This window comes from Corvus kubaryi, unplaced genomic scaffold, assembly GCF_017639235.1.
Source record: "Corvus kubaryi isolate FWS band 111438036 unplaced genomic scaffold, C.kubaryi_AGA036_p1.0 37397, whole genome shotgun sequence".
Taxonomy (NCBI): domain Eukaryota; kingdom Metazoa; phylum Chordata; class Aves; order Passeriformes; family Corvidae; genus Corvus; species Corvus kubaryi.
In genome coordinates, this window is record NW_024581136.1 from 10,243,932 (window position 1) to 10,316,020 (window position 72,089).

General features: G+C 43.2%; 1 protein-coding gene across 3 annotated transcripts; it reads right to left on the bottom strand.

The window, feature by feature from the left end:
• Positions 1–2,925: 2,925 nt before the first annotated feature.
• OSTN (osteocrin) lies at positions 2,926–30,066 on the bottom strand. 3 transcript variants are annotated; one of them, XM_042042447.1, is made up of 5 exons: positions 29,790–30,066; positions 10,189–10,287; positions 7,184–7,401; positions 3,554–3,650; positions 2,926–3,275 (listed from the first exon to the last, which is right to left on the bottom strand). In XM_042042447.1, the coding sequence occupies exons 2-4, from the start codon at positions 10,285–10,287 to the stop codon at positions 3,566–3,568; spliced, it is 402 nt and encodes a 133-aa protein (XP_041898381.1). In that variant the 5' UTR covers positions 29,790–30,066; the 3' UTR covers positions 2,926–3,275; positions 3,554–3,565. The 3 variants fall into 3 exon arrangements, with proteins under 3 accessions (XP_041898381.1, XP_041898380.1, XP_041898382.1); XM_042042446.1 differs by lacking the exon at positions 29,790–30,066 and adding an exon at positions 17,568–17,633; XM_042042448.1 differs by lacking the exon at positions 29,790–30,066 and adding an exon at positions 10,385–10,476.
• Positions 30,067–72,089: the final 42,023 nt, after the last annotated feature.

Here is a 72,089-nt window from a genome sequence, read left to right on the forward strand (position 1 = left end):
TTGCAGGAAATCCCAGTGCAAGGAAAGGCCAGAGCAGCAGGCTCCATCTGTCACCTGTTTGCTGTAGCCATGCCTTCCTGACCTGGTGTGACAACTCGTCAGCAAGTCAGGAAAAGGAATACAGTGTCTGCAGATATTTAACAGCTTGCTCTGACCTTAGACAGGAATTCCCTGGAGTGCCATGCATCATGTTGCTTAGCAGTGATTTTGTGCTACATCCTATCAGTGCAGTTATTTAAGTGCTTGTGGTACCCAAACTACCCCCTATTTCCTGACAGGCACTCTGTGCTGTTGTATTAGCTGCTTCTGCTGCAGAGATCAGCATGTATTAAATGCAATTTATTAACTAATTAGAAGTAGAGGTGGTGTTGTTCCCCCCAGGGTTGCCCTCTACATGTCACTGTGGGGGTCCTGTCCTCTCTCCTAAACACACAGAACAGAAATTCTTCTCCTCCACAGAGCGGCTGCTGACACCTTACCCATGCTTGGACTGTCACTCTTGCCACAGCTAATGACCCACAGGCAATAATTAAAGGGATTTCCCTGAGACACTCTAGTAGACCATGTGGATTTATTAGAAGAAAATCCTCACAGGCATCTGAATTGATTTGCAAATCCAGGCAGCACAGGGCAAGTCTAGTGAGCAACAAATGCAGCAGTACATCCTCATTTCACGTTTGCTGATCTCCATGCTGTGCACAATGGCTGGAGCCATCCAATATTGTCTACAAAAACAAATTGTGGTGTTCAGCCTTTCAGACACCATCATACTTGAAACAGCACTTGCCAATGCATAGCTTTTAAAGAGTGTTTCTTGAGCCTCAGGAAATCTCAGTGATGGATGAGGCAGAGGAATGGAAAGACTGTTGCTTTCTCCCAGGTAATCCACACAGGGAGGTTGGAGCAGGACTGAAGCGTCCAGCTCCCAGTTCTACCAACACCACTACAGACCCCTCTGTCCTGCTTTGCTTTCACATTTCCCTTCAGATGAAGGGCATTTCTGCACACAACTTTCAGCCTTTAAAACCCCTCTTTTTTTCGAAGCCCAGGCTAATACCTGCCAAATGTTAAATATTTCTATGATCCAGCTGTGCCTTTGCAAACCTGCCATATTAGCACCAGATTCCTCTGGTCTCAATCTACCAAAATATGTAATGCACTGACTCTGTCCATGGTTCTTTTGCCTGGCAGCTGTTTGAGTGGTCAGGTCCTTGCATAATCTGCCCATGCCCCGTACATATGGCTGCCCTGCAAGCAGATTATCTGCAGCCTGTCTGGATGAGCTCAGTGCAAGAAGATAAATGTGCCCTAAACCACAGGGCAGGCTCAGGATGGATGGTGGCAGTGCACTGCAGAGGACTGCCTGGGACAGTGTTTGCAGGCTTGCTTCTAGCATGGACTGAAAATCTTGTCTTGAGTCAGTCAGTCTACCATGCACCCACTCAATCCAGTTCTCAGACCCTTCAACTGGAAGCTTAAAGGCAGAAAATTAGCCGTGGGACCAGGAGAAAAGCAGGAAGCAAAATCACAAGATCATCACATATGGACTTACAGGCCTTCCTTTTTTCTCTGACTTTCAAGATCTTGGTCTGGAAAGCATCTGCAGTGCTTCACCTCACACACAAGCGCTGACAGCTCACCCACCAAAGGGGGAATGATCTCCTAACTCAGCTGAAGTGCTACAGCAGATGGCAAAGATAAGGACACCTCTTGATGTGAGTCACTGGTTTGTGCAGCTGTTCTCAGCAGCATCAGCCTATATTAGAGATGTCAAGAAAAGTGAAGTTTCTTGCGAATTTTCAGTGCCTGGGTCAGTCTTGGTCTCTGGGCAGGGCTGTAGGCAAGGAGGAAAATGGGAAAGGCCCCTGTTATGTCTGAGCACATGAATTAAATGTTACCTGCCCTTCTGAGCAGGAGCCTCACCTCCCACCTTGGCTGAACCAGGGCAATTGTCCCAAAGCCCCAACACTCACAAATGCTCTTAAGTCTCATTGCTTTCCCAACTACTTTTTTTTTTCATTTTGTTTTGGAGCTGGCTCTATTTTCCCCCATTTTGCTAGCTGATGGCCAGGTGTTTTGTGGCTCATACAAGATCAGGAAATTAACATTAATTCCCATCTCCAGCATTACTCCCTGCCTAACACAGGGTGTTTGGCAAGAATAAGTTTGTTTTTTTTCCTTAATCCTGCATAATCCCTTTCTCAATAGATCTTCTTTTGCAATGCTAAGGATGATTTATACCCAAGAATAGCAATCAAAGGAATTTAGCTGACATGGACCAAAGTCCAAGAAAGAGAGAGTATGTGAGGTTTAGAAAACATCAGCTAAGAATCTGAGCATTGAGATGTCAGCAGACAGCTCTTCTCAGCTATATTTTATAATCTGGAAAGAAGTGAAAAGGATGAAAGAGGATTTAAGATAACCTGTTTTACTCTGAAATGAAGTGGAGAGGACATGTTCACCTTTTGCCAGAGTGAGAAATACTTGAACTTTTAGAGTTGGATTCTGACCATGCCCTGTGCACACATCAAGAGGCTAAAATAAGGCAAATGATGCAGATGGCCTTGGAAGCAGATGACTTCATATTTGGATGCTATCCTATGTTATGCATAGGGAGGAGTGAAATGTATTCATCAACTAAAAGTCTCACCACATTTCAGGATCTGCCATATGATGAAAACATGTCTAAATATGGTGCAGAGACAAGAGAGAGGCTACTCAAAACATCAGGACAAATACTAAGGGGTCTTGTCACTGTTCTTATTCAGACTAACTCCCAGGGAAGGCAGTAAACATTTCCTTCCAAACACATCAAATGCATTCTAGCTTTGTCCCATAACTGTTATATCCTCCCTTCATCTACCAAACAGCTCCCCTCCAGAAAGAAACGTGCAAAGCAAACGGTCTGCTATTCATGGACTGCTGTTGGCATCTCTGGAAGTTTTATTTTCTATCCAAAAAATCTCAGTCCTGGCTAGGTTAATAAACTTCTATAAGTTTAACAGATAAATGCCATGCAATAAAAATATATACATATTCTCTGTTCCCTCCTATCAGTAACACTGTGCACAGCTGTGAGAGCATTCTGACCTGATGAACTGAATATGTTATTATTTGTAAATGCAACGTTTGTAAAATGCAACTTGAAACAGATTTTGGAGGAGGTCAATTCCTTGAGTGCTGTATCATTAGGCAAAGACAAGACATGCTGTGAGGCATCTTCCATATCTCTGTCATGTTTCCAGTACAGCATCACTCATTCAGAATAGAAGCACCTGTAGGCAAAAAAAGCAGTAAATATTACATTTTCCAATGTCAGGAATGCAAGGCTTGGACAAACATACTGTAAAGTTGACTAGAGGAGATTAAATTATTAGGAATACTTGTTTGATTGTAGAGAGGTACTCAGTGGTAAATTAGGGCATTTCATGTTATAAGAAGCCACCATTCCCTAGTCACTCTTCCCAAGCCTGCTGGCATGACTAAGGACCTCCAGCAACAGAAAACGGGTGGGTTCTCCAAGCCTGTCCACACCTGCAATACTCTGGCTTACCTGCAGGAACTGCTAAGCCCTGGTGTTGCCGAGGTGGCTCACTCCAATCCGGTCCAGAGGAACTCCAAACCTTCTCTTAGGCAGCTCAAGCACTTTCCTGCACCAGGAAAAAGAGTAAAGAGGGTGGAAAAACATTGGGAGAAGACATCTATGAATAATGAAAATGTTACTACATGTTTGATTCCTCCATTCATCCCACTAAGACCTTATTGTTCAGATAGAATAGTGGTGCAGGAACAGCCAAAGATGTGAGTGTTTAAAAATAAGATGCTGCACTTGTCTTACAAAAGGCTGCAGTTGCAGCTGTTTTACTGACTGGCTGAGCTTGATCCACTACCCCTGTTTTTATTTGGCAGCAAACTAACTCCACAGGTTAACTGCTATTCATAAAAGAAAGGTGCTACACTGCTTTTATAAAGGGGAATTGTTTCCTGCACAGGATCACATACTGCAGGTGACCCATTGTCTGGGTCTTTGAAAGCTCCAGGGCCAGATGAGGCTAAGATAAGCAAGGAAATAGAAAGTATTGCACAGTAATAGAGGGGACAAGTCAGAGAAACCTTAGCTGGATTTTCCTATAGGTTCTCTGGCAATGTACTGTTCATCAAAATTGTATAGTAGCAGTCCTTTGATGAGATTGAAAAGGGGAAGGTTTTGGGGTTGGGTTTTTTCTTCCTCTATATGGTAAATCTCTTGACAATTTGGTGAATAAGGGCATGAGGAACATGTGAAAGCATTTCTATGCAGAAGTGTTTTTTGCAATCCTTTTTATATAAAATAATACATTTTCCCACCTTAATTAAGCATTTTTTAAGCTTTTTTTCCATCAGCAGAAGCTTTTTTTTTTAATTAATTGTGGAAATGGCAAGGTTTCCTGCAGCTGAGAATAACCTCAACTTCTGCCCTCAGAAATACTTACCAGTGAAATGCAAGTCCAAGAGAAGCCCTGGAAGATTAATTCTTTATCAGTCCTTGTCGAGGAACATAAATAAAAATAAATTTTGTTCTGTAAGTTGTCAGCTGCGAAATAACAAGCGGGAGAGAACGCTGTGGTGCACTCAAGTCTAACTTTGTGCCAGCACTGTTAAGCTCCCTCACCCTGGGGCTGTGCATGCCCCACCCGGAGCTGCACAGTCCTCGGTCTCATCTGAGCATCTCCTTCCCTCACACCTCTCGGGCATGGGCTGCAGTCCAGATGCATCAACCCAGCATCCACAGCCCCAGTGACCCTTTTCTAGCTGCCTTTCAGATGAGGTCAGGGAATGGGAATTCCCTGTGTCCCGTGTGAGGGGAGCACCGCATCAGCCACTCTGGAGCGGTTACAGAACACCACAAAGGAAGGGGAGCCATTTGTTTGGCCTGTCCCTTCCCCAGGCACCAACTCAGCCAGCACTGCTGCACCAAGCCCTAGGGAAGGCAAAGGCGAAGAAAGCCAGGATGCCCAGCCTGTTGCCTCAAGAGCAGCACTGTTTCCCCCCAGGTGGAGGCACAAAAGGGGGCAGGCGGGACACTTGGGCTGTCAGAGCGATCCTGAGCCTGCCTGGAGAAAAGAGGAATCGGCTCCCCGGGCTGGAGGTGGATGGCGAGGCGGGGCGGTGTTTCTGCAGCCCGGCTCCCCTCTCGCGGCCGCCCCGCGCCGCGGCAGCCCCGCCGCCTCCGCCCCGCGCTGTCCCCGAGCCGTCCCTTACGAGGGACAAAGTGACTTTTTCTACTTAAAACAGCCTTGTCTAAGATTCCCGGAGTTTCCTTCTCTCTGTCTGCTTGTGGATCTTTCTACCTCTCCTGCCTTCCCGCACGCTTTTCCCGTGCTTTTCAAAGTGTTACAAACCGATGTTGATGCCAGACCAGGCTCTGGGCTCTCCTGTAATCGGTGGGTGTCAGAACAAGCTGTTAAGTGGGCTCACCTTTGATTTGCTCTTTTCCAAAAGCTTCTGCTTTGTGCCAGGCACTGCACTCACCGCATTGATTCGGGGGGCTCGATCTATGTATCAGCTTTCACAAATTAATTTCCTGGTCTCTAAAGGCGGCTGGCTCAGCTCGTACAGGAATGAGCTGTTATCTCCTGGCTGAACGACTGTGGCAGGGTGCTCAGTCCTCTGTTTTACTCGTCTAAGTGCAGCAGCCTCTGCCTGTTTCTATCTAAAGGTACTTCTCTATCAAAAGCCTTATTATTCTTTCATAACATCCGTCTGATCTGCACTCCATGCTGGTGGTGGTACTAGACTATCACCACAGTAATCAAGGCAGCTCAGGTGGTTCCAAGAAATGGCTCAACCCCAAGCTTAAAAGCTAAACAGCTCCCCCAAAGTGATAATCCCAATGCAAAACTGCAAACTGTGCTGATGCTGCTGGGAAAGGGGGAATTTTGTGCAGTGTCACTCATTTTCATGAGATCATTATTCAGAGACAAGCTGTTTTTCACCACAATTTCCCTTTTTTTTGTTAGTCTGCTTTTTGTTGTTTTGGGGATTTTGTTTGTTTCTTTGTTTAGTTTTTCCCTTGTACTGCACATAGAATGAAAGATTTCCATCAAAAAAAAACCCAAGAGAAAAGTTGGGAATACCATGTACCTTCGCAAAAAAGCATAGCTTCAAAAATGACCTCTCATTTCTTTGCCTGGAAAGCGAAAGCATGCTAAAATGCAAATGAAGAGTGAGCTGATTTTGATATCTTGAAGAGGCGGACAGAACAGAATAATTCTTCTTAAAGTTTTAAGAATTTTGTATTTTATCACTTCTGGCTGCAGCCAAACAGTCCTAGAGGCAGACTGGGTGGATAAATGGAAAAACAACAAGAAAATATTGCAAAACTTGGTTTGAAAAAAGTACTTGTATTATTGAGTGGCTCTTGTGAATACTTTCCATTTCCAGATTAAGCTTTAAGCATGTTATTAAATACTTTGTGGCATTAGGGATTCCATCCAAGAGAAGACAGTTACCAGAAAAGCAGAACAAGACAGGGAAGCGCTCTCAGATACAGGGAACAGCCCTTACAGCTTTGCTCCAAACTCACTGTCTCTCCCCAGCCGCATCGAGCATCATTCACTGCTTAGCCCTGTTACAAACAAGTTTATCTTCAGACATGTTCTGTGAAGGTATTGCTGTATTGATTAAACCCTGATGAATCCAAAGTTGATGGAGGTCTTGAAGCTCATTCTACTGTCTGCCTGCCCATTTTCATGATGTGTCCTTCATCTTTCTGTTCAAAATGTGCACACCACCACACCTTCTTTCCATCTCAGTCTCAGGAGCACCCAGCCCTGCCCCTTTGTTTTGAACCCCAGGCACATTTTTTGATTTAAATAAGCTCATGATCAGAAATGTAGTTTTAAACTGAATGTTAGTTCACACCAGCGGAAAGAAGTGTCCTGGAAAATCACATAAAATGACACATATAATTCACTTGAATATTTCCTGGTAGCTGGGAAGCACTGCAGGGATAAATGAACTAGTGAATGTATTATACCTCACAGCTGAAGGGTGACACACTCTTTGAATGGTTCCTGATCAGAGGCACCTCGCAACTGACCATCAAACCTGTTGTGGGCTAAAGCTAACCAATCAGTGTCCAGAATACCTTCCAACAGCCTTTCTCCAACTTTCTCACTGGCAGGAGCATTTAAGAGTTTACCTCTGTTTGCCTTTAGCATCCACAGAGCTTGAAGAAATTCTGTCAATTGGGGAGCCAAATCCTGGGAAACTTCTTTTCTTCTTGGTCTCAGTCACCTCATTCTCCAGAGACACCAAGCCATCAAGAAGGAACAGTCTGGCTGCCAGGTTGGTGGCTGGCTTCTCCTCACTGGCAATGGGATGTGCTCCCATGCCCAGAGCAGCAGAAGGCTCCAGAGGCTGCAAAAGAAAGCAGTAAAATTTCAGTTTGCTGGCTGCTTGAGTCCCAGAAAAAAAACAACATTTCAAGCAGTGTCATAGCAGCAGTCCTGTAAATAGAAAACTACCAGGACACTGAAATTGGGACAATGTTTTAAAACAAAGTTCCATCTCTGAAATGTTCCTTCTCTGAAAAGTTCCTTCTCTCTCTTTTTACACCCACAGGATTTTGCTGTCAAAGTCTGGGATTTTTTTTTTTTTTTTTAATAGAACTGAACTTGCTTTCATTATTATTGCAAGAAATATTGAAATTTGTTACTTCACAAAGCCTATTTCTGCAGGCCATCCCAGTATCTCTATCTCAGCACTGTGATTAGTGTGACTTACAGCATGAGCTGAGTAATTTAATCCTTCTGAAAAATGCAATCACCAATGCCCAACTCCAGTATCCATCCTGATAGTTTTCAAGAAAACTGATTTTTGTTTTTTAAATGAATGCTAATAAATAGTAGTGAAAACTTCTACAGAAGTTTCCATCCATATCTGACAAATTAATTAATTTTTAAGTAAAACATGTTCCAAAATAAACTTGCTTAGTACTGACATTCAAAGAAATTATGCAGTAACACTACATGGGGAGGAGGAAAGGAAAGAACACTCTGTTGAATTGACACAACAGTTTGAACCTTGATTACAACACTAGGCTTAACACCATTTCAAAACCAAACTTTGCTGTGAAAATAGCTAAGAATATTGGGGTCTATTGAGAAAGAAATGAAACAAATCAAAGTGAAATAGTCATTTTGCATATAACAGAAAAATAGAGGGCAGCTAGTCTACAAAAGCAAGCCCAAATCATTGTCTCTTTGAATGAAATGTGCCTTCTTGCTCCACTTGATTTTCACAGAGTTAGACAGAAACTTTACGTCTTACACCATCAAATAGGTTTTATTCTACCTTTAGAAGCACACCACTGTCTTTGTTATTCATACATGGTGGGTTTAGTACACGTGTGAAGGAAGGCATCACATGGATGATGCAATATCCTTGTCTACTCCAGTTGTGGTGGGGATGTTTCCCACTACTGATGGGTGGGATAAACAGTGATGGAGTGTATAAAACTGTGACCTTTATATGAGGAGGAGCAGAGGACCACAATGACCACACCAGTGGTGTAGCACTGTTGATACTTTTGTAAAGGATCTCACGTTATTCTCTGACTCTGTTTTTTGTGAGCCTCAAGTACACAGAACAGTCCTTTCTGTTCTCCTTCAGGGTTATAAAACTTTCATGGAGATTTGCAACCAAAGGATGCCTTTAAAAAAGACTGAACTCTTCCTTCTGGTTAGTGAGGATAAATATCTACAGGAACACTTGAAACTAGAAGGACAAAAATAGCCTCTGCTTTTGAATACCTTGCAACCCCACTACATTGTCTTCAAAAGATATAATGGAATTATAAGAAGTAAAGTGACAGCTAAAATGATAATCAGAAGTAGAAAACAGTTTTCCTCTGGTGAACCACTGAACAAAGCACAACTTCACAGATACGCAGAGATGAGAGTGGGTGTAGGTGGCATAGTGGAGGGTTTGCAAACTTAGAAACAGCAATGAAATGAATAAAAACTAGAAATTTTTTCCTCAAGAGAATGAGCTTCCCAGTCCACCCAGTGAAGTCACCAGATGGTGGATTTAAAATAAATATAAGGAGTTACTTTTTAAATACAGCACACAGATGAAGGGGAATGCGTTGCCAAAGGATGTCATGGATACTGAGTTTTTAAACTGATTCAAAGAAAAATTATGGCACATCAGCAGCTAAAACACGCCCTGGTCCAGTGCAAGTCTCTAGATCTAGAAGTCTGCAAAGATGTTCTGTTCTTACATTCTTTTCACAAAAATCTATCCCTGATAGAGGCAGGATACCCGGTCTCTGTGGCACCAGAACAGCAGCTACTGCAGCACTTTTGTATAATCAGGTCATGCTTATGTGAAGACAGAGAGCAAGGTAGAAGAATCCATCAGTATTCTTCAGTAGCCATCTAAAGTTTAAGTTGATCTTGAAACCTATGTAAAAACCCTAGGGCCAAACAGTGCTACTTTGAGTAAACTTTTAGATACCTGATTTTTTTTTTTTAAATGGCATGAAACCATTACATAAATACCTTTCCTGCCAAATCTGCCTTATGTCAAGATGACATAAAAATAGGGAATGCAGTAGAAGTATTTTCAGGTGCAACCCCTACATATCATTCTGGGTGAAACATGAGACAACTCTCCCATTTCATCTGCTGCTTTCCTTTGCAAGCTTAGGCAAGTGACTTTGCTCCTTTCCCCTTCTGGTCTAGTCTGTCTCCTTTAATTTGTAACTTCCGTGCAGGTGATCTTCTCTCAGGGATCTCCTTATGGCTTCTGAAAGCTGCAGCTTTCTCATGCTATTATTTGTCTTTAAGAAGAATTAAACCTTCCCTTCAGTGTTAGAGGAGTTTGCTTTCCCCCCTGCTATCAACTCCTTCCCCTCTTCAGGAAGTTCTCTATGCACTGGACAATGTTTTAAAACACAGGAAATCCCCTGGTGTTTCAGGAGAGGCTGTGAGAATTTGGGTGAGACCTCATTCTGTCTGTCCCCCCCAGAGCCTTGCAATTTGCATCTCTCTCTTATTGAGGCTCCTCCTTGGCCCTTAGAGAGTCAATACTGATCCTTCACCTTCCAGCACTGTTTGGATACTCCAGTGTCTTCCTCACTCTGTGGCTAAAAACACCCAAGGAAGAGCAGTTATGTGACAACCACCAGAAACCTTCACCTACCTCCGGAGCTGCCTCTGCAAGGAGCACAGAGCTGGAGTTCCACCACAGCAGGGCAATCACAAGGGCCAAATGCACCACCACGAGCTGGAACTGCAGCATCTGCAAAGGAGAACAATCTATTAATGACTCCACAGCTGCATCCCTGAGGAATCTTGCTCTATAGGTCTTAAAGTAATAAAAACCAAGGGAGACTCACCTCATGGCTGGTTACTAAGTTTTATCTGTCAGAGTCACTGCATAAAACCCAGCAACCAGATAATACCAGCTGAATGCTTTTCACCTTCGCATGCAGCATCAGCTCCCTCCTCTGCTCCTTTACAGCCCTGCCAGTATTTTGATTCCTTTCTGCACAGTGGTGCAATCCTTGCAGCAGCAGCAGTGAGGAATGCAAACTTGCCTTAAAACCAGATGAACTGGATGCTTACTTGTAAGCCGGGAGACTTTGGCTTGTAGGCACCCAGGCTGACCCTGGCTTCCTCACATGCTGGAGGTGCTTAAGGCTGTGACAGAAGTCATATGCCTCTTCAGTAGCATTTTGAAGGCAAGGCTGCATTTTGCTAGTTCTCAACATGACCCACATGTGATGCCATGAAGATTTTTTGCCTTTTCTTTTATACCCCTGTTATACCTTTTTACAGCTTCTGTATTCCTAGTGCTTTTTGCCTACATTCTTGGACTTGTTTGTCAAGCTGAGAGACTAAACATTTTAGAAGCTTCGTAGCTAGGGATCAGTGTGCCCCAGACCCCAAGGTCCTCTCCAGAACACATTCTGTAAACCAAGATAGAACCATCCAGGGGAAGGTTCCTTGGGGAGGGGGGCTCACTTGAGCCTCTCATTGGGGAATCTTTGAAAGATATGCTAATTAGTAAAATCTATAATGTTATACCCGATGTTGGGGGGGGACACACACATACTCGGCGGGGTGCATCTCAATGCATATGACCTGGACGTGCACACCTAAGGATCCTTAAAATAAATACCAAGGTAAATCCCTTTTCCCCTTCTAACCGTGTACGACTCTTGATTTTAAGACCAGGAAAAGGCATCACATGAGCCACAACTTCCAATGGGATCCTGCATTGAAATTATTCCCACACGTGGGAAAAGCTTGCATGGGGATGTGTTGCTCAGACTGGTGGTGGTCTGACCATGTGTCACAGCTGCAGAACTGCAGAAGCCTACCAAGCCTTTAAATAATGCAGGGAGTTTTGGGAGGCTCGGGATGGGGGAGGTGCTTGCTGCAGGGGTTCTCTCTGGCCATGGGTTTAGCCTACATTGTTTAAGCCCTTGTTTGGATCTAGATCTTAAAACCTGATGTGCCTCCATACCCCCAGGTGGGAATTTTTCAGATGATGTTAATAGGAGTTAGGCTGGGGCTTTCTGCCAAAGGCATCTGCTAATTTGCTGATTTCTCTGTCTCCAGGTCCTGCCCCAGAGTATAATTCAAGTCTGATTCTGCCATTCTTTGCTGACTCTCCACTTGGCAAAAGCAAAACCACAAAGAGTGTATGAATATATATATATATATATATACATACATTATTACTATTACTATTGTCTGTAAGGGATGGGCAGTTAGGAAGAAAGTTGCTGGTTACTCTGTAGGGATGAGGCAGACTCACTGGAATCAGAGGACAAAGTCAATGCACTAAGCCAGGTGGTACCACTGTCTCTCGGTCTGACAGCAACAGCCATTGCTTGACATAAACACAGGGGTCTGTCTGGGTGTTTTCAAAGCTGTAACCCTCTGCAATGTATATTTTTGTATGTGGGTGTGCATTGAAATTTGAAGTAGCAGTCTACTACCTTCACAGGTAACCACATCCTGATTATTTGGATACAGAGATGTAAAAATAAATGGCAAGGTTAAAAACATATGTTTATTATGGTTAAAGATCTGTGCTGGTATTCATTCAACCCAAAGACTAAAGAGCTAAAAATAGCAACTGGTACACTAGTGAAAATAAACAGTAGGGCACCTGCAACACTAAAGACATTTGATTAACTGGTCAGAACTCGATGCCAGTGAAATTAGAAGCGGAGGAAATTGTAAGGCTTGGCTCTACTTCCCAAAGAAATAAGCAGCTAGAGATTGTGTCACTGACTGAAAAGGGAGCAAAACTTAAGTCCAGCAAGACCCTGTTGTACTGATTTTCATGCAGCAGTGGGACCAAGGCTGGAGAAAGAGGCAGGGTTATTGCAGTGGAACAGTTCAGCTTTAGAAGAGCATTTGCTAAACTAATGATGCAGTGAGCACTATGTAAGTACAATTAAAATCACACTTTCTTATGCTGGTCTGGGACTTAGTTTTACTACCTTCAGCCATGTTGTAGGACCTTAGCTGTTAAAAGCAGTTATTGGTATTTCTCCTTGAGCTCATTTGCTGCAACAGGCCAAGCAGAGTCCTCTGGCCGAAAAGGGGCTTTCCCAGCCATGCACTGGCTATTGCTTCACCCCATCCATATCTTACCTTGACACATTCCAAGAGAGACTATAAGAGAGGCTGGACAGTATTTGTTACTGAAGGAGAATAAGCAAAGCTCTGACAAGCTTTTCAAGATACACTCTTATTAGATGTATTGCAATTCCATCCTGCCAGAAAATTCTTCACCACCAACTTCACGGAGCTAGGCCAAGGGATTGGTGTATAATTCCATGTCTTTAGTATCTCAGGGTCTAGTGTTATCTGACATAAAATACAGTTTACCCTTCTCTAAATTTAATTGCAAGTCTGAAATTCAGACATATTTATGTGTCTTAGTGATACTTCAGCTTGAAATGTGTCAAAACTAAAATTCCTCCTATAATTAGGTATCTTTGTTACAGGTCCAATTAAAATAAAATTAAAGATAAAAGAAAGAACAGTATTCTACCTTATCAAAGCAGGATAAACATACAAAACTTTTACTTAGGAATCTGTGCAGAGCCATTTTCCAAGAAAAGATCACAAGAAGGCAAAACACTTTACCAAACAGAAACTGTTAAGTCTCCAACATCAAACCAAAGGACTTAAAAGATGTTTTTCTTTTAAAGAAAAAAACAAAACCCAAAATGACATCCTGAAGATAAGTGGGCTGAACAAACACCAGACAGAATGCAATTCATCACCGAGCTCCAAACCCATTGCCTGTCAAAAATGGTAACAGCCATCATTGTTCTTACCCATTTGAACTACGATATTTCACATTACTGTGGAGATTACTCTGCAAGCATAAATCACAGGGGCCTTATTTTTCTTACTGGCCTGTTAGCAGGAGAACCGAGGCAAGACATCACGCCTTGCACTGCAATCCTTCACTCCAGCTGCCAGTCTGTATTGATGGCTGTGCTCTGCTTGTTGCTGTGACACGAGCACGGGACATGCCCAAGTCACCTGCAAATGAGGACCTTGTCCTTGCAGTGAGCACCTTGTGGCTGAGCCCAGAAGCCCTTGAGGTTTTGTCCTGGATGCTCCCAAAATGACCTGATGCAGAGCCAAGGCTTGGCTGTCCCATAGGCACTGGGAAGCTCCTGGCAGTGCCCCTTTGGCCTCCAGTGCTCCTCTTTTAATGCTGGGATAGCACTGGGAAGCCTTCATCACCTGTTGGCCAGGAAGGCCTCTGGGACTGTGCAGATTCCTTACTGAGCTGTTTTATTGCTGCTCCAGCACCACAAAATAAAATATTAACTGCTGCTACCTATCTTAATTGAATTGATTAATCAAATTGAGCACTTGCATTGGCCTCGCTGTGCTTGCACTGCACACCTGACAGGAATATACCTTGGCCAAAAAAAATGATGATGGATGATTATCTTACCAAAAAAAAACCCCAACTCATAAATTGCTTGTGTGAAGTTCTAAGAAAAAGTCTGCTCCTGTTGAAACACATTTGCCTTACTTCCAAAAGTTGTAAAGGGTATCTTCTGATCATATGTATCACCACAAAGCCAAAAATACTGCCCCTATCACCAGTCCTAGAGATTTTAGAACTGCTGAAGGACCCTGTGTATCTCAGGTGCAATTTTGTAGTTACGTAAATGCAGAGGAAAATGGAGGAAAATCAAAACAAATCCCACCCTCAGAAAAAAAACCAGAGCTCAAAAATAGGTTAGAGTTGTGTTTTTGTTCTCACCCCTCAGATGAGATATGGAACATTTCTCACATATTGCTTTCTAAAAGATGCTGAAGCCAGACATTGAAGCATGGGACTTTTTTGACAAAATGAAATGTAAGCTGCCAGTGTCAGGCCCTTTATGTTATTAATAATGTGTTTTCTGGAGTAGGTGCAGATTTTTAAACAATGCCATATATTTTTTTATACGTGATACAGACACTGACAGCTTCTACAATATAAACTTCCCTCTATTTTCAGTTTCCTATGTAGATAGAGGCAGGTAGGTTTCATCTGGTGGAACCAGAGACAACTTAAAATTCATAAACTTATGCAAGAGGTGTATGATTGGTTATTTTGAGATAACTAGGTGTTTTTGTGTCCCAAATGAAACTTTTTTCAGACAGTATTTCAAGGCCAAGCATGTTCCTGTTCCTGAAAATTAAATTCCTTCAAGGATTCTCAAGGCAGTCAAGATTCATCATTGATTTCCAAAGTCTTCCTTTCAATAATTGCATTCCCTGTAACATGATTTCCAATGTTTGGTCCTGACATGTTCTCATATCACCACGTCAGTCACATTTGCCTGTTTGACAGCTGTGCTCTGGCTCAGAAGATGCTTGAGCGCACAGCAGTTCCTACCACTTGTACTCAGAGAAAACAGATTCAGTCATGGTTTAGTCCCTGCAGGGCTTGGCTGGACCCTGCCCACACGGGACACAACGTCTGTGGGAGCAGCACTCGCTTCATGTGAAGAAAGGGTGGAAAGGTGACCCTCTGGTTCCCATGAGGAGTTCAAGAAGTGCATAAATGAACACAGCCCTGACAGGACACCTTTGCTGAACAGACACAAGCATGATTCAGCAACAAATTAACTGACAAAGGTGGGCAAACACTTGTGAAAAACCAGTCAGTCGTGGTTCTTATGCCTTTGGAAACAGGGCATGAAACCAAATGGTCATACAGGACAAATGAGGACACTTCTCTTTAGAATGGGCAGGAAGGACACAGGCTGGACATCTTGCAAAGCTGGCTACACTTTTACACTATTACACTGTGTAATAAATCCATTTTTAGCAACAGATTTCAGAAATTAAGACCCCCAAACTCACATATATACCATAAAAGTAGGAGACCATGAAGCAGGAGACAAACAGAAGTGATGAAGCCCATCTAGAAGCTGAGGGAATATTAAAAAGAAGGATGCTATGAAGTGTAAGAAAATATCTCTTAGTGGGAAAAACCTATTTGCACCTTTCCTCAGAAGATAATTGAGTGAGCTGCAGTATTCCTGGTATATACAATGGAAAACAAAACATTATTAGACTATTCTTCTTTGTCAACAAACCCTTAATCCTACACTATTTATATATGTACTGACTAAACATGCCCACTTTTCTTAACATTTTTAACAACTTGACATTCAGCCTTCCTTCATCTTTAGCACAAGAGCCAAAAACTTTTCATTGTTAGAGTGCCATCTTCAGCATTTGAAGCAAAAATAAGAAACCTTTCCATCAAGAAAAATCAAGAAATTGATTGTAGTTTTCTATATTAGAAAAATATTTTTCTTTCCTAACAGCATTGGAGTGATAAGTAGAAGATCTTCACACTAGGTATAAAGAGTATATTAGCAAAACAGGTTATCAATATAAAACCAGACCATTTAAAGTATAATAAAAATATCCCTCAGGATAAGCTTTTAAGAGACAGGAATGTCATTGGAATTTCTTAACAAGATTCAAACACTGAAACTGATTTACTGGATAAACACTTAAACATTCTGACCAAGGACATTACTTGAAGAAGAAAAGTCTTGGGGAAGATGCATTGCAAATGTAAATTAGAGAGTAACCTGTCTCTCTGAGTTAAGTGAGAAGAAAAGGAAAGCTGCGAGCACTTGCAGTCTTGGTCAGGGTCTAACAAGGGAGCTCTTACAATTGTTATATGTTTTAATTTGCTTTTTAAGAAGCCCAGAAAGGCACTTGTCATTCATTCAAAGAGCGAAAGCAAAGTCCTAATCTGCTGAAATCAGATTAGCAGGTATTTATAAAAACATGAAGAATGCCTGGTCCAGTCAGATATATTTTACAGTTTTCCCGTCATTTACACCATAGATTTATTTGGTTTGAGCTGGGGATTTTTGCTTGTTATTCCTCATAATGTTCAAAGTATTTCACAGGAAAAGTAGGTTGAGCTGCATTTTGAATACAGGTGAGCAGAGACAGATAAATGCAATAATAAGTTTCCTAAGTTAAGCTGTGGGCAGAGGCACAAAATGTCCTCTTAGCTCCTCAGCTTTCAGCTCTGCACTCTCCATGAGAGAACAATCATTTCAAATTTAAAAACCAAGTAAGGAAAGCTCAGGGCACTGCATGCTAGTGCTTCAAAAATTAGTGGATTCTGAACCTTACTGTAGCCTCTGGACATCTAAACCAAACGTTAGTTGCATGTATTTACTCGTACAACTCCAGTGTGGGAGGGGAAAAAAAACCCCAGTGAAATAGTTTTGAACTTGGAATGGAGAAATCACAATGACTATCACAGAATCAGAGTCTGCCTTCACTTACAGCAGTGCAAAGCTGAAGCAGTCAGATCACTGGATAATGATAATTACTCAGTGTAGGAATGTTTTTCCAGTTATACTATTATTGCAGGAATGCAGCAGAATCTGGATCAACATTTGTCTGACAAGGGATATAATAAAACCCTTTTGCAGATCCATAAATTAAAGACTTTTCCTAAATCATTTATCTCCTGTTTTTCAATATGTTAGATGCAGCAAACTTGTCTACCACATAAGATATTTAGTTATGCAAAAGAATTATTCTGTCATAGCTTTTCAGCTTATTTTAAGAAGTAATATGCATTTGACAATAACTCACACAAAAGAAAAATCCATAACAATATAAACAGACAGCAGTTTACTGCAAAGCACTGCAAGAGCATAGAAGTAATTTGTCAGTGTTGTAAATTGCACTGACACATTCTGTTTAAATATTGGCTGATTAACTGAAGGAAATAAATTTCCACTGAATATTTGTAGTTCAGGTTTACTACCAAAAATCCTAAGTGATAGGCACCTTATTATCTTAATTCTAAACTGGAAAAAGTAGTTGTGCTTTTCCCATCAGATCTGGGCATCTTTATACCTTGTGAATGTCTGTTAATACAAAATAATTGAAGAAAACATTAAAAAGAGGAAAACACAGAAGGGAAGTAAGCTTCTGTAAAGAGAGCAGAAGACACAAAACATCCCCAACACATTCTGTCCTCACTCCTCTTACCTTGCATTGGATGCAAGCAATTCCAACCTTAATGGTCCTGCTATGTTCTTCCTCCTAACTTACCCTTAATGTTCAGCTTTCTTTCAGAGTTTTTATAGTCTCTGGTGTAGGCTACAAACTCCAATCCCTGCCTTTGCTTTCTCTTACATCATTTCTAAAGATTTTCCACTGATCCTTGCCCTAAACCTTTCTCTGTCCTGCACTCTCACGCACATACTTGCCTCTCATTTGTTATATTTATTGCTGTGATCAAAATGATTAGGTTATAATTAAAGGTCTAGGGGTTTGTTCTGTTTTTATTTTTCCTTTTTTTCATTTAATTTCAAGATTCAGACAGTCATGGGAGTAGAAGGGTTTTCAGAAGCATCCCTCTAAACTCTCACTTCTGTAAACTGCAGTGTAGAAATCTGATGTCCGGAGTTATTACTGGGGGTTTTTTTAACTTCATTTCTTGAGGATATCAGAAGAACTGCATAAGCTTCAGAAAGAAATTAATGTGTTTTTAGTAGACCAACACCACTGTAAGCTAAGCATTAGAAAAGGAGTGTGCTTTGTAAAGCAAGTGACAAGAACTTAAGTCTTTCACACACTTTGTTTCTGTTACTGAAATGTTAAGTTACTGAACTGTAAAGCATAAGCTGTGGAGATGCTTATCTTTCCTAGGCAGTACCAGAGGATTTATTTCTTTCCCTGTTTGCCTCCCTAGAATAAGTCTACCTTTTTTTTTGCCCCTTTTTATAGATCTCAGGTTTAATCGATTTGCAGAGCATTTGTAGAACTGTTTTGAGGTTTAAAATCCTGGTCGGTGCAGTGCCCTTAAGAGTTAATTCATAGTAATTTTATTTCCTAAATAGATAGGCACAGTACTTTCAAAGTAGTTTGACTTGCCAAAAGCTTTTCCTACAAGCCATGGACAGTAAAAAGAAATTTGCAGTATGTGGGAAAAAAAATTGCTAACTGGGGAGCAAATGCTTTGATTTCATCATTTGTCTTGATCAGAGTGATTGGAGAAAAATAAGAGTTTATTCATATTGAAGCAAAACAAGGATTTCTGCCCCATCCCTGGAGATGTTCCAGGCCAGGCTGGATGGGGCTCTGAGCAACCTGGTCTAGGGGAAGGTGTCCCTACCCACAGCAGGGGGGTTGGCACTAGATGGTATTTAAGGTCCTTTCCAACCCAAGGCATTCTGTGTTTCCACAGCATCTCTCAGTACAAGCAGATATGGGAATGTGGCCTAGAGCAGAGCTGCAGAAATACACAAATGTGTTGGCCACGTGAGCAGCCACACGTGTCAGGCAGGTTGAGACTCTTCTCCACTGCAGAGTGTAACAGAGCTGCAGAAGCCCAAATGGGCTCTGTGGGTACTAGAGGAGCAACAGAAACAAAAGAGCAGAGCCAAACACCAGACTGCTGAAACACAGCTGAAAATGCTGCTGCAGGAAGAGAACTGGACTGTGGTCCGTTTTACTGCATTTAGGTGGTGTTTTGCTGCTGGAAGTCCAAGGACACAGAAGTACTTGACTGATGTGTCTAGAGCAAGCAGGATCTCAGGGAAAAAAAAGAGAACCACAATCTAACAACAAGGTATTACTGGTTTATGGAGTACCTTAGTTGCATAAGACCACGAGGTGCTGCTGACCAACTACTGCAGTTCCAGGCATCCAGTTTCTTCTTCTTTCTTCTGTTTGAAAGACACAAGGTGGCACTCACAGGCATTTACTCCTCTTGGGAATGTTTACAGGTCCTATCTTAAGCTCTTCAAGCAGAATCTCTGCAGGACTCCATTCTGCCACCACACTTGGTGCTGATGTGGCTGGTAGGAGGCCTGGGCTGTGACAGTGTGAGTAAGCTGATGACAGAGAGCTGAGTGCTGGCACCAAAGGTGTTTCAGTGTTTAACAACACAGGGGAAAGTCTGGGGAGCAGCCGAGACTCACCTAGAACTCAGCACCTCACAAGAGTGAGGGAGAGGAGAAAGGACTGCAGAAAAAGTAGAAGTGCTGCCCTGCAGTCACCTCCTTTGGCTCCAAGAGGATGTCTAAGACCTGGCATCAAAATTTTCTTTTATGCTCTCCACTGATCAGTGATGCTATAGCAGAGCTCCAGCTACTTCTGTTCCACCTTTTGGACCTACTGAGAGGTTGAGGCTCTTCCTTTAAGAAAAGTTATTTTGTATTTCAAAATTTATCACTGTATCATTCCTACGAAACCTAAAAGATGCCAGAAATTGTTGCTGATACGCACAATTATCATCACCTCTGATTGGGAGGTGTGCAGGTTCTGACCTGGGTAATTTGTGACCTTCATGGGCTTCTTCTGACCATCACATGTGTGGGTTTTCTCTCTGGGGGAAAAAACCCCAACCAACAAACAAAGCAAGCAAATAAGTAAACAAACAACAAAATGAGAAATACTACTAATAAAAATTAGTAGTGTGTTAGAGCGTTAACATTTAATTTCCTGCTCTAAACTGACTTCACTTTAGTAAAACCTTTTTGACACCTTCTCATGAAGACTGCCAAGTAAGCTTGCCAGACAATGAAAAAGGTGTATGGTGGTTACTCTGCTGGCAGAGCATCTAAGGAACAGATATCCTTAACAACACTGTGGTTTAATTATACTTACAATATAATTAAGTTAGGGCAACCAAGAGTTTGGAAGGAGTCTTTATTGTCTTAACCATGAATGAATAAACAAATATAATGTGATTTTTTTCAAATATGAAGACAAGAAAAAAAAAATTGGAGGAGGTAATGACACAAGACATGAAGCTCCTTCTGTTACCAGCCGAGAGAAAAACAAACTTGCCTCCCTACTGCCCTCATGATCCCACAAGAATTTCTGCAAATCTTTCAACACTGGTTTGTAAATCAGTTGAGCTGGCTGAGTGTTTTCCTTAAGAAGAAAAGTTCTGATTCAGAGAGCAGGAGTTAGCAGGATTTCACTTGTGTAAGTGTTGAGCAGTCTTGCTCTTCAGCACCCTTGCCTGTGGAAACTGTATTTGGGGTTGTCAGACCTTGTCTTTAAAGTCTTAGTAATGGCACATGAATACACCATGCTTGATAGTTTCCCACTTTCAATCCTTCCCTTCTCCCACAAAAACATGCAGCAGTGCTGTTACATCCCTGTGGTCTAAGCCACAGGAGCCTGCTCCTTCTGTCACTAAGTTGTCCCATGGGAACTTCACCTTCCAGCCCCTTCAAAGCCCTTCCCAGCAACCACTGATTCCTCACATGACATCACACATCTGTCACTCATAAACCAACGTGAACAGTGCAGGATCCAGCAGGTGTTATGGCCAAAGCAGTACACCTGTGCTCAGGAATTTGTGATGGATCTGGCATGGAGTAAAGGCTTGTGACTTGAGACATTCTGATTTCTGGGATTATTCATATTTTCACTAAACAATGAGTGTGTCATCAGAAACAGTCACATTGAAGTTAGCAAAAGTGGACATTTTTCCAGGTTTGCAAGGTTTGCCCCAAAATTCTAAGAAATAATCCAAGTGCTTTTTTTTCTTTTCAAATTGGAAACTGCATTTTTTAAAATAATGAGCTGCTTTCTACAAGCCAGGTGCTCAGCTGATACTGATTCATATGTCTCTGAAATAAAAAACTGAGATATTCCAAATTACAGTGACTTCAATTTATTTTTACTTCTTGAGACAATAAACTCTTCAGATAAAACTGGCCCAATTCTGACGACACTCTGAGAGAGGCATAGCATTCCACCAGATCAATCAAAACACAGCAGTTTACAGCTACATTATTGGTACAGGGAGAACGTCCAACATTACTTTTGTTGCATTTACATTCATATCTTGTCTGGAGAATGGGAAACATTTTAAAACAATCACCCCAGATTTTCAGTCAACACAAAAGAGAATTTCAGAAACCAAGCTAATTCCTACTGATTTGCATGGAGATACACAGAGTCAGAGAGCAGATGACTCACTCTAAGACAGACTATGGAAAAGAGACCCTATATTAACAATGTGAGTGAATGTTTTCTAATAGAAGGTACATTCTACCTTGGAAGGAAAAACTATGTTAAAACAGCTATTTTTAAATCTGCAGGGTATCAAAGTAGGTTTTGTTGTGTCACTTCCACTTTAGATGAATCCTTGCAGCTAAATAGAGTTGGAGGAAAAAAACCCACAAAGTGAAGGTAGAAAATAACACTGAAGACAGTAACATTCTTCAGGAATGTTAGGCTTTCTACTAGTAGTTTCTATACATGTACTTTTAAAAAGTCCTTTGTGATGGAATTATGTGCTTGTGATAGGTGCTGGGTCATGACATGTATGATCCATAAAAAGCTCTCACAAAACAAAGCAGAAGTCCCAAAAAGGACATTTTCTTGAAAGGCAAGGTTTTTCTTAGCAGGCAGGCTCTGACGAGGAAGGTTGGAAATAAAGGATGTTTTATCTCTGGTGCCCATGCCACTGGCTCCCAGCCCAAGATGGACATGAGGAGTGAAGATGGCCAAGAAGAGCAACAGGACCTTTTGTTCCAGCTATGGACACCGTGGTCCATGAGCTAATGGACAAGGGTCAACAAAAACACACAAGATGTCTCAAGCAAATGGTAATAGTTCTGGGCCAGTGTCAGCCTGGTCCTGACTCAACTGGCACCACAGAAATGAAAACGAGATTGTGTTTCCATCCCCTCTAACTATGCTCCTTGGAGTCAATGCTAAATACAAAGATAACAAACTGGGAACCAGACCCATCTTTCTGTGCTAGGAGGGAAGAGTGTTGATGTTTTCACACTGTGTGCCTTGTCAAAGATGTGTGTGCTGACGTCCCCTATTGTCACTGAAACAAACTCTTTGTGACCCATGAAGCCTGGTGCCACAGTACACAAAGCACAGAGCAGCAAAGCGTGCACCTTGGCTGCAGAGCACATACTGCAGCAGCTCCAGAGCCAGGTACAAACACGGCCAGGAAGCGCAGCACTGAATGTGCAGCAGCAGCTCAAGTTCAGATACCCTCCAAGAAGAAAAAAGTGTGTCTGCCCTGAAAGTCTGTCCTCACCTCACACTTTATTTCAACCAACTTTTCATCATTTCCTTGCAGAACTGAGAAGTATGGTGGAGTTCCATTTAATGGCATCAGGAGAAGAGAAACGGAAGAAGTAAAGAAAGGAACTAATCAGCAAAATGAAAAAGAGGAAGGATAGTGATATTCTTCGGCCAGATGCAGAGGGGTGGAAGCTGGGCAGGGCCACATGTGGACCACTCCCAGCATCACAGGATGCTGCAGGAAACCTCTCTGCCAGTTTCTTGCCTGACATGCAGGTAAAGGAAGATGAAGTCATGTGAAAGGTGGGGCTGGGAAGCTGTTTCTCCATGGAAACAATTCCTGCACTGAATGATGTTAATAAGGAAGGTTCTGTCCCCTCATTCCTGGCAAGGCCATCCCTGGGATGGTGGCTTGCACAGCAGGACTGTGCTGTGCTGGAAACCAAACAGAGCACGCTAGTAGCCTGAACCCAGGAGTTCAGAGCAATTTGTGCTGGCTGATTTGACTTTTTTCCTGCTTTGCTCTGGTTTAAATGTGCTTATGGATTGGTTCCCTCAAGGGACAGCACAAACCAAAGCTGTTAGAGAAATGAAGCTTTCTGCTATTTCTAAGAATTATTGATCTTTTAACAGTTTGTAAATTCATCCTAATTCTTGAGCTAAATTCTGATACTTTACTTGTCCACTTCAATTCCTCTATCACTTCAGCTGGACAGAGACCTATCTCTGCTAGACTGTGCACCTTTCTGCAGCGAAGCTGCAATTCCTTAAACAGCGGCAGTATCGCAGCTGGATTAGTCCGGGATATTTCAGGAATCATCCCATTACGTTCATCAGTCAATCACCGCCCTCTAGAGGTGGCCACACTGTGCGTGGGGCTGAGCTGGGTTTGCTGCGAATGAACCATCCCAAAGCCAAAGCGATCCTGCAGGAAGCGGGAGGAAGATGTTGGCTGGTTTGAATAGATCCAGGTACGCTTGTGGGTACAAAGGACTGAGCGCTGATTCCCAGCTCCTCCGTTATTCCTCCCCTCTCCACCTGTGAGGTCACCCAACTGGCAGCATTTTGCCTTCATGCATTTTGCGGTAGTGCTACTGCAGAGACTAGAGAAACATGTAGAATGACAGAGAACTGTATGACACAACAACAATAAAAAGCAGTAAAAGTAACTGCCAGACTAAACTCTGGTTACAGCTTATTTTTTTCTGAAGCAATGTGCATAAGCTAAACCGGTGGCACAGCTGCAGGAATTGATTGTGCCCACATGAGCTGGATGTGCTGGGATGAGAAAAGCAGCAAGCCTTTCTGTACAACTACACTCTCACATTACTTTCCCTTGTCTGAAACAGCTAGGAAGGTTTAAAGAGAAGAATACAAAGAGTGATGAATAGTAAGTAACCCACCACATTATCAAGTGATGAATGTACTGCTCCTGCAAACACCCTGTTTGAATAGGTGAGTATTTAAGGAGAAACTGCTCCGTACAGAGGCAGCACAAGATCCCAGAAGCAGGAACAGCACATGGCCAGGTTTCTCCAGACACATCCTTCCTCTTTTTTTTCAGCTGGAAATTCTGTCTAGGTGGAATTTAGCCATCTTCTACATTTTCTTCTGACAGACTGGCTGGGTGTGCTGGTTTGCCTGCATATGGAGGGATTCTGCAGGTAACCACACATATTCGCAGGCCACCTGTGCATGTGCAGTCCCGTACCTGAACATCTACTTCTGTTGGCAGCATTTAATCAAAATAGAGCAGATGCCCAGGATCCCAGCAACCATTTCACTTCAAATATTACCCTGGGATTCAGGAGAGCTATGTTCTGTTACAGAATCACAGCATGGTAGAGCTTGGAAGGGGCCTCTGGAGATTGATTAGTCCAACACCCCTCCTCAAAGCAGGGTCAACAGAAGCAACTTTTTGCAAGCGCTCTCCACAACCTCTCTAGGCAGTCTGTTTGTTCTTCAGTCACTGCCACAGTGAAAAAACCCATGAAAAATCTGATATTTAAATGCAATTTCTTGTATTCAGTTTGTGCCCCTTGCATCTTCTACTGCACACCGCTGAAAAGACTCTCATCTGTCTTTTACTTCCCCATCAGGTGTTTATATGCATTGATAAGATCAACTCTGCTATACAACCCCAGATCTCTCACCCTCTGCTCACCTGTGACAGATGCTCCAAGATGTGGCCCTCCCAGTATGCCCACACCTCTCTTGTATGGGAAGCTCAGCACCCCATGTGTGCACACACTCACTCAGCCAAGGCTGTTGGCCTTCTTTGCTGCAAGGTCACTACTGGTTCATGGTCAATGCACCCACCAGGACCCACAGGTCTTTTCTAAAAGCTGTTTTCCAGACATTCAGCCCTCAGCTTGTGTAGGTGCATGGGCTTAGTCTCAGCTCCACTTCTGCCTTGACTAGCTGGCCTTGGATTCAGCTCTCTGGACCTTGCTGTCCACGGTGTTGATGCCACTGATCTCTTTTGTAAAGCAATTTCAAACTTTGGTTATGTGATATAGGTGTCACTTCATTTGTTCTTCACAGGTAAATATCTTATTCTCTGTTAATGTGTGGCTCCTCATATTGACAACATTCACTTCCATGTGGGCTTTTACAGCAGTCACTGTCCTGCTGCTCAGGTGCCTCAAATTGTATTTAATTTATGATTTCTTTTGGAACTTATGCACACATTATTATACTGCACTATGAGTCCAGAAACTGAGACAGAAAACTGAGCACTGTATGATATCCTATGGCCAAGGCCTATAAGTCCTGTTCAGAATATTATGGCATGAAAAATGTCCTCTCATCTTACCAGCTTTTTTCCCCTCTGTGGCCGCTGTATTCTAGACAAAAAGTGAGGGAGAAGCCCCAGTTTTAATCCCATATAGAGTGCAGGGCAGTGAACATTATCCAGTTCCTTCTGCATGGAACTGAACAATTTGTGCTTAATTAAAACTGAGACTGACAACTTCAGAAAACTCAAGGTCCTAACACTGCCAGCTTATTCCTGCTGTGTGTTTCCTTGTCCACCTCTGCACTGTGCCAGCCACACAGTCAGACCTTTTCTCTCTGCAGGCCAAGGTTTGTCTTTCACGAGGGTCTCTGGGTTCCTTCATGGGTTTTTCTATCCTGTTCAAAGTTAGAGCGTCCATGCCCTTTGGAAATAAACAATGATTCATATATTTTCACAACACCTTTAGGGGCAAAGAAGCACAATGATCCCCTACCAAATTTCAAAGCCCAGCTCTAGAAGAGCAGGTTTGTCCCAGCTCCTCAGCATAGCTCTTCCCCTGGTCACACACAGTGGGAAGCAGGCTCGTGCCATGCAGCAGTAAGTCCCTGTGACTACAGGCAATGCTGCTGGCATGCTAACCAGCTGCATAAATCACCAGAGATCCACGTGAGCCATGTAATCCTCTGGGCTGCAGTTACTCACACCAAGCTGGACGATGTCCAAAAGCCACACACTGCCCTCCCTGCAACGTGGCTGCTCCCCAGAGCCTGTTTGGTGCCTCTCCCTACCTGTATCTGTGTCTTCACCTCCACAGGGGGCCTCCACATCTTATACAAGGACATTAGCAGAGGAGACAAACCCACCTTCCTTGCACTTGCCTGGCTCATTAATCCCAGGTGTGAATCCATGGAATTGTGTGTGGAAGGAGGTTGGCCCTCCACCTCCACAAGGGCAGACACACTGCATTTGTGCTTACTTTACAATTACACTTGGAACCATGGAGGAAGAATATAACATAGTTTCTTATGTAACCATATATTTACTTTGGTTATGTGCGGCTTCAAGACAAATCTAAAATGGTGCTGGACCGTGCTGCTGCCCTCAAAAGAAGTTTGTCAGCCGAGTAACAATAATGTTCTGCTCCTGAAAATGATGTGCTGGGCTTTATGATCAGCTTTTAGGTTTGAATGCTTTTGTTCCACTTTGATATTTGAGCCTTCCCCTCAAAGCAAATCCTTCGAGTGTGGTCATGGCTCTCCAAGCAATGGTCATGGGAGGACAGAGACAAAGCACAAAAAAAAAGATGCTGACGGCATCTGAAAATGATTTGCAATCTCAGCCGCAGGAGCTCAGTCGTACTAACACAGTAATTTATATGCTGGGGACAGCTTTTCTCATGTTCTTCTATAAATTTCTTGTTGGAATTATTAGGCATCCAAAATACATTTGGAACTAACCAACCAAAGGAGTGAGACAGAGCAGGTAATACTGACTAAGCACACCAAGCCCTGTCTCACAGCCCCAAATCAAGCACATTGCCACCAAGCACACAACTACAGTGACCAGTCAGAGAGCATCTGGAGCTGGGCTACTGAGCTAAACCATGCAACACAATCTGGGGTGTTGCAGCATAAGAGGATCCTTCTGGGATCTGAAGCATCCACACTCACCACTCCCCACAGCCCAGCCTTGCCACAGCAAAGCCTGGTTGTCTTTGAGAAAAAAATGGCATTGGGAGAGTGTGGAAGCTTTGCACATCAGATGTGCTTAAGGTAAACATAGAAGAAGTGGGTGAACTTTTTTGCAAATACTGCAATAAAATTACAACTAATGAAAGTACAAGATAAATAATACAAGGAGCATTTTAAACACAAAAAAAGTGAGGCAGGCTACTAAGGCTGCTGCTGAAAGAGTAACAGACCCAGCACACTGCCACAGATAACTCATCTCTGCTCAGCCCATGGGGCAGAAGCCCTGCCCTGGGTGGTGCCATGTCTGGCTGCACATAGACATTCCTGGGCATACAGCAATGCCACTGGTGTAAGTCCTGCTCCTACAGAATGCTCAGAGAGCTACAATGCTTTCAGGAGCAGGGAGTACCTGTTTCATGGAGAGATTAATTTAGTTCTCAGTAGACCAAATAAATAACCAACAGCCAGAAAAAACAGCCAGCTACTAGCTGTCCCTAGTTCTTCCCATCCCAGACAAGGGACTGGCTTCTATTCAGGCAGGTTATAAGTGGAATAACTGCTCACCACTCAGTACCTTGATAGCAGAGAGTGCTGTCATTGCACTGAGGTCAGCAGAGTGACACCAGTACAAACAAGACCAAAGCCTGACTGCAGAGACGGAATGGAGAAAAGGCAATGGAGAAAGTGCCTCTTCAAGGCACTTATCACACAACTGAAACACCTCAATCCTGCCCTTCTTCCACCTCTTTTTTCCACCTAGTCCCGTAAGTTCCTTGGACCAAAGGGGATTCCCCCCCCTCCCCTCCATCTCAAGCAGGTCCCCCACTCTCCTGCCACACGAAGAACTCAATATAACCAGCGCCACCCTGAGGAGCAGCCAGGGTTAATGGACTGGAGCCCTCCCTTCTCCTGCTGCTTGCCCAGGCTCTGAAGCCTCTGGGCAGCCAGGCAGACAATCCAGAGACTCTCTAGGTTGTTTTCTGGGGGCCATGGGAAGCACAGTGTCAGAAAGAGCTGTCTGAGCCATGCAGCCCCACGGTTAGAGAGGAGAAACCTCAGCCCAGGGCTGACAGTGACTGATGACTGTAGGTGCTGCGAGAATTCTGTTCCTCACGTTACCCAAATGTCAGGGGGTTACAGTGATGTTATTAAAGCACCACAGAAGTGCAAAGATCTGTGTAAACTGAGAGGATAATCACTATGCAGGCAGAGCAGAAGCTGTTTGACAGTGTTGAAATTATGTTCTTTGGTAGCCCTCTGACTTGACACGTGACTTGATACACTAAAAACACCCATGTTGTGTTTTGATGTTCTGTGTCCATGACAATTGCTTTTCCTGCAGCAGACAATGATTTGTAAAATAACTTTTCTTATTCCCAAATCACTCAAAACTTTGCAAATTGTTTTCCACGAACTAGAAGTGGTTTAGAAATAACCTTGGCTCAGGGAATGGCTCTGTTATGGGGCTTTTGCTGCCATGACATCCAGCTGGGGGAAGACAGTTATTTCTGAATTACTCTATTTTTACATTAATATCTCTTTTAGAGCAAAACAGCAGCAGAAGCAGTATTATTTCCATTGTGTGCTCTGAAATAGGACAGATTCCTAGGAGCCACAACTTATTACCCTCCCATCATAGTCATCCCTGGTCATTTCATGAGGAATTATATCCACTGTCTCCCCAATCCCAAGCCCTGAGATCACTGTGGGGGTGCAGGAGCAAACCCCTTTCTCCTCTGTACTGGGAACTGCCATCAGAAACACAGATCCCACTTCACAACAGACAGCCTTGCATGGCCAAAACCCTGCAGCCCAATATCATAGAACAGTTTTGGTTTAACTGGGCCTTAAAGGTTATCTAATTCCAAGCTCCCTGACATGGGTAGAGGAAAAGGGAAACCCATCTATGCATGGGCTTGAATCTCAGCTTTCCAGTTATGAGCTAAATGTGCTGATGGACTGCACTACAGAGGCTCCATAGTTAAATTATCTTCATAATAAAAAATAATTCTCCTACCTAAAATAAAACTACTTTCTGAAAAGCATTGATTCTAAGTAGTAGAAATATCACATAGACCAAGGGGCCTTTATCATGACATTATAAATGTTCAAAACTACAAAGAATCCTCCTTTCCCAGAGACCCATCAGCAACTTCCCCATCTGCAAACTGACCAGCTCAGATTGAGACCTATGACACCTCTGAATCAAGGATTAGATCCCACATTTTCAAAGCTCTTGTTCCAGTAGCAAAGACACAATTTTGGTGTCTTTTGAGTGTACTGAGGACCCAAGCACTAATATGCCTCAATCATTTCACTGGGCTCTTCACATTTCAGGAGATCAAATGTGCAATCCTAAGATTCCCAGAGAAATTAAAGAAGCGGTTTAATGGATCACTTAAAATTTTAAAATATTTATAATTAAAAGAGAAATCCAACATCTTATTGAGGGGGGAGCAGAAAGAGGGGAAGGGAAAAAGTAAACAAATGAGAAGAGGCACCAAACTCTACTCCAAGTACACACAGTGGAAAATGCAGGTCAGTGCCAGCAGCCTAATAATCCAAATTCTCTTTCTATGCACTGACCTCTTCTGAGTAAAGGAAAGAATTTAAAGGAACATAAATGATAACTGTACATATTCTGGAAGCCAACCTAAAAGTGCTGCCAGGAAAAATCATCCTTCTCCTTACAGAGCCATTAACACATTCCCTTCCACCGGGGCAGCAGAGGACCCACCTGCAGAGGGAGGGGAGAGAGGGAATGCTCCTTACCTGCCACACACAGTCAGTCCTCAGCACAGCAGAAGGATGAGCATCAAATCTGAGTGGCTGAGATGGGTTTCAGGGCTGGCAGGATCAATGTGCATGTCTCAAAAAACCCCTGTAACACACTGAGCATTGGCAGGGCCAGGCACTGCAGCTTTCTGGAGAGCATGGGAGTGCAACCAGCACTACACCTCCAGGAGTCCCCAGCAGACACGGTGCAAGACACTTGCTCCTTCCCCTCCCAGAGTGAACAGCAAGAACTGCTTTGGGTGCTGCCCTCCAAAGAGTTGGGAACTAAGGAAATTATCCTAAATGCTTTTTTAAAAAAATGACGAGTTTCATCCCTTTTACATGCTCCAGATGGCTGTAATAGCAACAACAATTCACCAAAATACCAGCAGTTAGATCCACCAATAGCATAATTCTGTACAGGGTTTATTTTCCTTTGTTCTTCATGCAGCTAAGTGCCCACACACATCAGTGCATTATACTTCTCCTTTCATGCTGTTCAATACCTCTCCTTGGTCCCAGTGAAATGGAAGTCCTGCTCATTTTGCACACCCACTTCATACCAGCTTCGTTTAGGTACTTTTTCTGGCCAGCTTACATATTGATTGGGTCCGACTTGCACAAAGAGGATTGCAAAATCTGCCCCCAAAATTTCCAGTGGAGGATGTTCTTGCCTACCCCAAATTTGCATTTGGCCCACCTGCCACAGTTGTTGCAGGGTTGAGGTAGTGTCAGTACTATGAGCAGTGAACTAAATGTTCTTCAGAGGGGATGAAAATCCTGAGAAATTCACGAAAATCCGTGGAGATATTCCAGATGAGGGAGGTATATGGCTCAACAAAAATAATGAAACAGAAAACACCCACAGATGCAGGAGAAGTTGTCCAGACAGTTAAGCTACCCTGGCTTAGCCTGCCAGGAGCACAGCCCTTAACACCCATGCAAAAACCTTCTGCACTGCAGCTTTAGCCATGACACTTCTCTCCCTGTCACTGGCCCCAAACCGCTCACTTTGCTGGCTCCTGCTGGCTTGCTCTGGGGGAAACTTAACCCCTGAAATTACCTAAAAAATGCATTTGGGGGATGCTCAGGAGGGATACCCTGAGGGCTGCTGTGAGTGACTCCAGAGCAAGCCCCTGTCTGGCTCAGAGGGATCACTGCCAGGGGAGGCTTGGGGCAGGAACACTGAGGTGATCCTGCTGGACACATAAGCACAGGGTGAAGAATAAACTAGAAAAATAAGTAAAAGGTTTCTTGTATCTCAAAGTATTATTTTGGTGTTATAGCTTCTCTGTCCTTGGTAGCATTTACTTTGGTGTAACTGAAATGAAAACGTGGCTCAGGAAGATTGGAGGACTCTGAAACCAGCTGAAAACAGAGAAAACACTACTTTACTCCGCCAGCTTAAGCTGCTTTCCATGGAGCACGTATCCTGAAAGTGGGAACAAATCACTGTACAGAGCTGCAGAGATTTTCATGATGATTTTAAATCAACTAAATTTCCAACAGCTGAGATTTTGGGCAATAAACTTGGCTGGAGCTGAGCCAACCTAAGTTAGGCTGGGATCCTGCCCTACAAGTTCCTGAAAGTGTCTGTGCTGACAGGGAAGATGCTGAGGGGACAGAGGCTGAAATCAGGCCAATAGATCCAAACACAAAACAGATTTGGCTGCAGCTGCAAAAGAAAGGATGCATGAAGTAGGGCATTTAACCATCAGCCCTCTCTGGACAAGAGCACCTGGGCTAGAGAGGTGAGCTGGGCTCTCACATCTCCTCTGGGAATAAACATCTCCATTTAATGTACACACTTTGCTCACATTTGAGAACATTAATTCAGCACAAAAAAGAAAAATCACCAGCTGTGTGCTGCTGAAACCAGGCCCTTTGGCTACCTCAGGGAGTTTACTAGGTCTGTATAAATAAACATGGAAGACTTCACTGTGGCAGTTTAACAAAGTGCTAGAATCCCTTCTGAAATCTTTATGAGGTGAAAATTAGTAAGCAACCTCTGAAAAACCAACTGACATTTTTCAATTTATGAGGCTTCCCATCTCACAATGTCTATTATTTTACACAAAGATTTTAGTTTAAAAACTGCCTCTCTGAGCTATGCTGAGATGGGAAGGATGCTGAGATCCTGGGCTGACATCCCAGGAACCGCAGGAGGTTGCCTGGTATTCACAGTCGAATTTTCTAATAAGGTGGTGCACATTTCCAAAATGTCACTGCACAAGCGGCCATTGGTGGGGTTATTTTAAGGCAGCAGTTCAGGAAGGCACTTCTTGTGCCTGTTTCTGAATTGACAGACATGCATGCCTTGAACTTTCTTAAGGCCCTGCTGTGAAGAGAGACTTTAATGGCAAAGACAGCTCCAGGATCACTTACTGGAAGAGATTTTTATCACTTGATTTTCATCTCTTTGTACTGGTGTCAATTAGAAAAACAAAAATTTCTGAAATTCAAGGAGTTAGTCCTGGACAAAAGCGGACTGAAGCCTGAACTGAGCCATATAAAGCAGCTTCTGCCTTACAGCAGTGGCATTTTCCATGGATAATCTGCACTAGAATAGCTGGAAACAACCATTTTCTATCTCCCTTTCCAACATCACGTCCCTCAAAGGGACAGCTTTGAGGCAGTTCCATTAAAAGTGCAGCCAGCCAAGTTGTGGGGTATCATGATCAGTGTTTATAGTGCCAGGCAGTGATCTGAAAGGCATGTCCAAAGAATCTCCTCTGATCCTTACTTCAAGGCTCTGAAAGGCACATACTTTCATCCCACCATCCCTTACATCCTCTCTCTGGGAATCTGACTCACTTCCTTGGGTTTTGTCTTTCTCTCTCTTCCCTGAAGATTTTTTAAGTTAGACTAAATGCTCATGAAGTTGCTGCTGTGGGGGATTGATTTCCTTTTCCCAACTAGAACTGTGCAAGATCCTTCATCCACTGCTGGTAAGTCTTTGACAGAGATGCCCATGGAGATCAAAACATTTATGTTCCCTAAGTACAAGGTAGAAAATCCAGGGAACCTTGAGGTATCTGCTGTTGTTCCTTAAGACACATTGGAAATAACATTATTTCTTTTTTTCTCCATCACTCACTATTTCATCATCCCTTCCTCACTGCTCATCTTCTGTAGGAACATTTTGTGACGGACTTTGTCACAGACTAAGGGTGCTGCAAACAAATCAGACCAGCTCAGCCTCCTTTAATTATTATTTTCCAGCACAGAAAAGGCCAATCATTTTCATTTATGAAAGAAAGTGCTTTAAAATTCCCTCTGGTGCTTTTGTCATCTGTATAAGTGTGGACTTTAACTGCCCTCTACTATGGAAAACAAACTAACAAACAAATCAGAAACAGTGAAATTGTAGCTTGTTACATATTCTCCTACTCATGGAAATGACTACAGGAGATGGACTTTGGAGAACGAGGAACAGAGTCCCACCTACACTCAAATACTGCAAGTGCAGAGTCACAGTTGGTGTGGAAAGGATGTGGCAGCAGAGGAGCAGAACTCCTTCAGATATCCCTCACACTCCCTGCCCTTGCCTTGCCACCAGGCACATTTCTTCTTGGTTGATTTAAATTCTACCTTTTTTATTCCCCTTAAAATGAGCTTCCTGTCTCCCCCTATCTCTGTGTCTACTGCATTTCAGTGAAATTTTACTTTGTTATATTCCCACAAGAAATTTAACAAAGGAGTCTGGAGAGTGGACAGCAAAAATAATACACTGGAAAGCAAAACAAAAGCAGCAGGGACCATGCAAAGGGAGACACTAGAACTATTTTAATTCCCTTTCTACTAACAGAAATCTCCTGCTTCTGTTGTTATTTCTTTTCTTTTGTGCTGGAGAAAAACTAACATGTGAAGAAAGAGCAATGCCTCCTGGCACACTTCAAAATTCCCTCTTACTGGCAAGCGAGGATTGAAAAATCCCTGTGAAAGCTGCTAAGAACTGACAGCTGCCCTGCTCAGAACTTCTGAGCACCCCATCTCTAATGAAGATATTCACTTTCTTTAGAGCTGGAGAGGTTAAACTGCCTCAGTAAAGGAGCCCTTCTTCTGGAACAGATTTCACAAAGGATTGGAGAACAGGAGGCTTGGGAGTCCCCAGTTTCATTGCAGGGGCAGAGGGTGCTTCACCTCATGCAAGGTGGTGGGTTTGTTACCTTACAGTCCCTTCTCCTCCATTCAGGTATTCCTACATCTGCCTGACAATCCTACAGAGGCAGGCCAAGTGCCACAGAAGCCACTAGGACACTTTCATGAAGAACTGTCTGAAAAAGGGAATTTCTGATCTGTGGGAAGTTCCAGCATTCTGAAATTTCCTTTTCTTCCACATACAAATGAGAGGCCAAAATTCCATGGTCTGTGTGGAATGGATCTCCTGGAGAGGAAGAGGGGGAAGGAATGGAGAAGATTAAGAAACTTTATTTGTAGGGAAAAAAATAAAACCCTGTTGATACTGTATCAGTGAACTTTTCAACTTCCATGGGGACCAAACCAGACCCCAGAGAAGACTCTCAAAGTCTGCAGCTCAGAATGTGGGAGAGATGCATGAAAAACAAGCAAACAACTAATGATCAGTCAGAAACCCCCTGATAAAGAACTTATTTTCAAACTGGTTATACATTTCAAACAATTCACATAAATTCAATATTTGCAGACAGCTATACAACTGCTCAGAGAGTCCAGCAAAGGATTTAGGTATGGTTTTCAATTTCAGAATATGTGTCCCCACTGAAAATATTTACTCAAGCATGTACAGTTGGAGGTTCATTTAATTACTTTCCTGGACTAGTTCCTATTCATTCTTAACCCAGGAACGTTATTTTTACATTTGATACAACACCCTACTGATTTCTAAGCAAGTTTCACTCTCAATTTCAGTCAGCTCTGGGTCTGCTATTTAATTTTTTAACCAAAATCTGTTGGCCTGTGGTATCTCAAGTCAGCCCTTTAAAGTTACATCAATAAAGGTACTTATCTTTCATTGAAACAGAACATCTGGAGTTTTCCTTAATCATTGCTGTCAAGAATATGCAGCATTCCCTTTTACACGACCCATGAAATTTTGGGATGCTCATGGGCATAGCAATATGCATGTTCCTGACAATCCTGACTCCCACCTTCCTCTTTTTTATCATATCAAATGGCTAAAGCTGCTCAAAGAAAATTTTGGCATTTTTAACTTGAGAAAAAAAAGCTTTGTGCAATGATCTAGAAAGGACAGACAACAAGTAGAAGACAGTTTGCTGCCAATAATTAGGTATTCCAAGGTATTTAGGAATGATTATGGAAAATTTCAGATGAAGGTGACAAGATGGCATGTCTGGCCAGCTGACACTGAGGTGAAGTGATGCACACAGGAAGAAACAATCTTAAATACTTCTACTTTGTCTGCATAGCAAAGGGCTTTGAGCTGACTGTTCCTGATCCAAAATGAGGACCAAGAGGGGGTTTGGCAGAGGCTGGTGCGCAAAATGATTGGTTCCAATATAACAGCTTGGGATCTTGAATTGAAAATGACAGGAAATATGCTTAAAACACAGAAAGGACCTCTTTTCAACCAGAGTGTATTTTAACAGTGGAACTCCTCACCAAATTACACTCAAGATGCCAAAAGCTTACACAGATTCAAAAACACAGTCACCAAAAGGAAAATCCCTCAAGGACTATTAAGCACAAAATATTGTGTCTGGTTCTAAAATCCCTCAGCCACAAATTGTTGGAGGCTGGGAGAATATTTGAAGGCAGTGTCAAATATGCTTGCAGGATTGGCCACTGTCAGAGTGAGTATCCTGAGTGAGACAGGCACCTGGTCTGACCTGGTGTGACTGCTCCTGCACTTCTATATCACATTTTCCTGTTGCCTTGTTCTCAGAAAAATCTAAGAAATAAATCACTGAAACAATCATTTACATTCAACACACACCCCATATTTTGTTCAATAGACAGAGTTGGCATGGGAAAATTCAACACAAAGACTTAAAGTTTAGTAAATTCATAAACAACCAAAGAAAGGGAAATGCTAAATGTTTACAAGTTAAATAAAAAATTATTTGGAGTTCAAGTGGATAGCACATATCAACAATTTAGGGTAATACACAATACAGCAATTACATAACTGAAGAAACTGAAGAAATTCAGAGATAATCTTAAAATTTAAAGAAACTCAAATACACTGACACATGAAAATACATACATATTATGCATCCATACATAGGGTGGTGACATTTGCAATGTTTCCCACAGCCTAAAGGGCTCTAGTGCTTTTAGAGATATCCTTTGCAGTTAAAATACAGAACCCTAGTAAACCTACTAATATTCCTCCACTTGGTTGGAATTTCTTGTGTGCACATATACATGCAATGTCTTTCTTTGAGAGGCCGACATCAATTAAATTTAACTGCTTCCCCTGTGGACTTAAATCAAGATGCTAAGTTAATATATTGCTATATATAGCCTGTTTATAAGTCATTCTTCTTCAGCAGTGGCACCTTTTCCATGCAGTTTAGAATAGAAGCTGCCCTTGTTCTCTAGCACAACCTCTACCATGAAATCATCAGAAGAAAGTCATTACATTTAGCAGGCACCTCCCTTGTTTAATGGTGTATAAATGTCTTGGTGCCAGTCCTGTGCTTGGCATATAAGGAAAGGTTAAATACATTAAACATCTGCAGCCCAACTAAACGCCAGTGAAATGCTACAGGACATATGATAACCACAGACAAGCACAGGAGAAATGGAAACACTAATGATGGAAGGGCACTGCTTAGGATAATTTCTAGTCATAGAAAGATGCTTTAAAAGTAACTGCAGGGAAAATTATGTTGGAAATATTTCCTAATGGGGAGACCTAGCAGGCTGTGGAATAATCACCCAAGGGAGAGGAAAGAAGTCCTTTTGACTGAGTCATTTCTTTCTGGACTGGGAACACAGTATTAAGCACACTGCAGGGAAAAAATGTCGTGGCAGACAGAAAGATTAGCAGCTCTACTGCTCAGAAGCCTAAGACATTTCTGTTCTCAACAGTAGCAGTTTTATTCAGAACAAAACCAAGCTCATAAAAACTTCTTTAATTGTGCATGAAGAGATAAGTGACTTCTGTAGTCTCTCCCTTCTCTTTCTCAAATTTAATTTATTTACATGCATTTATGGCTCTTTCTTAAACTGTATTTCCAGAAGAGAGGTTTCCAGAGCTGCAGTCATGTAGTGCCTTTGTTCATCTGATGCTGTGTGGCAAGAACAGATGCAGCTTTATCAGGAACAGGTCCTGATCAGGCTCTGGCCAAGCATGACTAGTTTAATGTGACAGATTATAGAATGAAAGGAGAGTGAGAAGGGAGGAATAACAAGTGCCAGGGAAAGATTAGATTCTCCACACATTTCTGCATTTATTGACCTTTTCTTCTTTGCTATACCATTAGTTACCCAGATTTACAGCTCGAGATGGCAGGAGAGCTGTCAGGTGCACTGCTTAGGTCACTGGTGATGTTATGAACTCTACTGGAAACTGATTTCATTAAACAAAACTATGTGGCTTGGCATTTGATATAGCAAATATCTAACTGACATTTTTAGTTGCTCTTCATACAATTTCTTTGTAATTAGTGAGATCTTTTTAATAGCTTGTTAGGGACTTCAAAATTTAAAAAATTGCATGTGGGGTACCAACAGCTGGTATACAGCATCCCTCCCTGATGAAAAGTCAGTGTATGTGAGAGCAGTCTGGCATCACTGTACATAAATCTGTAGACCAATCTGCAGAGAAGCAATATTTTATACAGAAGTTTCTTGAAAGCTCACTTGGATGGTTTTCTTTCAGCACCCTCTACATCAAATATTCTGTCATAAATTGGACTTGAGTTGGAATTTACTCATGAATAAAATACCACCTCTGGGACTTAATCCAGAGAGAAAGTAAAGAGCCTAACCCAGATCACTGCTGGCCAGCAGAAAGAGTTCAACATGAAGGACACCAGTCTGAAATTATGCAATAGTCTACAAGAGGGCAAGCAGGATTTCATAACCTTTAGACCCACATTTCTGAAGGCAAAAATCTATACTATGTTTAAAGCACATGCAGGTCTGCATCTTTCATGCTGAGGTCTGAAGCCAGGCTGTTACTGTGTGTTTGCTTCACTCATTACTGTCATGGTTTCAACCAGCCAAGAACAAAGCACCACACAGTCACTCTCTTACTCCCTGATCCCACTGAGGGGAAAAGAGAATTGAAAGGATTAAAGTAAAAAAAATGGTGAGCTCAGATCAATTTAACAATTGAATAATAACAATAAATCTTAATGAAAAGGAAATTAACAAAATGAGAGAAACAACCCCCAGGAAAACAAGTGATACAAATGAAAACAACTGCTTACCATTGACAGACCAATTCCCAGCCAGTCCCTGAGCAGCCTCGCCTGACCCCGACCTTCTCTCTAGTTTCTTGCTGAGCATGATGTCAGATGGTCTGGAATACCCCTTGGGTCAGCTGGGGTCACCTGGCCCAGCTCTGTCCCCTCCCAGCTTTCTGTGCACCCCCAGTCCCCTCACTGCTGGGGTGAGATGAAGAAAAGGCCTTGGCTCTGTGTAAGTGCTGCTCAGCAATAACTAAAACATCCCTGGAATTCTCAACACTTTCCAGCACAGATCCAAAACACAGCCCCACACCAGCTACTGTGAAGAAAATTAACAAATACCTTAGCCAAAACCAGCTCAACTACGTCAGTTGAAGCAAAGCAATTCCAGTGATACACAAGATCCCCACCATTAGATCTGGGTAAGAGTTTGATCACTGTTCAACTGTAGCATGAGGGAGCCATCCACACATTCATCCATCTTGTTAGAACACTTTCAGGCTAAAGCACATGTCTTCTAAGAAACCCTTCTTGCCCCTCCTCAAACCAGGTAATGCTTTACAAAGGCAAGCAGTTGGAGGAAAACAATTGCTGTTCATGTTCATGACATAAATCCAGCATTCAGCATCCTGACCTCAGTGCAAAGAGGGATCAACGCCATGGGAATCAATACAGCAACTTTGACTGAGGCAAATCTGATCTGAGCGAGATCAGGCTGGCCTGGTTTATCTCCCTTCTATCAGCTGGAGGCAAAGACTTTGGTAGGCATAAAACCCAGCCTGGTCCCTGATTCCACAGGAGCAGGGACTAATCCCAAGAGAAAGTGGGTATTGGAATGCTGCCCCTCTTTGCACTGACTTAGTGGCTCAGTGCAGCTGCAGCAGAACCTCATCCATCAGGGCTGCTAAGGGATCCTCTGCACCAGCCCACTTGTCCCTGGAAGGGATCCCTGGTTGGTGTCTTCTAGACTTTAGTTAGAAGGGTGAAGTATCATTTGTCATCTTCAAACAGTTAAATGTAAGACCAGCCACTAGTTCTGCACTCAGGTCTGTTTAACTTTAATCTCTGCATCTGTGTAATGTGGCTGTCACGTTTTAGCACCATGAGAAGAGCTAAGTCTAAGCTCTGGGACTCTTGCTGCTGATGACAGTTCCATGCAGCTCATTTTCCTCATGCCACATGACCTGGCTGGCTTTGGCACATCCTGTCTAACTGCTGCTGAGTGAAGAGGAAATATTTCCCTTGAGCCTGAGCACTAAACACCTCCTCTGTGGTTAGGAGAGATGCAGCTTTCTCCACGGTGGGGTGGTGATCAGACTGAGCCGTTACCTCCATTTTCCACCTTTGCAGCAGTAATTGCTTTCCCTTGTGCCCCTCACTGGACAAACAAGCTAAGGAACTATTCTGGGAACAGCGAGGACTTTTGAACACTGTGTAACGTGAGCACACTGGCTTTTGGAAAAGGAGCTGGCTCAGCAGATGTGCAGGTGGGGGTAGTTTGCTATCCCACCCTTAGGTGAGAAATTAATTGCTCTGTGTACCCTCTTTGCCATGTTTTCAGCTGGCAGGCCCTAAACCACGGCATTCGTGTGGGGTCATCCAGTTCTGGGCTTGTTTGTGCCCTAATATTTCACACCTATGCTTCTATACTTCACAGGAATATTCCTCGCAGGGCAGAACATGCTCCTGTGCCTCTACTAAAGGACAATGACTTGAATGGACAGCATAAATTTTATTTCTTGGGCAGAAAACTGAAGGTGACAAGCCAATTTTGCTTGCATGAGAGATGCAGAAGAGCAAGATGCCAATGAGAAGCTAAGCCACCCACCATGGTCCCAAAACAGGCCACAGCCTTACCATGTCAAGAAACTGCATAAACAGAACAGAAAAACCCTGCCATTTAATACCTCAATTAATTAAATGAAATTCTCATTATTCTCATAAATCCTCAGTCAAAGGATCTGGGCACAGTCAAGTTAACGTAACTGTACATTAAGCTGATTGTAGCATTTCCTGTTGTGCACTCTTATTATATGTCTTAGCTGGCACAAATCCTTCAAGTCACTGGCACTCCCCCCGTGATGCACTACAAGATGTTTAACTGATGCTAAAGAAAGAAATGCTGAAATTTTGGTATACAGAGGGGATTGATACAAAAGTAAAGCCTGAGAGAATGAGTTCAAGAATGAAGGAATGCTTAAAGCAATTCAAGGGAAAACACTAATTGGAGCTTAAAGTTGCAATCTGCTGTGGCAGGCAAATATCCCTGTCATTATAAAGGCTAACAGGATTTTTTGTAGTATAATAACTTTGATAACTTTCTCAAAAGTGTTCTGCAATGATTTAAAATATTCCTCCCCTTCCTCAGTGAAAACAAACTTATTTTCACACTTACCAGCTTTAAGATTTGAAAAATTTAACCCAGCTCTTACTGTATTTAATTTTCACATGCCATGAAAAGAAAGAACCAAACAAACTCAACAAGTTGTGCCTATGGAAACCTTGCCATAGCATCTGCTTGGAAGTCAATAAGAATTGCTTGTACATCACAGAAGGTTGAAAGAAACTTCTGAAGACTTTATAGACTCCTAGAGCATCAGACCATCAGACCCCCAGCTGATCTCCACAGATGTTTACATTTTGCTAAGCCATCATCAGTTAACTTGTGTTAGGCTAAAGCAGAGACATCCACTTCTAATATGTACACATACTGGAGATAATCCAGCAGTTTTCTTGATAGAAATCCAAGGAAACCGTAAGAAATCTACTTTGTGCAGCTGCAATACCAATCTTACATCAGAGCCAATAAGTGGGTGACTTACACTACTTGCACATTTGCCTTTTTACAATCAGATGGCAAGAAAGAGCTCATTTTCCAGCCACCTGCAACAGAAGAACAAAGTTTTAGTTTCTAGTTTTCAGTGTTCCTTCCTTATCCATGAAGAGTCTGATCCAAGAGAAGGTTTGTCATGGAATCATGGAATCTTTGACTTCAGATGGCCCATGGATGGAAGGAAAAACCTTCAGGGATGGGGGAATAGATGGGGAATGGGAGAGAGGCAGGTAACAAATCCACACTGTGAAAAATTCTTACCCTTTTTGGAAGCAGATGGAAGAAAAAAGTGCAGGAGACAGTACATAACACAGAAGAGTTAGTACAATCAAAAACGATTGTAAACTGCTCTAGACTTGACCAGCAACATCAGAGGGCTGTTGGTTTTTTTGGAGAAAGAGAGCTTCTACCAGCTGAGAGAGAAGATATAGATGGTAGAAATTGCAGAGATATTAGGAAGCAGAAAAAGAAGGGACTTTGAGCCTCAAGGCTGGGCAGAGGTACTGGTTAATATTGATCTTTGAAGTAGGAATATCTCCTTAGTCAAACAGCCACAGTGTGCTTTTTGAATGGAATGGAACAGAGGAATGTAACACCTCCTATCATTCACACACACATGCAAAACATACTTTCAGTCATTAAAACATTCTGTTAGAATTAGAGGTAGGAAGCTCCAAACACAGGTAATATCAGGATTCCTTTCTAGGCAGAGTTCAGGTTTGCTTAAGATTGAGGTTTTTTGTCTGGATATCACTGAAATTTTCAAGAACTCTGCCAGACCTGTACAGCAAAAATATAACTTACAGTACCAGAGAAGTGTCAGCATTCTCTGTGTTGTACTCCAGAAGCTGAAGGGCTGTGATTTTATAAGAACCCTGCTGTTGAAAGACCACAGAGTAATCCACTGACATTTTGAGCTGCACTTAAACCTAATATATACTTTTAATACTACATTTATGTTCCATCATAAACTGACACTGAACAGAATAAGTCACTATTGCCACTGTGTCTGCACTTGAACTTCAAATGGAAAAGGCTCTACAATGTGGAGCCTTGCAATAGGCCCTTTTTCTATGCCAGGGTCTATCCAGGGTTTTGCAGCAGTGCCAGTCTCTAGTTTCTCACCACTTCCCTCTTCATTAGACTACAAAGCAAGTTGCCAGTAGGGCTTCTGGAAGCTTCAGCCTCTTTCCTTTCCCCAGTTACAGAGAGAGGATACACAACACCAGGGACTGCAGTGTCAAGAGAAACCCAGCCCTTGTTCAGACACCTTGTCAAAAAAGAAAGCTCCTGCTGCATTTCATGAGGATGATCAGACTCTCTCTTGGCTTTGTACAGCAGTTCTGCTGCCCTGGGAGTACTTGAATCCTGTTTTTGCTCTGTCTCATCTGCCCCATCGGCAGCTGCCAGGGCAGTTTGCTAGTCTGGTACCCAATGGGAACTCACATGATCAGAATTGAAAGAAACAACAGGAAAAGGTTGTGCAGAGCTGAGGAGACTTTGTATTTCTAGGACTGAACAGCCACAGAGACATCTTTCTTTCTTTGCTGCTTTTTTCAGGGTGCCCTTAACATGCTTCCTCACATGTGGATTTCATGGGCACCTTCTTAGATGTCACTTCTTTACAAATCTGTATATTTTTTAAAGACCTGAGGACTAAGTCAGGAACCACTCTCACTCTCCTAATTTCTCCCCAGATACACACCAAAAAATAGGCTGATGCACAAAGCAGCCTGCACTTTTCCATACACTCACGCTGGGGAACTGCATGAATTAGGCTGGTGTGAGTCCTCCCTCCCTTTGTGTAGAGTCAGGCCTCATTTCCTGGACCAGAAGCTGTCTTCTGCTTGTGCAACCGTACCATGAGATCTTGTCTGACAAGCAGGGTTCTGGGACAATACAACAAATGAAGTACAACAATAAATATATGCTAGGTGCTCTAGCCACAGTAACAATTATGTATAAAATTAATAAAAAAAAGAGAGAGAGAGAGCGCTAATCATCTTGTAAGGCTTCCTATACCTTATTGCTTAGTCATTCATCCTGAAGTGATAAAACAGATATTCCTAATTGAGACATAAAGATGATATTAATGCAGTACTATGGCCACTTCCATCATATGCAGAAAGGAACAAAACTACAAACATAGAAGAGGGCTGAAAAGCAGATTCAAGTGCTATTTCTAAAGAAATCAGAGCTATTTTCAGGATTGCTGTCATTCCTGTTAGTGTTTTCTGATGTTCATATTTCCATACTCCCAGCAGTTTTAGCCAGGGAACAGGGTTGCACTGAACAATGTCTACACACAGCTCTCAAAGAAAGATGGTCCCTGGACATGAACCTTATTCTCTTGACAAAGAGAAGCTGAGTGCTTCCTCACTTTACCTGCCAAAAGAGACAAATTATCACACCAACCATCACAAAGTCATGAAGGCAACAAGAAAAAAAGGTTAAAATATAAATAATAGCATAGGCCTGGAAAAGGAAGAAATTTCACAAGGGACAAGAGAATCATAGAGCAGATACAGGACTTAACAGAAGAACAGATTTGTCACATTAACCAAATGTGTTCCAAAAGACCCCCAATTTAATACTTTAAAAAATAGCAATATCCTCTTCATGGCTCACTGGTACTCCCTGAGGAATTTTGGAAAACATTCTAGTAAGACTTGCTTTGGCTGAGAATATCATTGGTTTGCTGGGATTTGATTTGATGTTTTCATCTTTTTTTTCTTTTTGGTTTCTTGCTGTTTTGACTTGTGAGAATGAACACTTGTCTCAAAACCAGGATCTTGGTTACTGAGGAATCTGTTTATTTCAGGCCCTTTTTCCTAACTTGGTATCAGTTGGAACCACTCGCTGCTCTTGGTATTTTAGGGGTCTAATTTTAGGCCCTGGTTTTTCAGATATTGGCCAGAGGCCCCACTTGGTCTCTACACAGAAAAATTGTATTGGAAGATTTTCTTTTACGGCTGGTGCAGATCCAAATCTTCTGAAGACATATGGATTTCTTTCCATTGAGTTCCATAGCTCCAGGTCTGGCCTCCTGCTTGTGACACCAGTTAGTCTGAGCATCTGTGAAGGGCCTGAAATGGATGTGAGGATCCGCCTCACTTCAGGCACTTGGTGAGTGAAGAGCTGCCTCTGCTCAGCTGCAATAAATCTAGTGTCCATGGCTGCACAAGCAGGTGGAATTTCTTCATGGACGGGGCTGTTAAACATTGGAATGGACTGCCCAGAGAGGTGGTGGAGTCACCACTCCTGGAAGTGTTCAAGAAATGACTGGACATGGCACTAAGTGCTGTGGTTTAGTTGACAAGGTGGTGTTTGATCAAAGATTGGACCCTGTTATCTCTGAGGACTTTTCCAGCCTAAATGACTCTGTAAAGGCAATTCCACTGTCATCAGGAGCCAGCATCCCAGCACATTCAGAGTGCAAAGAGCCAACACAACACAAAGAAAAGGGAAAAGCCTGATTCTAATCTTCTCCTGACAGACTTGTTGTGAAATCCATGCCAGCTCTCTGCACCCTGATTTAACTCATATCATCACTGGTACAAGTGTAGCAAGAAATCTCCAAGGGATGAGCTTTGCAGGAAAGGCTCTGCTCTTTGACAAGAACAAAACATTCCCATAATAAGCAGACATCATCTTTGCTATCAATGCCAAGTCTTAATCTCAGGAAAAAGATAACAGGGCTGACTTCTCATCCAAAAAACCTCCCATGTCTCCCCAAGGCACTGATATGCTGCTGGAACTTCTCCACTGCTTCTCCCTCCACACAGTGTCTCAAGCTGCACAGCAGCACAGGTCAGCCCCTGGACATGCCAGTGCTTTCTGCTCTCACCACATCCACCCAACACAAGACTGAAGACAGATCTCTGGGGGCAGGTCAGGAGTCTCTCAGGGCTTTCTCCATGCATGAGCAGCACTCAGTGCACAGGGGTGGGCTTGGTTCGTGTTTGCCACACAAAATCTGAGAGCTGTTGGAAAGCAGAATTGTCTCCTCACTCAGGGGCTCGCACATGATGAATGTGGAATTGCACTGAGGCAGAAAGAAAAGGCACCTTTGGAGTGTTTTATCTACTTTAACTGCTGCTATTTTCTGGTTTTATCACAACCATCGTATTTCCTCTGTCAGGTTGATCGTCTGCTACATTTACTTTTTTTCCCTGCAAACAAGAGGCATGAGGACCACTGATAGCTAACAAGTGTTGGAAAGCAAAACACTGAAGGACCCTCTTATAACCAGAGGAAAAGAGATGGTAGAGAGGATTATTTGCACAGAACTCAGCTTGGGTTTTCAAACCAGCATTTACAGGTTTGGAAAGAGCCAAGAACAGAAACTTTAAAATAGTTATTAGGGGTTTTATGGAAACTGGATGAATGGATAGTTTAAATGGGAAGCCAAACAAATATAAAAAAAAAGATAATCTAAGCCTGGCAGGAGATCTGAGGATCTTGAATAATAAAGCTAAAAAAAGTAGGAAAATAAAGCTTTTGAAGTGTGACACAAAGCCTCTGGGGTCCAGGAAAAAATGTTTCTCAGTAGTAGAGATGCTGTGCTTGAGTCAAGGGACAACAATTACTAAGGTACTGCCCTATTAACACAAACTCTGCTGTCCTGTGCACTGCACTCTAACCACAGCAATACACTCAGATAAACCATCCACTAAGTACAAAGATGGCATCTGAGAGAGAAGCTGAAATCAGCCAACAACAACACCAAGTTATATCCACCGAGTGGCTTCTGCCACTTTGCTTTCTCTAGGAAGCCATGCATATGGATTTCAGTCCTCAGATGGCCACAGTGGTGCCTGTGCTAACCACAGCAACAGCCCTGCAGAGGTGACCTCGTCTCACTTGGAGCTGCGGCTGCAGAGCAGCTGTAGCTGGACACCTCTCAAAACCAACCTACAATCTGTGGGGGAAATGGAAAGCTCCTTGCTCTCATCCGTTTTCTAGAAAATCAGACACTCCAAGTGATGCCTTAGGTTTTACATTTTTCAAATCCTGTACTGCTTAGTGTGTAACTCTGAAGTTTCATGTGGCCTGTTAACTACTGCTCTCTCATGCTGGTTAGACATAGCAAGCCTCTCTAGGTTTGCTCTTCAAGGACACCTTGATTGTCCCAGGCCGCAAAATGTGTAAACTAAAAGCCTTTGAAGAGGGGGGGAAAACGTGGGGTAATTACACTGTTAACTGAAGTTATAATTGGAGAATTAACCCTGATGTGCAAACAGACCAAACTTAAAAAGTGTGAAGAACCCATGACCCAGGGTCCATTTTGGGTGGAGCCCCTTATAGGCTTTACACTCCCAAAGTGGACCTTTGAAGGCCCTTCAAATGAATACCTACTTTTGTTCTCTTATTCTTGTCTAGCCTCTGTTTTTAGGTGGCCACATCAAGGCATCACAAGTAGCAACTGCGGCTTCTTTGTACCTAAACATCTGCAGCATAAATGATGCCATGGTCTTTTTGTAGACACAACTGTAGGAAATAAGCAGAGAGAACCAGATTCATGACAGAGATGATAATCCTTATGATGCAAACAGGTTTTATGCCAACCAAATTCCACCTCCTGTAGCGTTTCAAAAGCTTTTTACAAACCAGTAGTAGATGCAAAGTGAGTTTTGTTATTCTAATTAAATTAGTAATTAGGCAAGATAGCCTATTATGCTCTGAAATAGGGGAAACTGAGGCTGAAAGCAGTGAAGGAATCAGCCAAACAGTGGGAATATCACAAATCAACCCAAAACTTCTGACTCATGTGCTTGTGCTCATTTGGCTAACTCTCCTTTCATGTAAGCCAATTCCTGGTTCTGACCTGATTGAAGCCAATGGTAAAACTTACATATATGTGAACAGAGCAAAGATCTGAAATTTGTCTGTCATCTGCACTTTATAGGTTTGTGCCTTTATAGATGGGGCAGATATTTCATTCTGCTCTGTGGTTCAGCCAGCTGGATGGTGCTATGTGTATTTAGGGCACAATGAGAAAAATAAATAGCAATTAAAAACCAAAAAAAATGTCAACCCTTTCTTCCATACGGAATATTTTAGTATTTTTAATGGTAAAATTATTCTTCCACATTTATGGCACTTCCACAGAGAGAACAGTTGCTTGAAACCATTAGCAGCAGCAGCAGAGGCTGATCTGGTTCTTCCAGAGGTCTGCTCCAGCAGCCTGGCAGCTCCCCACAGCCACAGGAGGCAGTGGCTCATGCCCATCTGTACCATGGGAGAGACAGTGCTGCACCCAGTTATCCCCTCTCTCATCTTCTGGCTTTACTTTGGCTTTTGACAGCAATTACATGCTTTAAGACTGTTTTAAACTATCAGCGGGTAACTACTCTTACTGATATCCTTGGGGGAAAAAAAAAGCAGCAAGAAAGTCTTAAAGTTCATACAAGCACAGGATGAAAGAAGTGGAGATCTGGTCCCATCTACACATCACCTGCAACAGAGGAAAGAAAGAGGGACCCCATATTTCATACAACTCACCTCTTCCCCAGGGCCCTCACTCTGTCAGTGCAGAAACACTGATGGGTCAGTCAGGGATTAGCTGCAAAAGGCTCTACACCTTCCCAATGAAAACTCAGCTATTTCATTCCAGCATATACACTGGTAAACACCACCACCACTTTGGCTATGGAACCCCAAAATGAGGGCAAATCCAGTGTCACTGCTTGCCCCAGCCATTCCAGAATAAAAAAAAGATGTCAAGGACAAAACTGCTTCACCTGTAAGGGATGCCAGCAGGACAGAAAGGGGAATGGATCCCTACTGCAGCCGAGAGTGTCTTGGCTAGACCCGATGAACGATCCTGGTGAACATGCCGTCTCCTGCTTTCACAGGTGAGGTGCCAGTCAGCACATTGCCTGGGTCTGCTCCAGATGTTATGTACAAACAGAACTCTCCCCACTACCTTTCTGCTCCTGTATACATTTGAGAGAACCACAAGCAACTTCACCTGGATCCAACTGACTGTGTCACCATGCCATGAGTAGAGCACATGCTTTATTCACCTCTGCAAAGGAACCAAGGCCCTGTGGGTCAGCAGGGTGGGGCTGGCAAAAATCAAGCTGAGGGAATTGTCACCTTAAAAGTTCTTCCACAAAAAGTGCCTTATCATCCCCCCCATTTCTAGATTCTCAGAGTGAGAACAGATGGGAACATCCTCCCTCTCCCCCAGGAGATTTTCAGTCATTGAACAGCTCAGGCTTCAACAAAGCAGGGTGCACATGTGCAAACATGCCCACACAACACTCATGTCCAAATACTCCCAAACCCAAATGACATCAAGATTTTCTTTAATTACTGTAGTTTTAAACCCCTGATTTTCTTGTGATGGAGGCCTGAGAACCATTGGAGACCTTGGGGGGTGGAGGGGTGCCAAAGACAATTGTGGCCTGGGAATATTTGCCAGCTGGACTATGTGATTTTGTTCTCAATTTTTTTCCCCCGTTTTCCTTTCAGATCCTGCTTTCTGGCTCGCTGGGGTCTGCAAATGCCCAGATCTAGAAGTGGCAGACCCAGACTGCACTGCTACATCAGTCCCTGCAACTGAGAGCCAATGCAACAGTGAGCAGCAATTTGAGACACCAGGAATCCTGCCTTTAACAGACTACACTCCATAGCCACAATTCCCATTGAATGTTGAAGGCCCAGGTTTGCTCCTGTTTGCACCCTTTTGGCTTTAACAGCTACTCCTGATTTGTTTGAGGAATACAGTTTGGAATCTGGGATTCATTTCCTATTCTAAAGAAAGAAAAAGAAAAGAACAAACACAGTTTGGATCCAACTATCTTGCAGGCTGAAATTCTGTTCTGCATTTTTTCCTTCCCATGCTGCAGCCTCCCCTGCTCCTTCTGCCTATTTTCAGCTGAACTGCTGAGATGCTGAAATTCAAACGACATGAATGTGCATCATATCTATCACTCACAATTGTGTTGGTGCAATATCTTCCTACTTACCCGTCCTACATCAAAGTAAAATCCTCTGGTTCCCTGACACAGTGAAGACTATCTTGCAAGTATGACAGGAATTCTGCTCAGAGGAGGGTAAGTGCCGCAGCAGCTGGTTCTTGAGGCTGCTGCCCACCATGGAGAGGTGCAATGCTATCCTGAACTCAATCCCCAGCTGATGTGCCAGCACAAAGCATCAAGACCCATCCTTTGGAAAAGCTATGGGGTGTGATGTGAAAGATGTTGATCTGCTCCTGCTGGCAAAGAGGCAGCACTCTCTACCAGCTGCCCACAGAAAGGGGAGCTGGAAGAGTATTTTGGATCCCACAGGCCCCCACCATGGAGAAGGGTTGAGAACAAAGCCATTTTATGTAATAATCTTGAGGCATTGTCAGCAGCAAAGATCTGAGGGGAGTGGCTAAAGCAGGAGGAGGACATTACAGATCCCAATAAGTAGAAATCACGCAATTATTTGGGACAAACTGTGGCTGCAGATGAGCTCCTCCATAGAATCTCATTAACATGAGCTACCTTGCCAGGGACTGAAGGGACACATGCAGCCTTCATGCTCTCAGAACAAGACATCACACAGCATAGCTGGGGAGTTGGAAAATTCCCATTTCCTGCAACTCTTGCAAAAGACTCTCTTCGGCCACTTTGTAATCAGTTCTGCACCATCTCCTTTCTGAACTCTTTAGTCTTTTCCTCATGAGTCAGCTCCTGCAGTACCCAAAGCAAAATAGATCCACCTTTTGGATAAGAGAAAACTTGTCCTATACACTGGTTTTATCTTTAGTAACCTGAGCCAGCAAGATGCCTAAAAACCAGGTGGATTTTCACAATCTTGCTAAGAGAGCAGGGAGGGAAAGCCTTACTGGAAGGCAAAGCCTAGATATGCATTGCATAGCACAGTATGGACATCCTTCCTCCACCCCTGCTGTCCCCAGTAACTTGTCGGGACTTGATCCTTTAACAGGACACAGTATGAAAAACACTTGGAAACCATGGTCTTATTTGGAGACTTTGTCTTATTCTTCACCCAAATTAAATTGTTCTTCTGTGAGCCTTACCAGCAGTGCCCCAGTTCCACAGTGCTTCAGTCACTCCTTTCAGAAAGGAGGAAAATACTCCATCATCTGCATATGCCACAAACATCAAACGAGGATCAGCTCACATGAACAAAAGCAGAAGCACGCTACATCTGTGCTTGTCCAAATTATTTGGCAAATAACAAGTATATTGGGAAAGAACAGATAGATGAGGACAAAACAGAGGAGTTATTTCCTCACAAACCATATTCTTAATAAATAACTTGACTCACTTTGCTAAGAATAATTTGACTGGAACACTGGACTTAAACTGTTTAAAACTTTTATTTTCCACTTGCTCTTCATGCACAGATTCTGCGGCAATTTAACTCGTTTTACTGGATTGGGGGACCAGAATTACACCTCAGCATTGCACTATTAAGCAGCAAAATTACCACTGTTCCTCTTTGTGTGCCTCCCCTCTGTTTTAGACTTCTTCACCGGTATGCAACATATTTCTATTCATACAGAAATTCTAAAATGCAATTGTAGGGTAAGATATAAAATGCCCTACATGGCTGATCAGGACATAAACAACCACAGCACAAGTTGCTTGCTAACCTTCTACCACTCAGCACCAGAATTAATTCAAGAAAGCACTTTCTTCCCCTCACTCCATCCCCTCATTTTTCCTTTTCCTCCAACCTATGCAGCTTCAATGTACACAATTTAATTTGCAGAAGTTTTTAGCTCATCCATCTGGGTCACATATCTATGGGTGATACCAGTACAAGTTAAATATCCCAGAAAGAATTTTGGGGGTTTGCACTCCATTCATCTCCAGAGCAAAGCTCCTGATGGCAAGCCGAGGTTCAACCACCTGAGGAGGATTTGGACATGCAGGCTCCATCAGCAGCCATACATCCCAAGTACTGCCCAGGCATAGAAAGCAGATTTCCTTGCCATCTTCTGGGGCTTTTTCTTTTCCTCACGAGATCTGTTGTCAGAGAAAGGGAGTTGAGAGCTTCTTTCCTTCCACCAGTGGGTTGGTTTCACTCTGCTACATTAATGGGAATTGCAGGTGCACTTCAACCCAAATGTTCATTTCTTCAAACAGCAAAAAAGGCTACATGCACTTGGGGAGAAAGAAAATCCATCCGTTCGTGCAATCTTAGCTTTCAAGGGGAAATGTGCAGTGGAAAAAGAAGGAATGATAGGGGAAATTAAATTAAAATGCAGGAAAAAGAATATTAGTAACAGAAGGGAACTTTTACCTGTGGTGCTTGCCAAAATGCTTTCATGATGCTCAGTGAGAATACACAGGTGTGCAGGAAGCCCAGCAGACTATCCAAGTACGATGCTGAGTTGCCAGGTTCCAGGGTAATTGTCCTGTAACTGTAGCCTTGGAGAACTCAGCAGCTCAGGCCAGCTCTGATCTCGGTGGCTCTGTTGTCCCTTATATCCCTAGGCTGGCAGGACAGCCCCTGGGGCATTCCTGCAGTATCTCCTGGTTCTCCTGCCAAATGGTCTGTAGCACCTTCAAAGGCACCGCGAGGGAAGAGGGGATGCAGGGCAGCACTCACGGACATGGCAGAGGGTGTTCTGGTAAGAGTTTCCCAGGCACTTTGTGACAAAGAACATGGGAGGCTGTTTGCTCTTGCAGTCCAAGTTGCTTGCTCAGACCTACAGAACTGCCCAAACACTGCCAGCCTGCACTCAAATAATTTCCAGAGCCTTACTACTGTGCACTGCAGCTCCATTTCCAGATATTTCACCAGTTCCTTGTACAGCACCATGAAAACATCCCTATCTCCACAGGTCACCTGCCTAATATACCTGGATTGTACTTATATTGGCAGAGAGCAGCCACCAATGTTTGAACACCCAAGGCTGTATTGCTGCTGTTTCACTTCATTTAAAAAAAGAGAGAATTTACTAAAACCCCAACCACACATAAATATAGTATAAAAATTCCTTTCCCATCCTTTTCCACTCCTTCCCACAAGTTCACTGGAATGGCAAGGTTTCTGATATGGATACCAGCCCTTTGAATAAAACTTGGCAGGTTCCACATCACTCATTTCACACAGCACAGTGCTGCACGACATTAACAGCTTCCAGCCATACCATTGACAAGAGGAAAATAATTCCTTCTGTTAGCAGTGACCTTCCAAGGTAGTGTGCTAACAGCCTTTCTTTATTTCATTGATTTTCCCAAATCATTGTCAGAATTTCTGGTAATAGGTTCATTAGTCTCACAATGAAGAGACGATTAATATATCCACCAAGAAAAGAGCAGGAGGAGCTACAAAGAACATGAGAAAATGACGATGGTGTGATGTGAATGGTAGATCAGCTTGGGTCACAGGTGGTGCTGCCCAGTGTTGTTCTCCTCTCTGTGCTGTTAGAAATTAGGGTGCAACCAGGCTCACACCCATCTGACCTAACTGGCCATTCCCCAGTCTGATCACGGACCCTGCTCAGCTCTGGGCTCTGTGCAGAGTTCATTCTTGAAGACCTCACAGTTTTATCGCTTAGCTCCACACAGTTCAGCTCACTACGTGCTGCTGGCTTTCACCCAAACAAGCTCAGTTGATCTGTTTTGTCCCAAATTTCCTATGTGGCTGAGGTGTCTCTCTTTTTCTTTCTATTTCTGGGTAATCACCTTGAAATGGACAGCAACTGAAAACTTACCAGCCTTGACATTCCCTGAAATCACTACCTTCCCACTTTTGTCAACGCCACGTCATTCCCCCCATCCATTAGGGGCTATACTAGAAATAATGTCTCCTGATTGCTTAGAATGCAAACCAGTCAAAGCACATGTTGATAGAAATTATATCTTACTGTCTCAAGTAAAGAGCAGAAACTTTGAATACCGTTTACAACAACAAAAATTTAAAAACCAATAAAAATTGTACTGCAATAACAATTGCTGATATCACGGTATTGTAACCCCTTGAAGACCTAGACCAACCCCATCTAACCATGCTTTCATTCCTGCGTATTTCTAATTTCACTCTACTTTATCTACATCCTACCAGACTGTGGACTTTCAAGAGTGTTATCTTTCCATTTCTCTTACAGGATGGGATTGTAGAGAACATGTATCACAGCAAACTCCTCTGTTCATCTCAGAATCTCGAAGAGACAGGATTACGCCCAGAGCGAGAGGCCCCAGGCTCAGGGGACTCAGCAGCAGCTGGACCATCTGTGCTGCTGAGTCCCATGGTCACGTTTAATGCTTTCCTGAAGCTACACCTGCATGCCAAAGTGGACAAATTCACATCCTTAAGACAGAAGAGAAGCAGTTTTAATGCTCTCATGCAATCTTTGGCTTGCTTTTGCTATTTGTAGTATCACTAAGGAAACCAAATGTGACACTGGTGATCTTTATTCAACATGTCCCTTCCCCACACATGATCTCAGCTAACTTGTGTATCACTTAAGCCCAGCCCATTGTTTCCCATACAAATGCCCAGGAAATCAGGTTGAACTGGAACGTAAGCAATGATAGCTGTCACTGGATAATTTTATGTCCAGTCCATGAAGAGCTCCAGGCCTTTGGAGCTGCAGCACCTGTGATGCTAAGCAGAGTACATGGTATGTTTGCTATAAAGTTAATAACAACACCTCTTGCTGGAAGGTCTCACCGCACTTTACAGCAGTGGGATGTAATTACCTCCCAGAAATGGAGTCAAAGGTGATGTGAATCCTCTGAGATCATCTACCTGGTCTGGAACAGCCACCAAGGTTACAGTTCAGGACTTCTGTGTCCCCACCCAATGCTTCCTCCAAGTGAGCCTAACAATAAAACACACTGGACTAGATAAAAATACAGCCAATTCTGTCTCAAATCCAGGCTTTGCTCTACCCTTCCCTGGCAGCTGGCACTTTCTTTTTAAAGCATTCACCTTCATTTCTGAATAAAATGATCACTGTTTGCCAGTCCCTGATGTTGGCTACTGCCTGTGGAAAAGCAGAGTTTTAGTTTTGTAAATTCTGAGGGAGGAAAAAAACCCAAAACAGCCAACTAACCAACCCCGAACTCTTTACTTTTGATTGAAATTCATCCAGAAATTATTCTGGCCTGCCTTTTAGCCTGTGAGCCAGCAACAGGTATGGGATGAATTTTTCATGGCAATATTAGAGTACAATTAGCAGTTTTCTGAGCTTGATATTTTCTGCACTCATCCTCACAAATAACCTCTTTGCTGGGGATATGTGACCTTTCCCAGTATCAGAGGTGGATTCACACTTGAGGCCAAGTTCTGTGATCACCCGCACAGCTACAGCTCACACTCTGGATGCAAAGTTCAGCTGATTCACTCAGGGAAGCACCAGCCATGCAGGGCAGACAGCTGGCTTATGTTCAGGCTGGCCCCTCCTACATCTGGCTCCACCCAGGGTGACGCAAGTACGAATTTAAGTCACTTTTTACACAGGGTGACCAGTGGCACCAGTAAGCCGCCACGCACCACCCAGTCTGGAGGAGCTGCTTCCATGAAGGCTCTCACCTCTCTGCAAGTGCAAAGCAGTCAGACACAGCTTAGTATGCAATGAAGGAACCTTCACTGAGGCAACAAGACCTTACACGAATGGAGAGCTGAGCACCTTCATCGAGACAGCGATCATGACTCAGTGACATGTAATAATTTCTCAAGTCACAGCAATGTGAGCATTTATCCAAATCCAAGAGATTTCCCAATAGTTACAAAAGAAGCCCAAAGCACAACAGAATGAAAAACTTAGCAGTTTCCCAGAATCTCAAATACCAAGCCCAGGTTCCCCTCCCTCGCTTAATAATGAAAAATAACATTCAGGTGTACCCTTTTATCAGAAAACCAGTACTTCTCTAATTGCTCCACCATGAGAGTTTTAAAAGCATCATTCATTTAAACAGCTCCTGAAAGCACTGAATCCATACTAATGAAGATTAACAGCAGATTTGCAATAACAAAGCTTGGAAAGGGTACTTTTAGAAACTAACATCTCACCAAAAATACATTTTCAGCTGTACATAACTAGTTCCATGGTTGTCCACTGCAGGGTTTCTTGGACTCCAGAAATAAATGTACTGCAGGCTGTGGTGTATAGGACCTGGTGGTGTATAGGACTAGATGGGACCTCAGTCTGGCCATTTCTGTGTGAGCCAAGACTTCCCTGTTATAGGATTTGCCATGTCATCAAAGCACTTATGTGATCTCTTGAAAGGGAAATATAGTGGAGTTTTACACAGATGAGAGTCATTATTCCACCTTGCAGCACAAAGCTGTTCTGCAGAGGTAAGAGATCAATGGGAAGAAAGCAATTCTGAGATTTCTGGTGACATTTGGGTTTACAATGCTCATTTCATATACACACATCTAAGTGTGTTCGAGCTCTGTGTTAGGCACTAAGAGAACTGTGAATTATATTAGTCAGAAGTCAGATGCTTTCCTCACACCCCAAAGTTATGTGAGGCCATTAACAGTCTGGTGCCACTCTAAATGGTATGCTACACCTCACTATTCATGCATACTCCTTAGGTGTTGCAAGAACTTCACGTTTAAGAGCTCCCAGTGAAATCCAGCCCCACTGCACAGAAAAAAAGAATAGGCATCATTATTGAATTTCCCAGAAATCAGAACCTAAAAGTTTCCATAGATCTTGCAGAAAGTAAAAGGAGTGGGAGTAGGATGCCCAGCAGTTGCCAGTTCCAGCATCCACCAGTTTTGCTCTGGCCCAGCAAATGCATGTATGGCACATAATGGTTTGAGTCTCAGCCTTTGCTGGAAAGGAGCGGCAATACTGACAGAACAATGTCCTGCAGGCAGCAGCAGAACTTGCTTTGGTCAAAGACTTGATCTTACTTTGACCACAGGCAAAGCTGGAGGGTCTTGCAGCCACTGTTACCCTGAGCAGTGGGCAGTGAGTGGCTGGCAGGACGGAGTGGTGTTGGTGTCAGTTTCTATGGAAAATGTCTCTGTTGATACAGTTTTCTCTGTGCCTGAGTAGGGCAGAATTTAACCCCCGGAAGCTCTGCCACCATTTCTCTCAGTGAGCCTTACATTGCTGACAAAGGACCCATGACAGAGGGTCATACATGAAGAGTATTTTTGCGGAAAGGGGATGAGTAACTTCAGTTTAACTGCAGCAAAAGGAAATGGGGTGACTTGGCCAAGCACCTCTCCCACTTTGCACTGAGTGCCCAGGGCAGTTACTGCAGGCGATAGTAGGACCAAAGAAAAAAAAGAACACTCAGAGAAACCTACCTCTGGGTTTTGAGTGTGCTCTAACTGCAGAACTCCTACACAATTTACCCTTTCAGGTATTCTGCCAAAGAAATCCAGGTACAGATTATGGGACAAAGCCCATGGAGAAGCAAAGAACCTCTAGATATTAAAGATGGAATCTGATTTTCCTCTGTTTCTCTTGCTAGAGAGGTCAATCCATCTGATTTCTCCCACATCTTGTTCCTTCTCAGGCTGACACTTGCATCACTTGCAGCCAAAGAGGAGCATCAGACTGGTAATCTGCCATGTCTGGCAGCATACACACAAACAGTGAGGCTGACTAAATGCCCTCAGTAACTTTTGATTTATGTATGCATTGACAGCACTCTGATGCTTTCAGGAGGTATTAAATACCTCATAGAAATGGGCCAATAGCCAGGGCACAGATCTGGCACATGGAAAATAGTAAGTGAAGTATCTCCTTGTAACCACAGCAACTTGAATAACACAATGAAAACAGTGCCTATCCCTGCAGAATTGCTGAGGATGAACAGACATACATTTGTGAAACAGGGAAATAAATGTTATAGTGATGCTCCTGAATTGCAGAATAAATCCTACTTCACGCAGACGTGAATGTCAGAAAGCCAGATGTTGTCTATTGATACTGAAACTTCCTATAATCCCCTAAAATTTGTTGGATAACATACAGGAACTGATTGTACCAAAGCTGAAAGGAACAAGAACAGCCCTGACACTTACACAACTAAGCATGAGACAAATACTGATAGTATTTCAGAACTTGTTCTTAATCAAAGTTTAATGCTTTTTGCTAATAGGCATATTTATTTACTTCCATGGATTGTGTGGTAAGAGACCTCATCCACATCACCAGAGTTTGCATCTAGACATGGCTCTATAACCTAATGTCAAGACAGAAGGCTAATTGAATATCTTGAGATAGGAGCTGTGATGCAGAAAATATGAAATTATTACACACTCCATTAAGATCCTCCCAACAGCTGCAGAGCAGAAACTATAATCTAATTCTTGGAGATAAAAAATGTGATCATCATAAAAAAATACAGTAAGAACAAGAGAGTCCATGGTCAGAACCAAAGTGACAATGGTTAAGTGGAAGACCCTCTTGGGTCTTGCTGAGTTACAACGTTCTGATGTTGTGTCCATCTGGATATGAGGCCAAAATGAATTATTTTCTGGATCAACCAGATACTACAGCAATACTTAATTCAGTCTACCTAAAATTCTCCAATGAGTCTGTCTGATTTTCTTGTCACAGTCAGGGTGGGGGCACATTCAATCAAAAAAGAGGATGCAGATGAATCTTTATCCAAAACTTGAATGAAAGCCCTGGGATTAATGAACTTTTCATTAATATTTTCTTCCCTAATGGCTAAAATGTCTGTTTGCATTTCCTTGATTTCAGGTACTACTGTTGTTAAAGGTAGGCATTACCTGGAAGATATAAATAGTATGAGGCTATTTTGTTGCAGTACCAAGTTCTTTAATCTGTGGGTTTACCCAGAGACTGAAAGAAGTCTCAAATACACATAAAAAACCTAATAATGAAAAATAACCTGTGATGGGTTCAGTTTACAAGAAGAAGACCCAGTATTTCAAGATAATCCATTTATGAACTGTTCCATGGTAATGGTAGGAAAACCCAAGGGCATGGCATCATCGTGCTTATCACTGTTTGTCTCAGTTTCAGAGAATCCAAGATTAAACAAGGGCCAGGAGGAATCCCAGGAGGTCAGCCTCATCCAGACAAATACTTCCAGTGCTGCAGATCCCAGACCCCTCTTGGCCAAGTCATACTTGAGCTTTGTTGCCTTTCCATAAGAAACCTTTGCTGGGAATTGCAGTTAGACACAAGAGTGATTTGCACATACATGTTGCTGTTTCACACTGGTGAATCCACTCCAACCTCACCAGATCCTTCCAGAGGCTCATAAAAGAGGACAGAGATCCCTGCTTTCTGGGGAAGGACAACTGAGAGACCAAGCGAGATGCCCAAAACAAAACACACAGCCTGCAGCAGAGCCAGAAAAAGAGTCATGGAACCAAGTGTTGTCAGGTGTTCATTGAAAAACTGCAGCTGTGTTTCCCACTGGAGAGCTTCTGATCCTAAACCAGGGATCCAAAGGGAACATAAATGCCACACACTGTTAACAAGGTCTGTTCCCATCATAAGCATATATTTATCTCATCACCCTTGCTCTCAGACCTGGATTTTTTCACTGTAAGTCACTAACATGTCAGAACAACTTCCTGAACTGATACCAAAGAAACTGTTGCTTGTGATTGCTGTAAATATGTTAAAGCTCTGCATTGCTTTTTGGTTTGTTTGTTCTTTAAAAAAAAACCTTTGCCTGATAGTTTTTGCCTTAGACATGGCAGTTCAGTAAGAAAATAGAATAAAGCAATTCTTTTAAGATGTGAAATGAAAGTTCTTTTCAATTTAAATCTAGTGATTCTTTAAGCAAAATAGCTGAGAAAAAAATATTTTCTTTTTTGATAGATGAAAACTGTGGTGACAGTCACACATCAGGGGAGTAACTCTGAGGCAGGTCCTGTTTTCTGCAGAAATGCCTGTGCTGGGAATGGGAAGTGCCTGGTACGCAATGTCCTTTTACCGCCTCCACAGGAAGAAAGCCAGGACAGGTTTTCATTCTGCACTTCCAGTAAGACTCTCTCCATGCTCCTGGGCTGTTCTCTTCCAGGTACTCATTCCCTGTGAAATCCAGGGGTAAGGACCCTGCTGCAGGTGATGCAGAGCAAATCACTTGCAGAGCCCAGCAGACAGAGCAGCAATTCTGTGCTGACCAGACAAATGGACACATTTCACCTTCCATCACAGTATCACAAGGTAGAACACAGCTCTCTTTCACTTGGAAATGAAGCAAGAAAGGATTCCAATGCCTCAGCTGCCTTGAGACAAGCAAATGCAAAGAGCTGGTAGATGCAACCGGCACCAGGCACTGTGCAGGTGTAGTTATTAGCAAAAAAATTCCCTATTTATGGAGAGGAAAAAGCCCAAGAACTGCCTTCAAACACTTCAGGAACAGTTAACAGAGTTTCTGTTTCCATTTATTCTTAATTCCTTTCTGGTGTGTCTTCTTTTAAAATGTAAACTTGTGAGGCAAGAACCAAATTAAGTCCAATTGAGTAATTCAATTTATCAAGAAGAAAAAACCCCAATGAATAAGATAGTCCCACACAACAGCTCATTTATATTCTAGACAAAATGATGCTACAAACTCAGCAATGACTACCCTGCAATTTAAAATAAAACATATCAGAGAGGCATGGTAATGGTCACCAGGTGCTAAAACAAAAGAAAGAGTGCTGTAGTGGCTCAGTTGAAAAGACCTCTTACCTCAAGGAAAGCTGAAAGTGTGCAGGTTGGCAGAAAATGTCCCCAAACATACCTCTGGTCTAACATTAATTTAAATGGCAACAGAATCGTCATTTTTCCTTTCACTGCTGCTGTCATTAAAAGCCTCAGGGACTGAAGGGAACCTGACCAGTCAAATTTGGGAATGAAATTGGGTCGAGGCAAATAGACCACAGAGATGACAAAGATCCAGTGAGACTTACATTAAAAAAAAAAAAAAAGAGAGAGAGAGAGAAAAGGAAAAGGAAAAGTTGATTTTAGTAATACAGATTAGGAATATTAATATAGATATATCTCTCCAAACTAATATATATATAATAATTTTCATGTTGACATCATCAGCTTAAAGACGACTCCACAGCTGTCAGCCAAAGGTTTGGAGAAGTGTTATTTGGCCTTGTAAGTCACTATTATGGAGACAAAGCCCACTCTTTTTGGTTATTTGGTGTACATGGAAGCACAGATGTGATTTTTGCAAAGCTGGCTCTGTCTCTGTAGTTAACTCTGCTCTCTCCAGTGCATAGCTGACATCTGTCAGCGCCAGTGTTCCTTCACTTTGGTCAAATCCCTCTCAGAGCTCATGATGGCAAGCAGTGAATTCTCAGCTTGCTGCTCTCCCTTGAAAGAGTTTCTTTCCTCTGCCTTTCACCTGCGAGAAAGGGAGAAATCTAAACCTTTCAGTGCCTTAATCCTGCCGCTCTGGTGAAGTGCTCCATCACTCTCAAGCACTACCAGATCTAAGCAAAGCCACTCACCCTGTGGAGTGATAGTAACCCTTTCCACATAAACAGTTTTCCAAGATGATTTTTCCATTAGGCTCTTGATCCCTTTGGAATGCATTGTTCTGACTTTATGAAATGAAATCTGAAACTTCTTCCTCTTGAGGAACAAAAGGCTTTTGCATGCAACACAAAGCACTGCAGCTGCAAAGTGGCAGTGTCTGTACGTGTGTACCTGTCTGCACATGCACCACGTCCCTCTGCCAGAGGGCAGCAGGAGCACCCAGCAAGAAGCTGCACATCAGCGATTGCAAAGCAGCAAAGAGAAACATCCAAGCTATCCAGACACTTTCTGCAGCTGAAGAAGCTGCATTTGACTCTCACTATCCCTTTGAAGGTTTAGGTGTTGCAGCTGCATGCGCAGCAGTGCAGAAGCAAAGGTACCTTCTGCAGCCTGAGGGGCAGCGTGGGGAGGAAGCTCAGGAAGGACTGTCCCAGCTCTCTGCAGGGTGGGACAGGATCACGATATGGGGGCTCTGGAGTGCACTGTCTGAAGTGCACTCTGAAGTGCTGTCTCATTGTGGTGGGGAAGAAGTTGCAACCCGAGCTCAGCACAAGGGCAAATAATGACTTTGTGTTGGCACCCTGCGGTAAGGAAAGCAGGAAGTGCCAGATCGGATCAGTTCAACAGATAATTCCGACCACAACTCTCAGGCTGGGACAGGGGCCTCCGCTGCGGACAGTGAATCACCAACCAGCCCAGAGATATTTCCTTCCATTAGTCAGGGGAAAGCCTAAAGAATGAGAGTTTATTCCACTTCTGGTTTTAATTTCCACTTTGTGGTTAGCCTTGAAAAACTAATAAACATTTAGCATATCTACCACATAATTCTGTGTTTGCCTGCATGTATAGGAGCCGTAGGGAGCAAACACTAACTCACAGCAACAGACCTTAGCCAAACTGACCGTCATTTGTCTGCACCAAAGAAATCTTTTCTTTTTTGGTCCAGTGACAGCTTTTCAAACCCTAATAAATTTGAAATCAATCACATAAACCTGAAAACAGAACAGAAAAATAAATTTGCCAAAATATATGTGTGCGCTTATGTGTGCAGATTCAACACAGGCTGGAAGTCTTCCCACAACTAATTAATTCTAGGTGTTTTCTAGTTTTTAAGAACGCTGCTCTCCTGCAGCCAGTCCAGCCACCCAGTGGAAGGCTCCTGGAAATACATCAGCCTATTTCTGATCACTTCCCATGTATTGATACTGAAACTCTCTTAAATTACCAAGATGCTGCTATTTTTTAGTAGCCTATAGGTTCACCCCAGGCTAACAGCCTGCAATTCAAATGACATACACTTAACACTGTTAACAGCCAAAAGCCCAGGACATGGTTTCCCTCAGCTGAACACACTTTCCCATTTCCAGATCTTCTCTTCCTCTGTCACTCATGAGCCTAAACAATACATGACAGTTCACATTAAGCTGCCTTAATGTGACACTTCTGAGATGATTCCGCAAAGAGCTGCAACTCCCTTTGTGCAGCAGGCTTTTAATGAGCTTTAGGAAGGGCTTTATAACCTCTCAGAATCAATCTGAACCCTTATAAACACTCCTCAGTGACCTGCTTTTCAAATAAAGTCTTGTGCTTTTTGGCTAGGAAGATGCAGAGCTGTGTTGGTTATCTAAGCAGTTGTTGCAGCAAGAGAGGAAGGAATTTAAAGACTGCCCCAACCTGAGCTGGCAGCTGGGCTTCCCAAAAGGAGTACCAGGAAAACCACAGAGCGTGGTACAGAGAGTTCTGTAGGATACAGAAGCCTGAACAAGGACAGAGCCAGCACACAAGCCCATGAAGGGATGTCACTGAGCCGTGGTGTTGCCATTATCTCCAGTTTCCAGCGAGGATGTTCTGTGGATGCACAGGCTGCAGAATATGCCGAGCTTGTGCCATGGGCTGTGTACGGAGAAGGGCTGGCGTGGGAAGTGAGTAATGGGACACAGAACAGCTCATTTGAGAGCCCTGGTTTGTGTCCATCACATCTCATTAGGGGCCTTGGGTGGAATCACTGCTTCACTGACATCAATGGCAAAACTCCCGCTAATGTTTGCCTGGGCCAGGATTCACCCGCAAGAGTTTCTGACACATGAGAAAATCTTCATAACCACACAGGTGGGTCTCCCCTGTGATCTGCAACACACAGTTCACTGTCCTACCAGTGTGACACAACGTTTTGCTGTATGTGTGAAAGGCTGAACTACACAATGCTGCATCAGAGGGGACAGAACCTGGTAAAGCACATATACACATACACACACACACACACACAAATGCACTGCTGCTGTTGCTGTGGAGATGGCATTCTCTAGAGCTGGTTAGGGCAGAAACCTGAACAAAGTCCAGAGCCAGCTGTAAGAGAAATCACACCAAAAGCAGCTTGATAAATAAACATTGAACGAGCATCAGAATTTTGCTAAGTACATAGGAAAGATTCTGTTTCAAAAAACCCAACTGAACAAAAAACAGCCAACAAACAACAACCAAAATAATACCAAAACCCTAAAACCAGAATTCTCTGTGTTTTACGCACTCCAAAGAACTTCCAGTCAAAGAGCTTCCTCAATAAACGAGCCAGACATTCATTTACAATACTTGACTAGGTTTAGAGCAAGTCATTGAACAGCCTGACTACAATTACAGCGACAGAAGAACTGATTGCAACACTATTGTGTTACACATTCGTCACTGTACATGCAGTAAAGCATATGAAGCTAGTCCCAGCATTCAAGCCCCATCGTTCACTGGAGCTGGATGGAGGCAAAGTCTTTATTACTGTGATAGATTAGAAGGTCTGCAGGTGCCTAACATGCCAAGAAAGCATTATGCTTTGTGTCACCAAATCTGAGAGAGGTGACACACATTACAACAGGCTATTGCCATGCAGAGAAAAGGCCAACTTACTCACAGCTGTAACTACTATCCCACTCTGGAGCAGACTGTCTAAGAAAGCAGCAGGAAAACAGGGCTGGATATTTAGCCAGTCCCCAGTTAGATTTATTTATAAGTTAAACAATGCAAAATGTTGCTTGCAGTATTAAAGCCACAGTGTCCTTCCCACAGGTCTGTTGCTCTGCCTTAACATACAATGGATGTATGCTCCTGCCTCAGTTTCCCTCAGGTGAGCTGGCTAATCATAATTGATTGTATATCTTCTTATAGATAAAATAACAGTGTTTGAACTAAATTCTTGCCTGGTTTTTGTGCAGAATTTAACACTGACTATAAAAGCTGCTTCTGAAAACGGTTGCCAAAAAAACCTGCGTGCTTACCCTTCCTGCAATTCCTCACTGACTGGAATTTTGCTTTAGCAATTATATGAATGCTAAATGAGGACAAGCCAAGCACATAGTTTGGGAAGCGTTGTAAAACGGTGATAAAATCTGATCTGTATTTTAACATTAGTCAGTCCTGCAGTTATGTAAATGTAAAGCAAAAGTATCCCTGAAGTATGTTTTCCTACATAAGAAAGTTACAAGAACAGTGATTCAGGTTTGAGTACCAGTAACATCTTGCACAATTCAAACCTATGTTTACCCCAGGCAGCTCTCAGCAGGCAGCAGAGCAGTGTAAGGCAAATGGAATTCTCTCTTCACTCCTTTCACATACTCTATACTGCACAGCAAATTTCACCCCCTGGATTTCCACTTTTAAGAACTTTAATCTGAGCTCACTTTAGAAAAATATACAGAGGAATTAAACTCTAGACTTGATGGGCTGCTCCAGAAATATTTCTTCCCCGATAGCTTCCTGTGAAGTAATTGAAAGCCCAGGATAACTGAGTCCTGTGCTGTCACACTCAGATGTGCTGCAGTTAAGTTTTACTGCACATGGGCCTGTCAGCTGGGGGATGGTGATCCAGGGGCTCTCTTTGACTTCTGACAGGCAAGTGCACCTGAACTTGTTTGCTAGCAGCAAAGTCTCCACAACCTCTTTGGGATTACATGGCTCCTGCAGTCCTGATTCCCATTAGCTGGAAATACACAGTACTCTGCTGCCAGTGACGAGTAGGCATCAGAAGGAACACAGCAAGGGTGATTGGCAGGGGCTGGGAAGAGCAGGGGAACCTTCTCCCTTCCATCAGACAGCTCTCCCACTGAACAGGTACCTTATCCCACAGCTCCAGCACCCTCAAAGAGCCCAGGTGATGAGTTAAAAAGTAGTCAAAAATAATTTAAAAGAACAGACCAAAATTAATGCTTTTGGCCTACGTGACTGATGGCACACTGAGGTGGGAACAGCAGGAAACAGGGACTACATCAATTACACTTCCAGTTTTCAAATACACTTATTCTGCCCTACTGGATTAAACAATTACTCTTTGTAGCACTCATAATAAAGTATAGGTTTTCCACAACTGTTACTGTATCCACTCAGCACTCACATGTGGCATTTCAGTCACTTCTGTTGATACCTAATGATCCAGCATCACATGGGCTGCTTCCAGGAAACATGTGTTTCTGTCTCTCTAGCTGTCCACAAATTCATACGGGGTCCCAGAACAAAAGAAACCTGATCTCTGAGGAAATTCAGATCCTGATTTGAATTCAAGTCCAAACATGACATCTGGTTTAAAGAAAATAAAATAGTCACACACACATTACGCATACAGAGATCTGCATTCCCCCGGGGTTCCACACCAGGGGCTAGAATGTATTTTACCTTTATCCAGTAGTCCTCCTAGATAATATATTTTCTATTCATTTCTATCTTTACTTCCTATGTTTTCAAAGAAAATGGTATGTGTGTTACTGGGGGAAACGGGATAAAGCCAGGAGAGAGTTCATGCACTATGAAAAAGACTCCCTCCTCCCGGAGCTGCTCCCTGGAGAAGGGAGTTCTTTTCCCAGGACTGCCAGGCTGGATCATTCCCTTCTAAGGCCACGTAAGTTAAAACGTTGTTGCCCGGCAAGCCCCGGGCTCCCGGGAATCCCGTGCGGAGGCGGCGGCCGAGCTCCGTGTCCGGCGCACGCCGTGCCGCGAGGTGGGGCTCTGTGCGCACGGACAGGGCGCACACGGGGACAGCCCGCAGCATCCCCGGGGACACTCAGCACCAGCGATAGCGTGTAGCACTGACGCTCATATTCCCCCTGCACAGTCAGGCCGGCCAGAGCCCCTTGCAGACTGCCTGGGGAAGCAAAGAGCAGCCGCTGTTTTCGCATGACGGCTGTGGGGTTTCGCTGTGCGAGAAATAAGAGCCCAGGCTCAGAGCTGCCGCTGGAGACTGGAAAGTGCCAGTTTTCCTGCTGAAATCCTAACCGGGAAGACAAGATTCAACGAGGAGGAGAGGCAGATGAGAGCTGGCTACTGATGCTGAGACCTTGCTGCTGAGTCCCTCGGAGGAGATGGCAGGCAGAGGTGTCCGAGGGGTGTGTGAGACACAGCATAAAGCAGAGGATGGACCTTGGCTGGGAGTGTTTTGAAACAAAAGACAGCATCTGACTTTAGAAACAGGAGAACAGGTTCACCAGTAGTGAACACTGGAGATGGAACCCCTCTCTGGGCCAGCCACTGCGGGGACAGATGGGACTCAAGACCTGCTCAGTAAAGGGGAACTGCAAGCCTTGCCCAACTGGGGTTCTGCACCGAGGCCTGCCAGGGAAAGCAGTTCCATCTAAAAGCTGCTTTTTGCATAAAGGAGGGAGCAGGATATACGTAATGCTCTTTTATTTTAAAAGGACTAGTAATAGCTGGAAGGATACGTAAAAGAGGAAAAATAAAGTGCTGTGAAGCCCAGAAGGCTACACATGGTATACATGGAAGCTTGTGTACTGAACACTCCTTAGTTGTCCTGCAAAAGAGAAATATGAGTAAAATGCACATCAAATAACTCTCTAAGACTGGCAAGACTGGAGCAGATGTCTCCTGGCCCTTAAACAGGCTCCTGTGGCAGGGGCAGAGCCAAAAGCAGCCCCCTTGTAAAGCAGCCACTTCAACTCCCTCCAAAATCTGCTGTGGATACAACCCACACCCTACTGCTTCCTCCCAGGGGCACCTCTGCATCTTTCCTTGCTGTTTGCTCACATTCAGGGTGTCTGCAGAAGAAGGAAGAGCTGGGCTCAGATGATCTGCTATCAGACACAGCCTTGGGGCACTCAGCCCAGCCTGTCCCTGGTCCCACTGGATCAAGTCTGCTGAGTGTGTCCAGGTACACACCACAGGCTTGTGGGTTATTCAAACCACCCAGACATCCAGGACTGCTCACAGAGCGTGAAGTCCCACCTACGTTTGGATGCTACATTTTGGTGATTTCACATAAGGGGTCTGGTCTGTGTGGAATAGCTCCACATTGACAGCACTACACAGAGGTGAGGCAGTAGAAAGCATCCCCCTGTGATTCCACACTGCAAAGCAGACTGCAGGGGCTGTCCTTAGTGATCTCTGGGGTGCCTAGAGATGTATGCATGGTGATGTGAGGTTGGAGTAGGAGATAGAGACCAAAGAGCCCTGTAAGGAACAAGAATACAAGAGAAACTTCAGCAGACACAGTATTTTTCTCGCACCAAGGCTGAGCCAGTAGGTGCCTCCCAAGGAGGTTGTTCAGGGTGCTCCTTTTCCCTTGGCAGCAGGACAAGTACATTTACTAATGAATAGGACCCTTAGAAAAGGCAAGGAATTTTTTTCTTCCCTACACATATTCAGAGAAGCAGTGAAGGTTTTTTGTTGTTTTTTTCTTCACTCCCCCTCTTCAAGATTCTTTCATTTGTCATTTCTAATCATCATTCCACTCTTCTTTCCCTCCTTTTCTTCACTCCCCATTCGTGAGTCACCCCCCCAGGCTTGGCACTGAACCAGACCCAATGAACTCCAGGAAGGTTTTTTTCCCTCTCCTTTCCTCACCACCACCACCTTCTCCTCCCTATTCAAGCTGAACTTGTGGACAAAATAAACGCTGGCACTGGGTCATTGTCCTTCCCCTCCCCATCACAGGATTCTGAGAGAGGATTAAACTAATCTCATACATTGACTCGCTCCTGGGTGCTGGCCTGGACTCCTGCCATGCAACGAGATGGCATCAAGTGCAATGTGCCAGCAATGTGTTTCTCAAGTGACTTCCTATGCAAAGGCAGCAGAAGGACCCAGCTCAGGAGCTGGTGGTTCTATATTGTGCAATGTCAACACAGTCATCACACTTAACACATTGCCTTGATTTAAAAAGAAAAAAAGGAGAAGAAAAGATAGAAGAAGAAAAAAGTCTAGGAGGTTTGAGGGAATGGATAATCCACCCAAACCAATCATTGTGCCATCAAGTGCTTCTGCTTTGGCTCGTATGTTAATTAATACTCAAGCAAAGAGTACTGAAAGCTGTGCTGAAATGGGAGGGAGGCTACTGGGAGTGGGACTTCCTGGAATTGCTTGGAGTCTCTCCTGTCTCCCATATATCCAGATGATCAGTACCTGCAGCAACCTCCTCTGAGCTGGCAGTGCCTGCCTGCAGGGAGCCCAGGATCAGCAGCCTTTGAGTGGTTCACAAAGGAGGACAACCATCACTGCTGCCCCGCAGCAGGTGGGGAAACTGAGACTCCAGAAACCACAGTGATTCCCACAACTCCCACGGGTAAACAAATGGGTTACTCCAGAGCTTTAGTTTCAGAAAATACCAGCTCACTGCTGACATCTCTGAAAAGATACTGCTAGGGTTCAACTGCCTGGATAGCTCTAACAAAATAAAGCTGCTGGGCTGTGTGTGCAGCTCCATCATCATTCACTGACTTACACAAAGCTGCTTCTGTCCAAGGATGTCAAAACATTTGGCAAGACAAGGCCACAACTCAGCAGAGTTTGTGAATCCTGTGAGTCCCATGTGACAAAGAGATGACTTTGATGCAGCACATTTTTTAAGAGCTAATGGGTTTTAACTGGTAAGGTTAAGTCAACCTTAAGAGCCAGGTGAGCACAGATGATTGAGGATCACAGTTTGCCTCACCCTTCATGAGCAAGCTGGCAGAAGGGTAAAGGTTGCTGGGAAGAAATAACTGGAGAAAAATTGAAGAGGCAAGACATGATCAGAGGACCCTTCAGGGACTCTTCCTGATCCATCTCAGGCAGCAAGTGCTAAGGGAACAAATTCTCATTCCTGCATCAGTCTTGCAGCTGACGACTGAACAGCTCTGAAACAATCCACAGATAGCAAACAATTCCAGTCACAAACACCCAGGCACAAATGTCTAGGTGGTTTGTCAGTGAGCAATTAAATCCTGTGCTGAATAAAAATGTTAAAAATGCATCACATTGTGGCTTTAAATAGTCTCTTGTTGGAGAACTTGGTCTCACTGCCAACTCGCGCTTGGGTAAACTGTTTTTGCCGCTGCTGGGATTCTCTGAATGTCCATCAGGCAGTTGCATCACACACTGAATAGTTTGGCATTACCTCATGCCTTAAGGGAAAGGCAGAAGAAAATGAACTAGCAGCCTGTTTTCTCTGTCTACTTATTTATTTACTTTGGCGAGGGGCTTTTTTATTTGCTTTTGTTTTGGGGGTATTTTTCTGTCCTTTTCCCTCCTGAGCTAAGGGTAACTTGAGTGCACAGCAATCAAAAAAGGTGGTGAGGAAAGTACTTTGGAAAGTGTAAGTGGGAATGTGGAAGGCAAAGGAGAGAAGGAAAAATGTGAGTCAAAGGATTAAATCCAAATTCCAGTCTGGGACTTTTTAACGAAGATTGAATACTGACTAGTTGAGCAAATTAAACTTTTTCAAGGGGGTCTGGGGAAGTGATTGGTTTCTATCCAAGCAGAAAATGTCATTCTTCTCCATCGGTACCAGAGAAAAAAAGAGAGACAAAACACTCCCAACCCTGCTCCGGGAAATCTGAAAAGATGGGAGAACAGACAAGGACAAACAAGCAATTAAAAGGAAATTGCTTCTCTTTCCCCACCAAACCTTTTGTTTCTTCCCAAATGAAAGTGGAAAAAATTGATTAGGGGGTCAAAAGGAGGAAGAACCAAAGAACTCCATCATGTGCAGTGCCACGTGAAACCAGCCACTCTGCTCCACCGGGGTGTGGGCAAAAACATGCTGCAGCAATGGGGCTAAAGACCTGCAGGAATGGACAAAAACTCACTTCTCAACCTGTTTGGGTTGAGCCTTCTTCCCACCTCTGAATCTTACTGTGACAGTTAACAGTTTCTCTGCCTAAGTCAACCATGCCATAACTGAAAACTTAGAATATTTTCACATGTGTTGTTATTGTCTCATCAAACCACTCTACCATCTTTCTCACTGTGGTTTCCCAGGGGACAGCTAGCACACACTGACCAGCAGCTGCTCAGATCTTGAGCTGGAGTCCCTGCCTGCACAGCACGTCAGCAAAGGGGAAATGCACCCTCATCTCTGTCACTGCAACAGCTACTCCCACATCCTACTCAAATCTGGCTTCATCAGTGGATTAACTAGTATTAGGCTGGCAAAGTGGATAAAAGGAATGCTCAACATTTGTTACCTGCTGCCCTTCTAGCGCACAGAGCTGCAGACAGCAGCTTTGTCAACTGTTTCTGTAGGATTCACACAGGGACATCCCTTGGAGCCCAAAGCGTAGCAGCCACACAGGAAAGGGGGCACAATTCATGGGACACTAAGTATAAAGTTTATTTTCTGCAGTAGTACAGTAATTTTTAAGGAAGCAAAATCTTTGCAACAAATCTGGTTTCTCTTGTATGCCCAGTGGTCTGCAGCTTCAAAGGGTTCATTCAGCTCTGGATGGAAATACCTCAATTCATACCCAAATTATCTGAGAATTCAGTACTCACCAAGACTGGAATATAAGGTTAGGAGAAAATTATGTTAATAGAAAGAAGTTTTATACAAAAACAATGTTTGCTGCATTGGATCAGAATGAGCACCTCCCTCAGTAAGCAGCCCAGGCTCAACAATGGTCTCAGTAGCTAGACAGAGCACACAGATGTGTGTTACTTCTCTCTTAAATTCCTCCAGTCTCCAACTATTTTCAGCCCAGGAACTCCCAAAGTTAGAGGGGCATTTTCAGTGGTTGGTAATTTCTCCTTTCCAAACTTTTCCAGTCTTCCCTTGAACACAAGTCAAACTTTAGCCCCTATAACATATTTTGGCAAGGAGATGCCAGTCTCTAACATGGAAGGTCTTCCAGGAGCTATCTGAAAAACCAGGCAGTGATGTACATGGTCACTTGGTGGTTTGCAGGGCCTGCAAAATTCTCAGCTCTTCTCTGTTAAAACAGTCTTTAACACTTCACAGGTGGGGAAATCAGAACCATCTCTCCTGCATATCCAAGCTGTCTCATAGGATGAGCCATGGTAACATGTATTGGGCAGCTCAGCTGAGCAAAACTCAGCATCAGAGATCTGAGAGAATATTCTGCCAAAGCAGCTGGAAACCCTCTCCAGACACCCCCTAATTCCACCTTACACTACAATAAGCACCTATGCAGAGCTTGGACAGTGATATCCACACAACCATGACAACTGTGATTCTGACAGCAAACAGTGTGAGAAATATCAAACCCACCAGATTTCTCAAGAAGCTTGAAGTTGGCACATTTGTGGGTGTTTCCTAGAGGTCTGCATATTTCCAAGGAAATCTGAGAGAAAGTATCACTGATTTGAAATACAACCACTCAGAATTTTGATCTAAGTGAGAAATCTAAGACATTTTGTTAAGCTTCATTTCAGTATTTCAAACTCATGTGTGACTGCAAAAATGAAGTGACAAATTCATTGTGAGAAACACATTGGTAACACATAGGGGAAAGCCAGATGAATTTCTACAAAGTGTGAAGGCTGTTTCCAGAATCTCTCCTGTTGGACACACATAACCAAGAAAGCTTTCCACAGTAATTTAAACTGAGCCAGGAGACCCATGGCCAGCAGCAGAGCCTCATCCCTCTGACCCTTGTTTCACCACAACCTCTCTACACACTCTGCTGCTGGGGAGTGAACTGGGAAACTCCTCAGGCATAAGACATTACTGACACCAAATGTTTAGAGGAGTTCTTGCACATGTAAAATGAGAATGCATTTTTATATTGGACAAAATAAACACTTAAACAGACCTAACCTCCTGCACATCAGAGAACAGGCTGAGCACTCATTACCTCCAACTCAAACTTCCATTGAGAATGTTTGACCATATTTTTTTGGTTGTTTTTTCTTAACTAAAGCACTTTTAAATTGATTTTTGCTGGACATAATACATTTATCTACCTGAGATATTCACCCTGTACATTACTGATTTATATAATTAAGTGATGTCATTATATATAAGTGCCTTCATGATCCACTTGCAAGTGCCATGCAGGCAGACATTCCTCAGCAAGCTGAGGAGGGGCAGGGCAGTCTGCACTAGGATTTCATTTTGCCCTGCAAGCTTTCTGCTCAGAAGGGCCAGGTTCAGTAACCCAGAGGTCCTGGGTAACCCAGAACAACGATGCCTTGCTCGTATGTCCCAGGCTTTGACTGGTACTACGGCAACAGCTAAGTCTGGCTGGGACATTTTCATTATACTCTCAGTGCTAGAAAACAAACAAATTTGTACAACGCATACAAACAGTCTTTTCTAATCTCTTTTAATGGCACTCTGAAGACCAGACTGTCAATTGTCTGCTGTGTTCTCAACAATTTGCTAACGATAATTAAAGATGCTCAAAGTTTGCCAACTATTTCGGCACTCTATTTAACCAAGAAGATAAGGGTTCAGGAGGAAAGCAAATGAAATGAACTTGATCCAA

Coding starts and splice junctions, on each gene's coding strand:
- OSTN (XM_042042447.1), bottom strand. CDS start 10,287: ATGCTGCAGTTCCAGCTCGTGGTGGTGCATTTGGCCCTTGTGATTGCC. Junction 7,402..10,188: donor TTGCAGAGGCAGCTCCGGAG/GTAGGTGAAGGT, acceptor TTTCTTTTGCAG/CCTCTGGAGCCTTCTGCTGC. Junction 3,651..7,183: donor GATGCTAAAGGCAAACAGAG/GTAAACTCTTAA, acceptor TTCCTGGTGCAG/GAAAGTGCTTGAGCTGCCTA.